General features: G+C 41.6%; 6 protein-coding genes across 12 annotated transcripts in view; 3 read left to right on the top strand and 3 right to left on the bottom strand.

The window, feature by feature from the left end:
• The window catches only part of srgap1a (SLIT-ROBO Rho GTPase activating protein 1a), a 62,220-nt gene extending 53,843 nt beyond the window's left edge, over positions 1-8,377 (bottom strand). For all 5 annotated transcript variants that reach the window (XM_079568266.1, XM_079568265.1, XM_079568263.1 and 2 more), the window contains exon 1: positions 8,133-8,377. In XM_079568266.1, coding sequence (XP_079424392.1) covers positions 8,133-8,196 — 64 coding nt within the window. In that variant the 5' untranslated portion in view covers positions 8,197-8,377. The remainder of the gene's footprint in view (positions 1-8,132) is intronic.
• Positions 8,378-9,075: 698 nt separating this feature from the next.
• On the bottom strand, positions 9,076-11,663 carry rxylt1 (ribitol xylosyltransferase 1). The gene is made up of 6 exons (XM_079567702.1): positions 11,467-11,663; positions 11,183-11,374; positions 10,908-11,010; positions 10,519-10,833; positions 10,270-10,440; positions 9,076-10,190 (listed from the first exon to the last, which is right to left on the bottom strand). Exons 1-6 carry the CDS (start codon positions 11,609-11,611, stop codon positions 9,788-9,790), a joined length of 1,329 nt encoding a protein of 442 aa, XP_079423828.1. The 5' UTR covers positions 11,612-11,663; the 3' UTR covers positions 9,076-9,787.
• Positions 11,664-11,997: 334 nt separating this feature from the next.
• On the top strand, positions 11,998-12,953 carry LOC306971935 (cytochrome b-c1 complex subunit Rieske, mitochondrial-like; the record flags this gene model as incomplete). Its single annotated transcript, XM_079568374.1, is given in 4 exon segments — positions 11,998-12,115; positions 12,309-12,367; positions 12,371-12,524; positions 12,527-12,953. Coding segments are annotated over 4 exon segments (672 nt in total). The 3' UTR covers positions 12,868-12,953.
• A 1,459-nt stretch (positions 12,954-14,412) lies between these two features.
• On the bottom strand, positions 14,413-15,305 carry LOC306971676 (protein C19orf12 homolog). Its single transcript, XM_079568022.1, has 3 exons — positions 15,178-15,305; positions 14,871-15,031; positions 14,413-14,770 (listed from the first exon to the last, which is right to left on the bottom strand). The coding sequence occupies exons 2-3, from the start codon at positions 15,028-15,030 to the stop codon at positions 14,505-14,507; spliced, it is 426 nt and encodes a 141-aa protein (XP_079424148.1). The 5' UTR covers position 15,031; positions 15,178-15,305; the 3' UTR covers positions 14,413-14,504.
• Positions 15,306-16,025: 720 nt separating this feature from the next.
• Positions 16,026-20,925, top strand: uri1 (URI1 prefoldin like chaperone). Its single transcript, XM_079567295.1, has 11 exons — positions 16,026-16,391; positions 17,201-17,235; positions 17,609-17,687; positions 17,774-17,909; positions 18,794-18,885; positions 18,963-19,026; positions 19,090-19,270; positions 19,345-19,576; positions 19,663-19,814; positions 19,893-20,136; positions 20,264-20,925. The coding sequence occupies exons 1-11, from the start codon at positions 16,320-16,322 to the stop codon at positions 20,483-20,485; spliced, it is 1,509 nt and encodes a 502-aa protein (XP_079423421.1). The 5' UTR covers positions 16,026-16,319; the 3' UTR covers positions 20,486-20,925.
• A 2,738-nt stretch (positions 20,926-23,663) lies between these two features.
• On the top strand, positions 23,664-63,354 carry LOC306971846 (zinc finger protein 536-like). Of its 3 annotated transcripts, XM_079568278.1 has the most exons (5): positions 23,664-24,033; positions 39,731-41,349; positions 50,027-50,740; positions 61,900-61,927; positions 62,362-62,501. In XM_079568278.1, the coding sequence occupies exons 2-4, from the start codon at positions 39,852-39,854 to the stop codon at positions 61,917-61,919; spliced, it is 2,232 nt and encodes a 743-aa protein (XP_079424404.1). In that variant the 5' UTR covers positions 23,664-24,033; positions 39,731-39,851; the 3' UTR covers positions 61,920-61,927; positions 62,362-62,501. The 3 variants fall into 3 exon arrangements, with proteins under 3 accessions (XP_079424404.1, XP_079424403.1, XP_079424405.1); XM_079568277.1 differs by lacking the exon at positions 61,900-61,927 and having other exon boundaries at positions 23,664-23,984; positions 62,362-63,353; XM_079568279.1 differs by lacking the exon at positions 61,900-61,927 and having other exon boundaries at positions 23,864-24,033; positions 62,362-63,354.
• Positions 63,355-71,016: the final 7,662 nt, after the last annotated feature.

The raw sequence follows: 71,016 nt of genomic DNA, 5'->3' as shown, positions 1-71,016 counted from the left end.
ACACATTTAACAAAACACACTGCCATAACCGTATCTTTAATTGGTGTCAACATTCTTCATCATCGTGTGTCAAGGCTTTGCTCTAGTTAGAAGTACAAAACTGGAGCACACGAGGACAAGATCAGCCCATCTGCAGTGAGATCTAAAAAAAAAAAAAAATCTTAGGCTTGCCGCTCGTGTGCTATTCGTACTAAACTATAAAAAAAAAGCTGTCAGGAGTCTGCTGGGATTTCTCACAGGGTGCACCGCGCTCCAGCCAAAGATAACCTAAAAAAAAAACTCCAGCAGAATAAGAAATGACGTGACAAGACTTCCAACAACCTCACTGCAAGTAGTTGCCCTGCCTCAGGAATCTGCCATGCTGTGCTTTTATAGCCTGCCCAGAAGGATTTCCTCAAGTAGACACAATTTCAATAATTAGCCAAGGAAAGATGTGGCAACAGAGGCATTAGAAAGTATTACACTGTTGAGTGCCATAACAGATTTTCCAGAGGCTTACACAGTCAAATCAATGCAGTTAAGTGGTCTGTTTCTTGTTTTGTTGAAACAATACAAATAAGAATTCACGCCAAGAGTAACAAACAGAAACCTAAAGCCACTCCTTAAAGCCAATCAACACTTAAAGCAACCTTTTGCTGTCAAGGCAAGACATCTAAGTTTCCACTAAAGTCAAAACCTTTGAAATCATTTAACAAATACATGAGAATATGGGTGCTTTTCTTTTTGTGATGCTGAGATTTTGGAGGGTTCAACACATTTCTCTCTTCTGGTAATCACCACACGCAAAAATACTATTAGAAAAGATGGGATTAAAGCCATTTTAATTACTGAATCAAATTGCCAGTGGGCATCCACAGTCCCTGGTGTCACTGCTGCTGCACAGTGCACACCGGGCTAATTGGAGTGGAAGGAGTTGGCAGAGTCAGTCAGGTCAAAGAGCAGAGGTCAGTGGTTTAGTGAGCCTGGGGTTAAGCTGGACTGGACAGAAGGCCGCCAGCATGGGGTCAGCAAGTGACTGCAATAAGAATGGAGGGTCCTAGAATACCAAAAAGGTGCAACACTGTGGGAATGAGTAACACTGCCCAAAATAGGGAATGACTAAGTGAGATTTGACATGCCGTTTGACTGTACTAACAAGACAATCTTCAGAAGTGTCTGCGGGGTTTATCCATCCATTGCACAACAACCGCATGACACCCAGTCTTGTGACAGAAAGATCGTGGAGAATAAAAAAAAAAAAAAGAAGTGTACAACCCACAGGATAAGTCTGAGCTTCTTTTTGACTGATTATTGTTGACTAGGCTTGTCACAATAAAAACAAATTGAAGTTCGATATATTGAGGCAGGAAAGTATCGCGATAAACAATATTATTGACTCTAACGATACTAGAGGCAGTAAAATGACAGTAAACATTTGTTCTAAAAGTGCATCATCACATCCTAAAATACCACACAAGCAGCAACAAACATAAAATATAATGAAACTCAATTTGCTTCAGTTAGAAATCGAAGTTTTACAAAGAAAAAAATAGGGGGGAAATGCTAATAAATGTACAGACGATAAATATCGATCCCAAAAGTATATAGTTTATCTGTCATTTATAGAACGATAAATCAATATAATTATAATGTAATTATCGTGACAGCCCTACTGTTGACTAATAATATTTTATTGTGTTAGATTTAGGTGGTATTAGTTATTTTGCTCAAGGCTAATCTTTACTTTGCACAAATAATAATAAAGGAAGATTCATAACTACTTAATTCTGGGTATTTCTTACTTGTTTTGCCCATAATTAGTTAGTGACATGAGCTATGAAGTCAGCTGTCACATAGAACATACCATGTCCAACACCAAGTCTAATATTCTCTACCAATTCATTTGCAGCCCATTGTTTCATGTTAATGATTTTGAATTTTATTGCCATGAGTTTGTGGCTTGTGTGTATTAGTGATGAGGCTTTGGTGATCAGTAGTGGACTCACACAATCAGCGTGTGACCACTGTCAGATCAATGAGCCCCAAGGAACATAGCTGACAGAGTTTGATCCGTAAACGAGTCTCTTTTCCCTCCCGTTTCTAAACACTCCACATTTCCGCGGCCAAAACCACAGAGCAGGCTCTAGTTTCCCCATCGTCTTCAGGGAGGGTGGAGTCTCGACATACTCTGCAGTCTCAGACAAGTCCTCGGTCCTTATGGCAGCAGTCCACAATGAATGAACCTCATTGTGGGAGCGATAAGCAAAAGGCTGAGACCATGGGAAACTCCTCACTGCACAAGACTCAAAACAGACCAGGCACACGGACAGAACCACATGAAACGCTTTCCTGAATATGGTGTATTTCATTCAAACACTACTAAATTAGCCTTTTACGCTCACTTCAAACACAAATCTGGCTTCTTATTCCCCGCAAACTTGGCACAGCGGCGCACTACGAGTCTTGAGGGGTGGTCTCTGGCCATTGATGCGGCCAGCTTGCCTCATGTCATAGGGTCAAGGTAAAAAGAAAGAAAAGGGAGTAGGGGCTCAATGAAGAGTTACAACCTGTAGTAAATTAAACCGGTGTTAAAGTTGAGCTGCACTGAAGGGGGAGTGGCTGTTTAGAGAAAGACATATGGTTGCGGTTCATGGCATTTCTTGGTATTGGTATTTTGTTTTAAGTTTATTTTATAGTCGCTTCATTTGCTATGCTGGGTGCACACAGTCTGGTCGGAAATGCCTCAATATGGTGCGGTTTATTACAAATGGAATCGCATTGTCTTCTTCAACACACAGGACTATAATGTAACTTTTCGGCTGGTCTTTGTTGGATTCATTCATGCAGTAAAAGCTGTTGAGTAAATTTAGAACAGGCTTGACATGTCATCCCACTAAAAGTGGCCTGGCAGTTGTCTCTGCTTCTGCATTGTTTTAAGAGTATTATTTCAGGAAAGGGTGGACAAAGGCGAAGTAATTAGATACAAATTGAGTCATTGTCAATGTGGGGGGGGGGGGGGGGGGGGGTCATGATACAAAATCAAGAAAAGAGAAAGAGTGACATACTACAAGAAGTTCTGTGCTAGTTGAACTTGTACTACACTAGCGCTACAGTTTGCCATGTGACTCCAAACAAAGCAATGGAAAGCACAAAAGTAGACTTATGTGAAACAAATGAGCATGTTAGCTCTGTAGGAAGACAGAAATCCCAATAGTCAACCCGTTAGTCGTCATCAAACTCTGCCGAAATATCGTTTTTGGCACAATTCGGATATGCACGCTCACAAGGGGATGAGCAAATCACCATAAATCTGACAGACTGGCTTCATTTCTGAGACTATTCCGACGCAAAGAAATGCTACAAATGCAAAGAAGTGGGTCACACGCTGCTCCCTGTTGTTTGCTGTGGTAAGTAGAAAAACAAACTGATTTTGACGCTGTACCTAAAAATGCCTGGCGCAACTTCGCTGATGATATATTGATGGACTTCAGCATCCGATTACGTTGAGTTTGTTTGACTTTCTCTGACAGCCTGTTGAAAATTGCTCACACAAAACATCCGAGTCCATGAGTAAGCTCAATAGTACAGTTGGACAGGCGCCAACATGAGGTAAGCGAACAGTAGAGCAGACTTGGAAACCTGTTTTCCCAAAAGATTGATCCTTGAGCCTCCACAAACCTCCACTCTTGAACAAGTCCTGACCTGTAAATAGATTTTTTTTTCCCACAAGCTACACTGACACATAGTACACATAACTACATTTCTAGGGCTAGACAAGACTTTCCTCACTGCATGTTGGCCCTCATCTTAAGAAAAGCTTTCACTGCCAGTAAAGATATAAACAGCTTAGATCAGTCAACTGAATCGGATGAACATACAGACACAGATTAAAGCAAGTCCCCCCCAAAGTCGCCACCAGCTTATGACCTGCGTCTTCACTTATTCCTGCATTGACCTCATAGTGGCCGGTCCTCTGCCCTTCCCCCCACCCAGTCAGTCTCCTTTCGTCTAATCCAGCCCTGACTGGGTGGCAGGGCAGTGGCAGGGCCCGGTGGTCAAATGTAGTCTGTCTGCCTTCCTGTCTGCCCATATGCTGAGGCCCTATCCCACATGCAGTGGTCAGAAGGGAATGAAAGCTGCCCCAAAAAGCACCAAACCCACCAGCAAACTCCAAAGAGAGGATAATGAATTACATGTTTCATCTGCTGTCAAATCGATTTAATAGAAAACAGCGTGCACATGTTTCTCTGTTCTCAAACTCTGGATAATGCAATTCAGTCATTCCTTTCATTAACGTACGACACATGACTTGGGGTGACAGAGCTGATAATAGCCCCAGTGCCAATGTGATATAGTCGGTATACTTGGGAGACATTGACAATGAAGGCTTCAGGTAAATAAAATGAATGGTACCCGTAACTCAGGCCCACAACAAAAGGAAGAATGGGGTGATGTGTGAATAAAGAATTCGACAGTGTTCGACTTGTTCAGATTTGATACTAAAAATGTGAATATAATAAAAATGATAAGGATCTAGTTGTTGTGCATCGTGGCATGTCTTTCTTGCCCAATTCTTTCTGTTCTGTTCTGCTGCTCCAGTGGCTGAAATAAACATAGTTTGCAATGTATGGCTTTTAAATACTACAACGTATAATAATATAGATGAAGAAAGCAATGGTTGCTATTGTAAAGGCAGATATGAAAGTACCTTGGTATCAACTGGAATCAAATGTCACCGCATACCCGTTAAAACAAAGTTACCTGAACATTGTTTCTAATCCCAATCATCAGGCTGTTATGGAACTTCAGAACAGCTATAAATCTACGGGTGCTAGCGGCGCGTTCAGAGCCAGACCATATGATGTTACAGCAGGAAAAGGTGGTGAGGATTTGCGGGGGTGGACAGCAGTAAAGTCTGACTGGCCTTTGTGGCTGCTCTGAAAAGCTCAGCGGGGGGGAAGCTAAAGTGTTGCCTGGGCGAGACAGTTTTTATGAAAAGTGCAAAAACAGCGAGCAGCCACAGATGTTGCTGTCAATAACGCGCGTGCACACACACACAGGCACCCACGCCAAAGTCGCCACGCCCAGGCACCCCTACACTATACCATAACGTGGAAACACGGGAAGGAAGGAGGAGCGGCTAAAACAGATGGTGAGTGTGTGAATGGGTGCGCGACGCAGCAGAAGTGTTTGGCGAGGTGTTGGGATGCCATTAGTGCGTCAGCCTCGAAATTCCATCATCGGCTCCGGGACACAAACACATCACCGATCCAGGAACCAGCGACCAGACAAGACCGCACTGACAATTATGCCACATTGTTTGCCACTTAGTAAGGCTGAGTGTAATTATAGCCTGGCCACACATGCAACAAGTCAACAACCATGTGTCTGTTCTGTCATGTTGTTCCTATAGGTCTGCATTGCACAAGCGAGGCAGGGGCTGTCATAGCTACCACCTGCTGTTAAGTCACGTGACCGTCTCAAGGTCATGTGACTGTGGTAAGCGCACTTCAGCCCAGCTTCCACACTTGCCATATCAATGACGCTGGGCTCTCTCATTAGGCTGCGAAGGTGATGTGAGGATACCAGGCTGATCGTCAAGTGCCTGTGGATAAATATTCTGCAATTCGAATGGAAAAATCTTAAGACAAAAAGCACAATTGTATCAGATGTAGAAGCATTTTAAAGCACTATGTTCTTTACTCAATCGCACTTTGTAACATTTCTGGTGACACATTGGTTTAATTTATACAAACATCAAAGACTTTGTAGAGCAAAATTATAGTTTTGAGGCGGCACGGTGTACCAGACGCCCCATGTGCGCCGCATCTGGATTGTGGCCTGGTCGCAGCGTTCATATTTTTGCTGCAGAAACGGCGACGTGAATAATTTTCTATTTAAAGCCTAACGGATTTGTAATTGCACCCATCCACTTCCCACTCCGAAACCCTCAAGAGAGAACAAACAAGCCACGTTGTCAAGTTTCAGATGGGCAGTGAGGGCAAGACAGAGAAGGTGTGCAAAGGATTGAACCCCTGTTGGGCGCTCAAGTGTCCCACCACCGAGAGTCATGACCCTGAGCTCCAAACAACCAAACTGCAGCGTGACACTAACCCAACTTCAGATGAGTGAGGCACTTCTGTGTGCTTCAAACTCCTACTGCTTATTTTAACCACCCAAAACCAATGAGCTCCAAAACAATCCACCGTTTTAGCACATTCTCCACCATTGTTTGTAATTCAGTCAAACACTGAAATAACAAACATCAAATTAAATCCCCATGCTCCATTTCTCTTTATATATTTTTATTTTATTTTATTTGACCAGAATGTAAAGAGGAAAGCACATTGTAAAGTCAAAGAAATCATTGATATTATGTGTTGAATATTCTATGTCGGATAATACTATGGAGATGGTGAAAGAGACAAGATTTAACCACACCCGTGTAGTGTGATTTTTTTAATATATATATTTTTATATTGCCAACATTAAAATGACAACACTAAAGGGCAGGAAAAAGCACAAGTCGAAGTGAAATTTCAGATGTATGCAGCACGGTAGCACCTCCAAAATGTGAATCAATTATTGAACTTAAGACAAGGAAAAGCGACCTTTGTTTGCCCTCACTGTTCTGATTCTTGAGTACCGGTAATCAGTGTGTGTTCTCCAGACTGATCCCGCTCATCATCACTTTCAACTTCGTGGTTCTCATTTTCTTCACATTAAACACTTTACAGACGTGCTAGGAACTGCTGCAGAACAGAATGTCACTACTAAATAACAATCTCAGTAAAATGAAGCCATCTCGTTCCAGAATCCAGAAGACTAAAGCACAAAGTAATGTGTATTTTACCAAAGTGGGCAACCTCGCTGCATTTGCATTATACAAAATGAATGAGCACAGTATTTTAGGCAAATGATTCACTCCCATGTGAAATACACTCTGAAATCCATCCGTCACTCGTCAGCCCAGACTGTCCACCCGCCTGATAAAAACAGAATCCTATCTAAAACAATAATGCAGCTCTTTTTAACCTGTGGTCCGATCCACAGACAAACATTCAGAGCAGCATCAGGTTGCCGTTATTGCTCCACATGGGTTTGTGTGAGAAATGGGACGCTTCGTCATCTCTTGTTCAGCATCCTCTGACTGTGCATCATGCTCTATTATAGGCTAAAAGCCCTTAGTCATCGTCACAGGGAGAAGAAAGGCTGCCGGACATTCTTTGTAAATGAGGGCTTGTGCTCAGCCACATGCAATCTCTTAATTCCCCAAGGAGCACTGCCCACTTGTCCCCTCTACACTGCCCCAACCCCCACTGACCTCCCCTCCTTGCTTGTTTCTGGCTATGGGACATGAATAGGTGGTATCCCAGGGTGCTAACGGTGCTAAGGAAGAGTGCTGCTTGGCTCTGAGCCCAATCCCCATGGTTACTCTGGGGGCAAGGGACTGCTGGCTCTGTGTCTTGGGATACAACCACCTTTGCTCTGCATTCACAGGAGCTTGAAGGAGAGGCTGGGGCATCATTAACGGTGACATGCACACCTTTAAGTTGCCAGGCCAAAACAACCTGTAGAGCAGTATTCTACTTCTGATCTAGTGTGTGTGGGTGGATGGGGGGGTGGGCACTAACTTGGCTTCATGACTGATAAGGATACAAGAAACAAGATGAGCTCGAGTTGAAATGAATGATTGCACTAACATTATCATTTTTAAAAAGCCTCAAGCCTCCTGCTCTTCAAATGTGTTGCCTGAACCTCTATTCTTTATTAAACAACGCGGTTATTCTGTGGGGAAAGCAGCAGCACCAGAGTATTCCCCTTCAATTTACATTTTACAATGTCTATGTTTAACTTCAAAGCATAACATAATGGACTTCAATTATTTTACAATCAATAGAAGCCTCCACGCTGACAATCCGCAGACAAACGCGTTTTGGTTTTTTTCCTTTTCTCCCCTTGACAAATGAACATTTTGTGATTCGTGGTGGGCTCGCTGTACAGAAGCCAGCGAGTGTGGTTTGCAAGGTTTTACTGCGTTTGTTGGCGTGAACACCCTGCATGCTTCCTATGACTCATATGCAGGTAGGGATGCGCGAGGAGCTTGTTCCCAGTTACAGGCGTATCACGAATAGTTTCTGACGGGGTCTTACCTTTTACTTGACTCTCATAGTCTGTGATAATCTCTTTATCCTTTTTAAACCTCGGCGTGGACATTTTCCCACCGCTTGGGGTGACTGCTTGCTGAAAACTTGCACAAACTGTTTGTCAACAAGCGGCTTCTTCCTACAGCTGCAGTCGCATCCCACACACCGGATGAGGGAAAAAAATGCAAAGAAATCGAAGGCGACTCCAATGAACAGTTAGCACCACTTTCCAAATGAGCTGATCGTCATTGTCCTGCTTTCTCAGCCAAATGCGCAACACCGTTTCCACCACCAGAGTCAGTCGGTCCGTGGGGAGCAGCCTGTCCAGTCCAGCGCTGCGAACCTTAGAAGAAGAATGGAAATAGTGTCCCAAGTTTCTGTAGGTCTCCACCGCCGCGCGCAAGATTTCTTTAGGAGTTGTTCTAGATTTGGACAAGGCAGCAATGGCTCTGCCCAAAGGGTTGTTAGCTAATCGGCGGTGATTTCCAGTTTGGGACCCGCAACACTTCCCCCCTGGTTGTTCTCCCTCGACGGTTTCTCCCCAACTCTCAGCGCAGGCAGGCTCACAGGCAGACAGAGCAGGCAGACTGCAGCACAGCAGCTGGAGCGCAGGGAGAGGAAGGGCTGACGGGGAGGGATCATCTCACACCAACACACCACAGTGCTGCTTGTGGGGGACACCAGAGTTAGAACTGTGTTTTTATGTTTTTTTATATATACATTTATAGGCTACCTCGTTGTTGTTTGCTTTTTAAACTTGTGCTTTTATCACGTAAGCACGCTTCAGTTTGTATGCGGTGTAAATACGTTTGTGGAACAGAATCTTAAGAAATGAAGCAATTGACATTCACTGATATAATAATTAGAATACATGCAGCATATTGTCTTTCAAGTAGAATCTGTGATATGCTTACATACGTTTGTTTGGAGCGCCATCTACAGGACAAAATAAAGTTTGAGGGACGAATCTTTATTTTGTTGCAAATTTTAAACAATCATGCAACAAAACACGAAAATAAATAATATTTAAATATACTTGAGATGCAATGACTAAAAAGCAACAAATACTATGTTATCAACACTCACTTTTCCTTTTCACAAACAATATTAGCACAACACTGAAGTTTCAAAATATCTTTGACATGAAATTCACACGAAACAGCATCTCTGTCACCTGACCAATATATATCTTTTTAGAGCCATCACACATCTCTACAAGTCAACAGAATTGTAAAATATCAAAATACAAAACAAAAGGTTCCGGATATGTCAAAAGATAATCTAATGAGCAGGAATAGAGAGGTCAAATTCTTTGCAGTGCAAATCCAATATAGTATGTAGAGTGGTGTTGAGCTGCAAGGCCGGGGGGTCTTTCCCTACAAAAAGTTTATGCATGAAAATGTTGCATGTAGTGCATTAATTAAGCATATGATAATGCAAAGGCAGCTTAACATAACATTCCGTCACTGTAAACACAGTATAAAAAGTCTAAACATCTATGAACAAAGGCGAACTGTTAATAATACGAAAAAAGTTTGATCTCACAAAAATACATCACACTACCATTCACTGAAAAGTAGTCATATTTCTCCACAGATTAAGACAATACTGAATATTAACTGACTTTCACCATTGACATGACTATTCAATTATGTTAAATGTCATCCATTTTTAAAGAAGGTATCTTCAATGACCTCTGTGAACCTTTCTTTCATCTGCTGTCGAAAGCTTGCGTACCACTCCAGTAGCCTTCTTCTCCGGTCCACCTTCTGCTCCTGACTCATTGCCTTTTCTCTTTCTAAAATTGACGGCAACTCCTTCCAGTCGCTGATGAATATAAATGGAGCTCCAGCAGCTTTTAGCAGACGCAAGGGGGCAGTGGACCCTGCTGCACATGTCCCCGGTGTCTGGACATCTTCCACAACTGGCACTGATCCATAAGAGCAGGCCTCATAGATGCGATAGCACTCTGTGTTGAATCCTACAGGACAGAGGGTGAGCTCACTTTCTGCAAGAGCCATCTGGTACCGTCTCAGACTGTCTGTTGTTTCCTGAGGGAGCCACCTGATACACATGCAAACAAAACAAATTAGATAAACTTGAACTTTATATCAACAGGTGATTGAGCAGAATAACAACGCACTTTTCGCGTGTAGAGGTAAGACATTCTTTAGCTAAGCCAGAATTAGACAGAACCTGCATGAGGGTTTCTCTGGAAGAATTTTTGTAAACAGTTCCTAAGAAATTGCAGAGGTATTGTCTGTTGGAGGTGATCATCTGGGCATTTGGTCTAACCAGAGGAAATTGCCTGTATCTGGAAATGCAAAACTCAAATTATACATCTCACAGAAATATGAATTTAAATATATATTGTTGCTTAAATGTTACATACGTTGCAACGCCAAGGGGCCACTGGAAGACATCCTTGTCATTTACCCAGGGGCTGTCATACACAACAAAGAGCAAATCAATAAAGCCACCATTCCTCTTTAAATAGGGACCTATCCAGTCGTTGTTGCACTGCTCATTTCCCAGCAGGATCACAGCCACATGTGACACTGTGCGCGAGTGCACCAGCGCTTGGACATGTTCTAACCACCGGGTTGAGTAAGAGACTTTTTGTTGCTCACGGCCGTTCAGAACCAGAACAAGGCTGTTCATTTCCAGTGGAACATGTCCCTGGACCACAGCAGGTCCTGTGTAGAAACTTAAAAGATAGATAACAAGAAATGAATCCTTGAGCAGAGAGTAAATTGTTATGGTAATGTTTTCATTTGTTACCTGTAATCAACCTTTCCACATTGCAGTTCCCCTTCTCTCCACTGTGCTACTTTGTCTGTAGGGTTAAGTGGCCCCTCTAATATATGCTCCCAAACGTAAATTCCTGCAAAGATAAAGTACTTTATCATATGTTTGCAGTTAATCTTACAGTGTGATTAATTAAATCTATACTAACTGCAAAATAATACTTATAGGCCTACGTGGGGGGGGGGGGGGAAATCGTATTATTCATTGATGATGAATAATGAGGGATTTAATCAAATGTTATCACGCACCTATTGCAGCTTTCCCCCAAATTTGGACCTTGTGTCTTTTAGGTTTGTTTTTGTTTATCTTGTTAGTGTCCAAATATTGTTTGAAGGCCTCTCTTCTTTTGTTCAAAGCCGAGTTATAGTCCACCTGTTCATTCTCCCACGGATTCCACTCATCCGCCCTGATAGGGGCAGCACCCCGATCTCTGACACCACCTATTCAAATATAGAGCATTTTTATTGGAAAACAAATGCCTCTGTAGTATCTACGACAATTACAAAACATGATATTTGTGTGGAAAAGTTACCCGACAGTGCGTTGTCTTTGTTTACCACTCGGTGGACACGGGATATTGCTTTTGTATTAAAAAACACGTTGTATGCAGCGTAAAGTGAAAATGCTACATAAGCAAAAATTATAAGAAGAAAAAGTTTTCTTTTTGGTATTTTCATTTTGTTTTCTTGTTCATATCTCAGGTTACCATTTTGTAGCTAGCCTTCATTTCTTTCGTAAGACCCTTGTTTACATCACGAGGACCCTGTAATTTCATGTAGTATAGAAATATGCCTGTCCAGAATATGACACAATACAATTTATATTTATACATTTGGAACGTAATTAGGCTTTGTACATTTTAAATATTGGTATTAGATTTTTTTTCTTGACATATTTAACGCTTAGAACGAAACGTGGCTCAGTTTTGTACGGAGTATTAGCAGGATAATTTTCTACGCCCGTATCCTGTGAGGCTGAGTCACTTCCTTTTACAGGACATCAGAGGGAAATCTGGCACGATTTGAGCGAGATTGCGTCCCGTTGTGGGTAATTTTGGGCAAAAATGATGTCCATAGCCTCTCGTTACCATGCTCGTTACGGGTCGCTTTCCCCGTACCTGAAGGCAACCAAATGCGTGATCAAAAACGTAATATTTGGAGCAAAGAACGCGGCCCAGGCGGGTAAGGACGGATAGTGGCCGTAAATGAATTATTAGAAAGATTATTATGATTATTAGATTATTATTATTATTATTATTATTTATTATTATTATTATTATTATTATTATTATTATTATTATTAATAATAATAATAATAATAATTAATAATAATAATAATCTAATAATCATAATAATAATATTTTGAGAGCCACAGACTATCGTCCACCTGAAGTTGTTGATCCAATTAAGTCTTCCCAAGAAAGCAGTGAAGGATGAAGATCCTTCTCATATCTTGTCACAGGGGCCAGCACTGTGGTCGTTCTGTATGCAGCCAAAACGGTGGTCTCTCAGTTTGTCTCATCCATGAGTGCTTCGGCTGATGTGTTGGCTTTGTCGAAAATTGAGATCAAGCAAGGTGACATTCCTGAAGGTAAAACATGACCTTCAAGTGGAGAGGAAAGCCCCTGTTTGTCCGCCATCGAACAGATAGAGAAATCGCTTCTGAAGCTGCTGTAAATCTTGCAGAGTTGCGTGATCCTGAGCATGACAAGGACAGGGCCATGAATCCTCGATGGGTTGTTGTACTTGGTGTGTGTACCCATTTGGGTTGTGTGCCTATCGCCAATGCTGGAGACTTTGGAGGTTACTACTGCCCTTGCCATGGCTCTCACTATGACGCTTCAGGAAGAATTCGAAAAGGACCTGCACCTCTTAACCTTGAGGTTCCTTTCTATGAATTCCCTGATGATGACACTGTAATTGTTGGACAATGAGCTTCTGCTCATCTTCTCAAAATGGATTTTAAAAATCTGTCAACTGTTGAATACACTTAGTTATATAATTAAAGAATTGATTCCAAATGTTTTCTTATCATGTTTTCAGATGCACCGTGGGTCTCTACATTTTGTTTCTTACTGCATTTCACATCTGTAGTAAGTAATATGAGCAATACAGGCTGGTATCATGAGTGCATTCAGTGCAAAACTGTGATTTTAAAACATAACTCTGCACAGCTTGAGAACTCCCAAAACATTTTTTTATTGCTTGCACCATGGGTGTATAGCACTTCATCAGACAATTTTCATGAAGGGCTGATTTGTTGCTTCATGGTTCTTGCTTACTTGTCAAACTCAATAATGGACATGATCATGACATTGGAACATATGTTTTTTCTTTATCCCTTTGACAATTGTAAGAAATATTTCTCACTTAATAGACATTTTTGTCAGATTTTAAAATGTACAGGTGCTCATCATATTGCATTTACTTGTGGCCATACCCCCTTTGCTATGCCCAATCCCGTCAGACCTTGGAAGCTAAGCAGGGAAGGGCCTGGTCAGTACTAGCGAATGTTGTATGTGTGAGTGAGTGGTGGTCGGAGGGACCGATGGCACAGAATGGTTGCCTCGCTTCCGTCAGTCTACCCCAGGGCAGCTGTGGCTACAATAGTAAATTACCACGGCCAAGTATGGAGTGAATGAATAGTGCAATGTAAAGCGTCTTTGAGTGTCCAGAAAAGCACTATATAAAACTGATGCATTATTATTTATTATTACTTATTACTTACTTATTACTCTGTTATTCAACTTAAACTGTGAAACTAATATATGATAGACTCATTACATGCAAAGTGAGATATGTAGCCTTTATTTGTTATCATTTTACTTATTATGGCTCACAGCTTGTAAAAAAACCCAAATTAAAAATCTCAGAAAATTAGAATATTTAAAAGATGGACTGTAATAATCACCAAAATTATAACAAAGGCTAGACATATGTCACTTTGCATGTAATGAGTCTATATCATATATTAGTTTCACATTTTAAGTTGAATAACAGAAGTAAATACACTTTTTCACGATATTCTAATAATATGTCGAGCACCTGTACTTTAGCCTTTTACATGTGAATATAAAACTGCTGGCTTAAAAACAAATAAATAAATAAATAAATAGTTCCTTCAAAACCCATGTCATGCTCTAGTCTAGTCCAGTGGTTCTCAACCTTTTGGAGCCGCGACCCCCATTATAACAGTTAAAGGGGCTCGTGACCCCCCGCCCGGGTCACACCGTGAGGAATCGGATCATTAGCCGACATAATTTTTTAAAAAACAAAGAAAAAAACAAATGGCTAAAATAAAATTAATCAAATTATGAACATATAATGGCACTCTGGTAAAATAGCACACACAAGCAACAATAAAATATTATATTATTCGCTAAAAAAAGTCGGTATATTTTATCTACATGATCTGGCGACCCCCCAAATTTATCTCGCGACCCCCTCGGGGGTCCCGACCCCCACGTTGAGAAACACGCAAAGTTGTTAACGCTTCCCAAATATGTAATATTTCCATCTTTTGAAGTGTCTCTTCATATTTTGTGTAAACAGACTCTAGCTGAAGTTCAGATTAGTCCACATAATGCACCTCTGCCTGAAGCTCTTTAGTGATATATCCTAGAAGAGCAGCAGTGAGTTGGTGCTTTAGAGTAGTATTTCCCATGACCAATGCAGTTAACTGTGCCAAATCTGTCCACTGAATTTCTCCGAGAATAGCCATGAGGTCACCATAAAGCTTCTGCTGCTGCTGAGGGCTCAACTCCATAATAATCTGAGGCAAAGGCTTGAATTGTCCACTTGTCATCCAGCATCCCAAAAGACCCCCAACAGCACCACCTGTGACAAAAAAAAAGAATAATATTAATTTCCTCACTTGTGCCCAGCAAATGACCGATGAAACAATAAAGTATGTCACAACTTTAAGCACTAAACTCACCCACTGCAATACCAAGAGGCCCCCCAACCAATCCTCCAGCAAAGGCTAGTCCTCCAGCTGCTGCTGCCCCCTTCCCAGATCCCTTCACAGTAGTTTTGATTTGCTGATTAGCTGACAACTCACAGCACAGCTTCATAACATCATTGATGCGATGAGACATTCTGAACAATTGACAGACAATGGGTATATAGTTAGCTAATTATTATGGTATATAGGCATTACAATGTTGCAATGTAACACTTCATTTCATAAAACAGATCCTTTATTAATTATACATAAATATAAGCACTAATTTAGAGCAGCCTACCTGTCTGTGTCAGCAACGTTTACGCCGTGACATTTGTTTAAAAAAAAAATCAGTGGATTTGATAAAAGATTATTACACCGGTTTTGTTTTGTTTTGCACCATCGCTGAGCTTTGCACCATCACTGAGCGCAGTGCTTTGTGGGAGGCAAATGTTGCGTTTACGGGTAGCAGACTAAAGCACAGTGTCAGTAGATGTTTGGATGACGTCATAGACTGACGTGCACAGATGCACTTACATGTTTTCGCACATTTCTAAGCAAAATAGGACGAATGCTGCAACAAAGTCTTATTGCCATGTTTTTTTTTTCAAAAAGGGAAGTGAGTACATTGCAGAAAAAAATATCAATAGGGGTGGGTAGTGATAATTCTTACTACACCTAGATGCAGCATTTATGTCCAATCCGCGTCAGGATAAGAGGGGGTAGGGTTCTGAGTGTGATGTCTTTTGCGACGTGCCGATTTCAAACATTTGCGCATTATGTCCTGTGATTTTTATTAAATGCAATGTTAGTGCTGCTGTGCAGGATTCGCATCAATGTTATTCAATCATTGTTTACAAAGAGCTGAACAAACGTAATAAAAAAAGAAAAAAAAGAAGAGGAAACGGATGTACAATTGTCTACTTTCAAAATAAAACAAACATCAGGAGTGTTAAAGAAATTTGTAGACGATCCATGCGCTATCATGGCACGTGAACACTAACATCAAATAGGAAATTGTTTACATATTACATATAAGATGAAATATAACTCTAGATTATGACAATATATATGTATGTAAATTAACGAACTTGTTAGGCGGATCTTATTTTGAAAGCCACAAGCGGAAGCAGAATTTTGTACTCGCAACTTTACAAATATGTGTTACGGGTGCATGGCGTAGCAGCGATACAGTGGCAAGGATTATTGTTAACCTGGATTTCTTATATCCGTGGATTTATATTTTGGGTATGAGGGAGAAATCCTGAAATGAGCGAGTGAAATGCTATCACTTCCGGAACTGTGGATACAATTTTCTGGCCCATTGATGAATACAAGCAGGACGGCACTCCGGAATAGCTGTTTGTGCTGCATTCATAAACACTTCTTTAGGACTCACAATAACCCCTGAGAGCTGTGTCATATTGCACAATTTGTTTGGCAATGGCCGAAAAGTGTAAAATAAACGGTGAACATTGTGGTGGAGTTGTCAGGCTCCGACAAGAGCAACAAAAGGTAATATGACCAGCTGACTACTTTGCAAAGGGTCTACACATCGAGTCGACGCACTGACCACGCGGACGACCTGCAAACCCTGAACTTCAGATTCTTCAGTTTCTATAGGATTTTGTTTTATCTTTCAAAATCCAAAACGTCATAATTCACATGTTTTTTTCCGTTCATGATACAATATGTGGTTGAAGAGTTAAATGCCTGTGTTCCAGAAGCTTCCTCTTTTATAACCACATGCTCAAACTTGTGTTGGCTGCTAGTTTGTTAGTTTCGCTTTTTGTTTGCGCTCCAGTAGCCTGTTTTGCTCAGTTTTGCATATAGGTTTAATCTATTTGATTCATTCAAAAATATCTGATCATTAGATTAGAGTAGTAGCTAGCTTTTTACCCTCATTTTGTCTGGCTGGAACGCCCCCTGAGATTGGTCGTTACTTTGTCACGTGCGCAATAATTGAGACGGGCCGTTTGTATTGTAGGCATTGTAGGCCACAATTTCATCAAAAGGAATCCCACACTTTACTATGTTGCAAAAGTGCCAGCAACAGAGGCACATTTTGTTTTGTACATAACCAAAACAAATCGGGATATGTAGCCTACAGGCTAACTTTTCCGTTTCCACACCTCAGTATCAGTATGGCATAAAAATACACTATTTTGCATCACATAGACAGAGATGTGACACCAAGCACGCACGGTTTCATGTTGACCAAATGTTCAGTGTTAAACTATGTGGATGTGTGGATTTCACATGTTTCTTCTCTTCATGAGTTTTCTTGATGCTTCTTCTGCCCTGACTGTTGTGTTCTGTGACAGGTAGTGAAAGAATGTGAAAGTCGTGGTGACCACTGGTAAGTACCGCCAAAGTTTATTGTATATAAATGTAGTCAAGCATTTTACTACTCCTTGGAAGGATTAACCACAACAATCATTTAATGAAATGCTACTTTTGTGGTGCATGATTGTTTGGTGCTTCATTTTTACACTCAACATTATGAGCCTTATTAGACTCAGACCAATTATAGATCAATGAACTGAAAACTAATCCATAAACTTTGTATCAGGGTTAAGTAACTGATACATTTTGAGACAGTGTGCTATAAGTTTTAAACTTAACATTTGTAGTCTAAAAAAACAAGCCATAACCGACCTACAATCCTGCATGTCCTTGTTGTTGATTAATTGAAAACCTTACTGATCTATCACTAATTCATCATTCTCCAGGAAAAAAGTGTCTGGTGACTATGAGGCTCTGAATGATCGACTTAAAACCCTTCCAGACCAGCTGTCTTATGACATAATGGTTAGTGTGACACTAAATGTTGAAGGACTGAACTAAATGCTAAATACCCTTTGGTCTATTTATTGTATTTTATTGTTTACTTGCAGGTGCCATTTGGGCCTTTGGCCTTCATGCCTGGGAAACTGGTGCACACTAATGAAGTCACAGTACTACTTGGTGACAACTGGTTTGCAAAGTGCTCTGCTAAAGAAGCGCAGAAGATTGTCGACCACAGGATGAAATGTAAGCACAACCTCCTCAATCCATCTGCATCTTTTTTATGTCAACAACAAAACAGTTGTCACTGACCATGTACATCCAGCAGAGGGCGGTGTTATACAAACTTCAATATTCATTATCTGAGCTCTGAGGTTATGCCTCCACCAGCCATATGACAAATGTCTTGATGGTTCTAAATTTCAGTGTACCTTTTTTAATATTATGTTAACTTCAACTACTGCTTCAGTCACATGCGAGTGTATGCACATCAAAGTCTACTGTGTGTGCTCAGTAATGTTGTTTGTAGCCACATCTCTAGTGCTTTATTTATTTGTTAATTGTTCATTTCTTCCCCATTTTGTTCATTCCAAGTCTGAGAAAGTCATATGGAGTCAAATGGGCCCTCATAACGATCTGATGTGATGTGAACATTATTAGAGTGTTTAGTGAAGCAGAAATGTGCTGCCACAGCCCATCGGCAGCCCTCCGCCCCCATGCACTCGTCCCCTGACCCGGCCCACCCTGCTATTACAGAGCTAAGTGCTGTAATACAAACAGAACTGGCTGAAATGTGTCAGACAGCAGCAGAGTTGTCAGGCCTTCTGTGTTTGACCTTTTCTCACTTCCGCTTGATGCGCTGACTGGAGGGGCTTCCAATCGCCATGGAAACACAGGCCCTCTGCTGCTATTAGTAAAAGGGCTTAATTGTTGTGAAGATTTAATGATCCGGGGTAGTATTCGGGGCAGAATATTATGAACTGTTTGTGTCATCATTTTTCATTTTTTTACCCTCCAACATCTTGAAAATGTTAACACTTTAGGAAGGCCTTAATTTGTTTTTATGTTTCACACACACAAAGTGACTTCACGCCAGTGTCTGTCTCTAATAATGCAATTGTTTTGTTCAGATGTGAACAATGAACTTGATGAACTATCAAAGACAATGAAGAACTTTGAAGCCAGAGTTGGCTTCACAAAGGATATGGAAAAGATGTCACTGGTACGTACTGGTAAAAACCCATCAAATGGCTCTCATGCGTAAAGTGGTTAAAACAAATGCATCTCTTTTTTTAATAGAACAAAGATGACTATGTGGACATCAGAGAAGATGTTGCGAACAATGATGCAGCTGCAAATAAAGGTAAAGTGCAGACAGACAATTAAAATGAAAAAACAATGCATATGAACTATGTTGGTTTTGCAGGAAAACATAGAGTTGCACACAGGCCTAAATCCAAGCCCAAGTTGGGCCCAGTTATTGACCTAAAAGAGGAAGATGAGAATGATGAAGATGAACATTTTAAAAGTGTCCTAACTGAGAAGGAGCTCTGGGCTCGACTGGATGAACTTGAGAAACTGGAGGAGCTGCAAGATGAACAAGACAGGTACAAAAACGGTTTTAGAACTACTTCATTCTGAGTGCAACCACTCACAGATCAAATGCTTTTCATTACTTTAGATTGTCTGACACTGCTGACATGAATGGTGAAGACACATCCTCATCCTCGTCAGAGGAAGAGAAAGATGGAGATCCTGCAGCTTCTATGAATGGAGTAAATCTGAAGCCCAGCTGGACAACTGGGCCTCCGAGTAAAGCACCACCAGGCAACAACACAAAGGACGATGATGAGGAAGAGGAAGTCAACTGTTTGCCAACTATCTATTTCTCTCACACTATTGAACCGAAGAAGGTTAGCATATTTTTTAAACAGTGTTATCCATTCAAACACAAGACTTTGATAGATTTTTTTATTTTTTTATTACAATATTCTTCTAGGTAAGGATAAATACAGGAAAAAATACCACACTGAAGTACAGTGAAAGAAAAGAACAAAAGGAACACTCGAAAAAGAAGAAAAAGAATGGAAACAGTAATGGACACGCCCATCCTGAATACTATAAAATCACAACACCAGCAGACATCTACAGGTATCTCTTTTAACCCTTTTGATTATAAGACAGATAATCCCACTTGGGTCGTCTTACTCCCTTTTGTCCTATATTCAGGTTGTTTGTGGATGTAAAGAACGGAGAGCTTTTACCGAGAAAGTCCATCCTGAAGTCGCGCAGCAGAGAGAACAGTGTTTGCAGCGACACGAGTGAAAGCAGCGCTGCAGACTTCGAGGAGCGGCGGATGATCGGGCGCAGTTTCAGTCACGACGATACAACAACTCACAGCGACACCAGCGACGGCATTACTGAGGAAGACAGCCCCATCATGGCATCCTCGCACCCCACCAGCCGCTTTGAGGTGAGCAAAGTGTCGAGGTGTCTTTTTGTGTGCGTGTCCATAGTAAAGATGTACAGCAACAATGGTCGTTTGTAGTGAACTAATGATCAGACTTTAAATGTTGCCACTTTCTTTTCATCTTTTGTAGGCATTTTCGGGCACTGTCATAGAAAAGGACCCGATGCCTACAACCGTTCCCCATTTAACCATTGCACATCCCGCTCTGCCCACCATCCTGGAGAGGAAACAGGAGGAGGTGGGGCCTGAAGTCTCCTCCACTACAGACAACAGTGTTCAGCCACCGCCACCACCACAGCCCGTCACCAAAAAGGTCTCAAAGTTTAAAGCTGCCAGGTTGCAACAAAAGTGACAGTTTGGAAACAACGAGTGCTCCATAATATCTTTGTATCTGTTTTCTACATCTAATACCGCACTGACCACCCCACCCCCTCGTCTATTGCTATTTACACTGCCTTTTGTAAACTTTTAAGCATTTGCAGTTCTGTCTTGCCTGTGTAGTGAACAACATTTAGCAGTGCTTTAGGGTAAGATTTTGACTGTCTTGTGCTTAATCGCTCTCACAATGGTACTTAAATGTGTCCATTAGTGGGGGGCATCTAGTGAACAAATGGTGTTCATCTGTAATATCTTCACTATAACCGTAGCTTCTGTCACATAGGACAAAATGCCTTGCTTTTTCCTGAAGCAATCCTTAATCACAATCAGGAAACTTTGCTTAACCCTTTTTTCTCCTGAATTACCTAATGAATGTATACTCCTTTGTGACAAGCTTTATGTAGAGGCTAAGAATTAACATTGATGTCAAATAAATGACTTTGGCTACAAGTCTAGTTTCTTTTTATCTGCGCGTAATATTTCCTCAGGCTTTTTGTCTCACTGGGGCTTCCATTGATCATTGTCTCTGAACTTAAGTTATTAATGTTATACACTTTAAAGAGCTTTTTTAAGGACCTAAATTAGTAACTTCTTATGAGTTTTATGTTAATTGCAAATCTGAATGATGCTCTCAACTTTTCGAATGGCAAAGCACGCATATTAGCGACCATATTGATACTATAATGAGTCTGAACCCTGGGGATTTTTTTTTTTTTCACAAGAAAGCTTAATCTTAATGTGTTTTTGGGTGTCAGATGGGATATTTATGCAGACAAATTAATATAAATATTCTTGCAAAGTTTTGTTGCATTTTTGTTATACAGCAACCAAGGCATATCATTAAGTCCAGTGCTATATCGGTTCATTCATAATGTCCTCTCTTTCTACTCAAGCGCTACGTATTAACCACATGGGCCAGCCCTTGATTAAAGTTACCCAAATCGAATCATGTTTGTCTTTGTATAATGATGATAATACTGCCTTACATTTGTACAGCGCTTTACAAGCCGGTGTTGCTAGAAATCTGAAATATGTCTGCTATACAATTTGAAGTTGGGAAATCCAATATTTATTTCCAAACTCATCTGTGTCTTTGAGGCACTTTTAAAGCCATCATGTGTTCATTTCATTAGGGGTAGTAGGTGGGTGAAAAGTGGGTGTTTACTGTAAGGGGGTTGCCTCTCCTCAGACCTGTCTTGTAACTTCGCTTGGAAGGGGACAACACCTGCTCTCTCCGTGGAGATGTTGCTGCTTTGCTTTATCCACCGGAAGCCAAAGGTGGGTATTATTGTGATAACCCCACTGAAGAAACGGCATTGTCCAGTTTATCATTAGGAGCATGTCTTGTATCATGCTCATATTTGTAGTGTTACAACAGTTTATTTTCCATTGTGAGATCACGACTAGATGAAATCTGGAATATTGCGCTGCATGGCTTTGAATAGTGTTGTATTTGTTACTTAGTTGTTGCTTATTTGATTTGTTTGTTGCTGTAATGTTCATAGTATGCTGTTAACCATACTTAAACTACTTAAAAATCTACTTTAAAGCTAAAAGGTTAGGATTCCATTTTTCCCCTGTGAATTGGCTGGAGTGCAGGCCTTTGATAAGAAGCTTTAAAAGTCCTGAGGTGACTCCCCCCTCTATTTCCTTTGGGATTATTTCTCCAATATAAAAATCCAGGTAGCATGACACAGATTAGGCAACGCTTAACACTCCAGAGTTGTGTTAGACACAGATCAACGGTCTTATGTAGGTTAAGCTGTGAAGGTATATGGCAGAACATAGCCCCCAATACATTTTCAAAGAACAGCACACAAACTATGTAATGGGGCTCAAGATCTACATTGCAGGGATTAGGAGGGATTTTTGTGATGAGGTGTTCGAGCAGGTATTGTTGTCTAGACAGGTACTTGGGCCTGAGAGGTGCGCACTTCAAGTTACACTTGTAAATGCCAGATGAATGGATTAAATGAGAGCGGGTGTATCTTCTTCTGCTGTTAGAACACAGAAGTCTTCAGCCAGCGCTCTGACAAAAGTTAACACTCCAAAGTGAACCAGTTCCTGCTCTTTTAAAGAAGCAAAGAAGTAAAGTGTGCAGGTGAGATGGGGTCACAAATCACATCATCAGAAGCACGACTCTCATCACAAAATGTCAAAATGTTATGTCAAAAGATCAGAATAAATGAGTTTATACTTCTTATTTAGTATACTGTGCACTGACACTATAGGGATAATTAGTGCAATAGTAACATTTAATTTTGATGGTTGTGGCACTATATTGTAGTAAAGAAAACTTTCATAAATTGCCTCATTGACTTAAATAAGAAGTTGACCAAATTCCATTGAAGTCACAACTGCAATGAGGTAAAGCAGGACTAGTCAAACCCTGGCACGGCTGTCAGAAGCTGGAGGGATTTTGATTGGCACAATGCATGTTGATAATGACTGAGAGTCATTATCAGAGAGTGTCATGCCACCTGATAATTGCTTTCCCTTCAAACTTGTGTCAGATAAACAGAAATACATACACAATTTCCACTTTAAAACACATTATTTTTGAGAGTCACATGGTTTTGAGCAGAAATACATTGTGCAGACGGGATATTATCCTGCAAGTCTGTAGAAAATATAAGGCCACAAATGTAGTCTGGTTAAACAAAAGGAGGGCTCCCACATACCCCTCTCTCAGTTAAAAAAAAATGCACAATTGTTGAGTGACATATAAGTAAATTATCTTACATGATAAACAAAAAGAACAGGAATGCTTCATGATATAATGTCAAATTAGTTATCATATTGGTCAAAACTCATGCTTGATCTTCCCACCGTGGCACCCCCGAGATTTTCAAACTGGTAATATTTACGCCAAATAAAAACCATGTCGTAAAGGCCTAGACCTTTACGACATTGCATACATTAAAACAAATGTGTATGAAATTGTTAAAGAAGTATTCAGTCTCAGTCTCACATTTTTAGATTCGGCTTCAATGACTGTCTATGGGCTATATCATACACTGGAATAACTAATGAGGCGTGCGTCTTGGAAACCCCAGCGCACATTTTACGCACGGACACGGTGCCAGTCTGTTAGACATACCGGCGGCCAGATGAGGGAGACATACGGCTTAGGGGCATGTCTATCTAACTATCCCGAGTAAATTTTCTTTTTTTTTTTTTTTTTTCCTTAAAGCTTGCATTTGCTCTTTCTTCAGCTGGAAAGGACAAGGGCAATGCGCATCGTCCGCGCTTGTTTTGTGCTCGCCTGACACCCAACATTTCTAAAGGGTTGAGAAACGCGAGTTGAGAAGACTATAGAGGAGTGCGGCTGCGAGCGGGGCGTCCGTGATAAAGCGGGAGGCGCGCGGGGTCCATCACTCAGCAGCACTCTGACATCCGCTTCAACATCAGTCTCCACAGTGCACTGAACTCCAGCTGTCACCTCGTGTCCTCTGCGCGTCGCTTTTGGCCAGGTACGACCCACGCCGCCGTTCAGCCGCCACTCTTCCGTTCGAACACGAAGTAAGTGGGTTTAACTTTGACTGGGCGCTTTTCTCAGCTGCCACTGCTTGCTTTTTATTTGGTGGGGGGGAAAAGTAACTCGGTGCATTGTTAAGCACTTTACATCGTCGGCAGTTCTGTTCGCCACATGATGGACTAATTTGACCTGTCACTTTTACGCGCCCCATATATAAATACCCCCTTTATTTCCACGGTAATTTGTCAATTTTTAATATTCCACTGAAGCTTTCGCTGATATATTTGCATTGCTATTGCATGAGAATTAGGCCATTTCATTATCATACCACTTGATAGTTTACTTAAAAGCATCTATCTTTGGGCTAAGTCCAGTTAATCACAATCATTTGTTTTATGTAAAGCTGATGTTTTGCCTCCAAGCATATCGCTTCTTCAGAACTTGCTTGGCGACTCCCACGAGATGTAACAGTGGGCAATACATGACGGTGCACAGGTGTGGAACAAATTTCTCACAGTCATAGACAAACTATTATGCAGTCTAAAAGTTGATCAATCTGCCTGATGTTATCAAATGTACTGTGTTGATTTAAGAGCCTGATCTGTTTCATATTATGTACGTTACTGTACACCTATACCTGTCAGGGGGGGTTATGATTCTGGTCCTCACTGTCACCTGTACAGAGGAGTAGTTTGAAAGCCGCCCTTACCCATAACCCGCCCCCCTCCTCCTCGCCCTCCTGTTTCCAAATGCTCTCCTTTGAAGCGATGATGCCCCATCTGTCATATGTGAGCAAAGAGAGCCCATGCACTGCTCTTCTCAATTACTGGATTCTCCTCATGCCAGCTCCGGTGGGACAGGAGGAGGAGCAGGTGGGTGGCAGTCAGGGCGATCAATCAACATGAAATATTCAGCTTTGGATATACACATCATTTACTACTACTGTACTAATAGTGGTGCGCCTGTTGTCCTTGTTTGGAGGAGCCCCAAAACAGTCTAACACAGAGGCGTCTAACTGGGGCTAGAGAGTCCATGGCACACTTGCTTAGGAGGACAAGGCTCGCGAACAGGTGTTTGAACACCACTGTATAAACACCCAGTTAACGTTGTTGTGTATGTTCATATATGACATGGTTGCTGAGGTGTTGCTCAACAATGTTTAATGCCATTACTGCTCAATTGTCCAGGAATGATCCAACACAGTAGAGATTTTTCATGAGTAGAGGACGTTGCTCTTCCATCTTCAGAAGCCCATTTTCACTCTTGTCATCAGAAGTGTGTCTTACTGCTCAAGTCAAGAGCGAGAAGAAACTCCTGTAGATTGAAAAGAAACATCCTCAGCTCAATCAACCCAGTCCTGCCAGCAATGTTTGAAATCTCTACTAAAATGCAATTACTGTTGCATTAAACTCTTCCTTTTTCTTTTCCAAAAATTGTTTCACAAGATACTCACAGAAAACGTAGTCCCTCTATACTTAGCAGTAATGCACTTTGTGTGTTGATGGTTTATAGGTATTTGCATGTTGTTAGCGTGACTGTCTTTGCTCTCAGCCTCAGAATCTATTTGGTTTTTTTGAAGTAATGTATCCACAGCAACACAATTAGAATAATATAAACATGAGCATATTCAATGGCATTATCCATCTCGGCAATATGATAAAATCCTCCTTGTGATTAAGTTTATATAAGTCAAAACTGTTTTATAATTGAGCCACTTTAAATTCATACAGCCACTCTGGCAGCTTTGCCCCATGATAGCAGCACTTGTTTGAACACAGAGCACATGATTTGAAAATGTGTAATCCAAACTGGAATCAACAAGCCAGATGAACTTTTTGGCACGGTGAGGTGATTTTTTTCCCCCCTCACATCCAAATGCCTAAGCTATTTAGATGAACGTGTCATCAGAGGACCATTTTTGGTATTTGGCAAACGCATTAGATTAAAAGTTAGAATTAAACTTATCCCCCCCCCCCAATCTCTCCAACTCTTTAGGAAACTTTTCATCTCTTCCTCCATGCGATAACAATATTGTGCCTGTGATGTTGCCTGGTGAAATTTGCCGCCGCACCATGGCCTTAAGTATTTGAGCTATGAGGCAATACAGTGAAAAGCATAGCCTCCTCATATGAGAACACAACAGTGAATAATTAATAACCTTGCTCCCAATTCCAGGAAAACAATAGCATGTTGTAGGAAGACTGCACTAATTTCACTAGGAGGAGAGAAAGGCGCATTCTCCAAGTTCGACAAAACAGGAGTGCATTGTTACACAGGGGGGGCCTCGCTCTCCCAGCCTCCGCGGAACCGTAGTGACACTCGCCGCGGCCGATGTACAGTGTAATGTAACGTTGTTTGCCTTTGAGATTAATCCGGAGCCATTAACTAACACTCTCTCTCACCTGCGGTAGTGCGCGGGGTTGGAAGTGCACAAGCAGGAAGCTATTTTCCACAGGCCTCCTCTCGCCTGGCTGTCAGCTCCCATTAAGAGGCAAGGTGTCATATCTGTAACACAGCTGAGTGCAGATGGCAGAGTGGTGGGGCTGGCTCGCCGATTTAAACAATGATTAATGAACAGAGATGGAAAACAAATTACATTGGACTATTGGAGGCAGGGAATTGTTTTTATGAAAATGTTAATTGTGTCTGCCAGGCTGATACCACTTGCTTCGGGGGGAGGGGGTGGCTGTGCTCCGGTTAGGGCAAACCAAAGGGGCAAATGGGACGATGACTCCCCCGGTGCCTCCTGGTGTGCAGTGTTTAATACCACACCTTGCCTTTAAAAACCACCAACGTGCCATAACACTCAAGGTTTGGCTTTTTATGGCAAACCCCAAGAAGAATTGTCGCCCACCACCGCACCAATTAGCGTTATCTCTAATAATAAGTGGTTGTAAGTGACGAGAGAAGGCGCCCTGTTCTAGTTGCAATTATTGCAGGCGGGTGCAGCTGCACTACTTAGGGAGATGATGATAATTATTTTTCTTTTTTTCATTGCGGGTTGATTATTTAAGAGCATCATACACTCATCAGAGTAATCAGGAGAGAGTGATTAGTGGAAATCCACGAGGCTAACAGCTGCCACATTAAACACTTGCCTGTGTTGCCAACACACATAGTCCTTTCCACAGGACAGAGACAGCAGCACTTCACCTTCAGATCCACTAACATGTGTGTTTGTTAGAAAGTCCAGCTCTGGGCACACACATAATTACAGAGCACGCCATCAACAGGCCGCTTGTTGTTGCAAGCCAAGGTCAGCCTTTGAAGAGGGAAAGTTTGATGTAGGTCGGATTTGCTGTTGGAATAAAGACAATGACCTCTCCTCTGTTCACACAAGTCAACTTTGCATACTGTTAATATTAAGGAAAGCTGCATTTCAAGCTAGCGAGTTGCATTTACAATCATCTATCCAGTCAGATTTACATTCTATTGCACAATTGTAAGAACGCAAACATGTCTTTGTTGATGGTAGCATTCTTTAAAAACGATTGATCAATAGCTGTCTGTTAGACGTGTGGAAATATGAGTTTATGTAACTCAGGTGATGTCATTTACGTCACTCAGAAAAAGAGACAGAAAAGGAAACTGGAGGGACAAAAGCTATAGGAAGTAAGTGGCGTTATCTCAAGGCTAGTGCACCCAATTTTTCACTGTTTTTTTTTAACTTGTATTTGAATCCCCCCATCCTTTGAAAGCATTAGCCTATATAACACATTTCACACTCATCATTAGTGCATTACAGGGTGAACATAAGTACAAAGCAGAAATATCCCACATGCAAATGCGTATTTGGATTGACCCGCTACTACCTACATTCTCATTGTGTGACTGGGCGCTAACCATAATCTTATCCCTGTTGAACCCTACACCATACAAATTAAGCTACAATTTCACAGTAACGCAACAAACCAATTGGAAAGTGCGTAATTTCCCTCCTTCATTCACTTAAGTGGGATTCTATACAGACACGAAAAATGACAAGCAAAAACAAATAAAAATACAAGATCCTCGTGCCATGGTCCAGGTCTCGCTCAACTCAAAGGCTAATTCTCTTAGCCCAGATGTTGCCTGAGCACAGTCCTGGGATCCCACTGGGTTGATGAGCTCAATCAGTGAAATGATGAAAAGATGATTTTGTCCCTGTAATTACAGTGTGTAAACTACTTAGCTAGGATTGCAAAGGAAGTCATTTTCTAATTACGCTGGTACCCCGTTGTCTAATGGTGGATGTTTTGTTGTTTTAGAGCGCGCGTGAGGGCAGAGATGTACAGTTTATGCGGCCGTGCGAGTGCGGGTGTGTGTGTGTGTGTGTGTGTGTGTGTGCGTGAAAGGCGAGAGGGAGGAACTTCACGAGGGGTCCGGGCCCTGTTGCTGAGGCTTGAAAAGAGACCATCACAAGGGCAAGATGGCTGCCAAATGAGAGTTGATCGAATTATCAGGCCAGTTAATGTGCCCTGGATTATGCTCTTTGTTTGTCAGTTTTCCCCCTGTAGATGCCATAGCGTAATGAGATACTGTAAGTGGCATTAGCCGGCTCCTGCTGCGATTTGGTGATGACTCCTTTAATGACTTTTCTTTTAGTGCCTCCGAGAGCTCAGTGGCATCTGAAAGTAGAATGCTCAACAAAAACACTCTATTATCATGCACTTTAGCAAATATTTAAGAATCCGCTAAGTGGACCTTATGCAAGAGAGGAATTGAAACGTTGGGCGTTAACCACATTTTTTATATTATTATTATTGTAATGGCATGGTGTACTTTTCATTGCAATTCAGTGTCTGATTCTGTGTTCAGATTCGGATTCACATTTAGAACATTGCACTCATGTCTGTCTGACAGAGCGGCTCGTGCTTCCGACTTCCTTGGCATGTTTTCCCCACGTTTCTGCGTAGGTTTACTCCTGGTGCTCCGGTTTATCACAAAAAAAACAATAGGATCCACTCCAGGGCAAGGACTTCTCTGAAAAAGAGGTTCTGAATCTCAGTGCGACTTTACTGGATCAATAAAGGAACAATGACTATATAAACATTTATCTTGGGTCGTTGTTATAGGATTCACATGGACCCCGCATTACACTTCATTTACACGTTCTTAAATACAGTCGACATGAAGTATGTAAGATTACAACCTGTTTGGACTTAACCAAACCATAACCAAACTCTTACTCCTTGACGTGCTTCATGTTTGGCATCTATTTTGATTCGTCTTTCCGTTTGAGAATACTGAGAGCAAAGAACCCAATGCAACCTCAACAGGTGCTCAATCTCAAACAGTTCATGAATGAATAAAACATTCGTGTAAGCCCAAAATAGTTTTACATTGTCAAACCTTTAATCTGTTGCCCCACTGTGAGCAGGAGTGCTGTTTTTACATGATAACGTTGGACCTCTTCCTTGCTCCAGTGGGGAACTGTCATGTTTAAGCATTAAAACAAGTCAGTGCACTGTAGCTCCTCCCGCCTGTCTGTGGGCTCCTGTCTGTAGCTGGAGCGTCCTGCAGGGCCCGACCATCTGATGCAGCCTGCACCATGTGGACGGGCTCCTCTGGTGCAAGGCTTCCCCTCAGCACCCCTCACTGTTAACACACTCCGTCATACGCCAAGGCTTTGTTTGTGTCCAGAAAGAACAGGTGGTCCATGCAAACAAGAGCAACTGTTTACACATTAGCGAATTTAAATACGCTCTATATTATGCACAAGCTTATATGAGTGTGGGGGTGTGTGGAGGGGGTTCGAGGGAGAAGTGTGGGGAGACAAGATTCCCTCCCTGTGTCTTGCCCCAGCATAACCGAGCCAACATTACCGAAAACCTGTCATGACATATTTAGCAATGTAAAGAAAAAGCTGAAATGTCATTAGGTATAAAACACAACCCAGCACAGGGAAGATACCATTCAATGCCCCACAGGATCTAGAATTCGTACCCAGGACCTTCTTGTTGTGAGGCGAGAGCGCTAACTCAGCCTCCGTGCCTCAGGGTCTTCCTGGGGTCTTTAGAATAAAGTAGAATAAAAAAGAACACAAAAATGTACAACTGCACATTGTTCTCATTGTGTGACACAGAAACAGACCGACGTCATGCAGAACATCACAGAACAATACCATGTAATGCATGACAGTCTTTGGATGATGAGATGGAGATATAAGGCAATGCAAATGTATTTATACAGCACATTTCATGCACAAGGCAATTCAATGTGCCTCACAGCAACATAAAAAACACATAAATACAATAAAAACACAATAAAAAACACAATACAACAATTCAATCACAAAAATACTCATGAAAATATATTAAAAATACAAATATGTATATATTAAAATGAGTTAAAATACAATCAACTGCCATAGGCAGCAGTAAATAAGTGTGCTTTCAGCCTGGACTGAAACATAGTCAGGGTTGAAGCCTGTCTCATGTCCTCACGGAGGCAGTTTCACACCTTTGCAGCATGAATCTGAAATGCACCCTCACCGTGTTTAGTGGTGACTCTGGGAACCACCAGGAGACCCCTTCCTGAAGTTCTCAAGGCCCGAGATGGTTCATACATCTGTAAAATATCAGAGATTTACTTAGGTGCCCAACCATGAAGAGCACTGGACTAATGTGGTCGTATTTCCTGGTTCTGGTCAGGACCCGAGCAGCAGCATTTTGGATGTACTGCAGTTGTCGAACTGCTCGTTTGCAAAGGCCAGTGAACAATAGTCTAACCGACTGGAGACAAATGCATGAATTAATCTCTCCAAGTCTGGAGACACCATGTTGTTCATTTTAGCATGTTTTTTTAGGTGGTAATAGGCCGCTGATGTAATTGACTTAATATGACTGTTAAAATTCAGGTCTGAGTCATGATTACCCCGAGATTTCTAACTTGAATTTTTGGTTCTAGTGAAGGAGCCTCAAGATGACCAATGCCTCTATGTGTTTTTGTGGGCCAAAGACCAAAGCATAACGTGAACATAGAGAAGTTGTGCATGTCTGTCAGTAAAAAAATAAAAAAATAAACAAAATTAAACAAAAGAGATCGACTCCTCACTGTGCATAAAGAAGAGTAGCTGTGATAACTGAATTTCTACACAGTAAAATCTAAGTCTCATCCTTTCAAATCATCTTATCTTCTAATAAATTCTCAGGCACATGAAAGTGTCACAAACTTAAAGCCACCAGTTCTGTGCTCCTGCCTTAGTTGTTCTGTAACCGTTTCCACCGAAGGAGCAGGTGATGGAAATTAACATAGTGCTAAATCTGGTGCAGCCATCTTTTTTTAACGTAACTGCACACTGTCCTTTCAATAAACTAAGCTAAACTGAACAAAAGTAATCAAAGGATCCCCGTCTCCAAAACATGTCAAATAGCCAACTTTCAAACCATGGCGTCGTCCCTGCGCCACATGCAGACCACATTTAGTTTCTTATTTATTTATTTTCTCACAGCAAACGGGCGAGATTTTTTTGACGGCTTTCTGAAAGGAGTGGCATAGATTTAGTGCGGCCACAACAAACGTGTATGTATTCCTTTATGAGTTCTTTCGCTATTACTCACAAGGAGCTAGTTTGTCAGTGCTGTGTGTGCTCTTTCTGTGCTCCTGCAGTAATGAATGGGGCTGCTTAGACTATTCTGTCTCCGTCAGGCTTTTGGGGTGGGGGGGCCCAACATTGGAGCCCCTATAGGCTTCCATTAATCCGCCTGTCAGAAAGTATATGGCGGCTATCTTTTTGTACAGGTCAGAGTGGGCTGCTGTGTGTTACCAGTGCCCTCCGCTCCGACAGGGCAGGGCTCTCCGGATGTGGTGGGTGGGCAGAGAGAAAGAGAGAGAAACACAGCGAAGTGTGGCATAGGGGGCTGCACTGTGATAAATCAGACCAAAGCTTGTATGTGTGGGAAATAAAGATGAGAATTTGGAAAAGTTATTACGTCCCATTATAAGTAAACGCAGCAATGTTTGTCTGTGGGAATCTGGGACCACAATAAACTACAGTACCGGAGCGTTTACTATTACACCATAATACATTGTCATTAATTATGCATGTATAATAGGGCTGCATTATATTGGAAAAAACTACAGTGCTGTGCCCTCGTATACTTTGCTAAAATATCGTTGTTTAGTGTAGTACTGTGAGGATGTTATGGTCTGGATGAGCAGCAAACGGCATCCCCAATGTCAGAAAAGGATGGATAAAATGTAACTTCACTGTAATGCACTCACTGAGGTTATAACTAGGGCTGTCACGATAATTACTATATCGACTTATTGTTATAGTAAATAACAGATAAACGATATATTTTTGGGCTCGATATTTATCGTGTATACATTTATTAGCATGTCCCCCCTGTTTTTCTTCTTTCATTTCTAATTGAAGCAAATTGAGTTACATTATATTTCATGTTTGTTGCAGCTTGTGTGGTATTTTAGATATGATTATGCACTTTTAGAACAAAGACCTACTGTCATTTTTATGCCGGAGAGTTGACAGTATAGAGTATCGCTAGAGTCAATAATATTGTTTATCGCGATACTTTCCTGCCTCAATATATCGAACTTCAAATTTGTTATTGTGACAGGCCTAGTTAGAACTTTAGGTTGTTCTCAAGCTGCAATGTGCCACTGTGCACAGGTCACCAGGCCACTTCTTAGTTCTTATTAGGCACAATTTAGTTACAGGTAAGTTTGTATTCATTCCTGGTTCGATCTTAGACCTGGCTGAGTCCAAGATTTAGCCCATCTGCCCTGACTTGTCCTCTTTTGTAAGAAATGGTACATTTTATTGTGCCTTTATTGGTACAATTGTTGTCCCTATGGCAACCTGTCAGGAGCAGTGGGCGGCCCATCCACATTGTTGGTGTTGGTCACATTGGTTTTCCATCTACAGTGCACCTGCAGTTGCATTTGAATCATAGCAATTCTGAAACATCAAAATATACAAAATGTTCAGTCTCTATTGAGATCAATCATGTTAAAAATGTATTAACCCTGTCGTTTAGACTTCTAAAAAAACTCTTGCATATTTGAATTGTTGCAAAAAAACAAATAAATCATGCAGCCTATGATATTAGTGACAAGTCTCGTCACGGTTTGGTTCCTGATTTTGTCCCACTTTAGTGCTCTAAAGACAGTACTTGGGCAGCCAAATATTTTCTGAGATGTAAGTGAAAACTTCACACTTTGTTATTTTTTAAATGTGTTTTTTACAAAGCTACAGTACTTAGATTTAAAGCCCCCTGTGTTGTGATCGTCAGGTTTTTTTTCCAGCTGGACCAGGCTAAATTAAAGTGAATGATTAATGCGTCGCTGAGAGAAGAAATATGGAGTTATGAACTATAAATTTACTTGGCGTATTTCCACTGTCGTCTCAGTGCGGATTTACAGTATCGTTCATCCATCGTGTCTGAGAGTCTGCAGCGGCCCCCCGATTCAGAAGATCTCCTCCCTCTCCTCCCCTCCCCTCCCACAGTTAAATACCTCTATAAGAATTCTCTTCCATAAAAGTGAACATAACAATATCCCAGAATGCACTGCTCCCATGGCTGTTCCAAGTGTGCATGTGTCATTTTCTGTAGCGTTTATTGGCAGCGGTAAATCACACCTGCTCCCCGTCTGAGGCCACACCTACAAAGTGCGACAGTGGAAATGAAGGCTGCTTAATAACAATCAAGAACTGGGTCCATTTGCACCAAAATATCCAATCCAAACTGACAGCCTGCTGGCAAGTGCAGCCATCACACTTGCACGCACACGCACACGCACACACACACACACACACACACACGCACGCACGCACACGCACACACACTCAACGATGTTGAGAGAAGCAGTACTAAGTAACTCACCCCCCAGAGGCCATAAGCGCCACTGCAGGTGTCCTAGCATGTTGCAGTTTTTTACTCATTAATTGTCCGTGAGAGTAAATACTACACTGATAGAAAAGACAAAGGGATAGAGGGATATTGTACATTCAATTACACAATGGAGATCATTTTTTTCACTCAAACTTGGCTGTAAATACTGTTTATGTGGCGCTAGCCCGCAGTTAGCTTTGCCCGTTAGCCTGTTAGCTTCTTCTTCGTGGTTCTATTAGTGTGCATTGGTTGCTCCGGTCCGGTGGCAGTCAAGTTGCAATTGTGGTTTTCTGGGCAGAGACACCAGGGGAAGATGAAAGACCCTCCAATCATCCCATTAACACTTGTATTACCCCCAGAGTGACTACGAAAAGGATTTATTAAGGTAAACAAGTTACTTAGTACTGCTTTAACATTGACAGATAAAAAGTTCAAGAACGACTGCTCTAATTACATGCTCTCTTCAAAAATTGCTAGAACTGGGGATTAAAATTGGAATCTATTTTAGATCACAATTTGAAAGGACACGATTAGTGATCCACAAAAGCTGTAATTATGTAGGTAGTACAATGTCTTCTGCAATATTTAATTGGCCCATTTTCATGCAGTCTCAATATGTATACAATCTTGTATCGCTGTTGTAACTATAGCCCTCTGAAATGTATGTGATTATAGTTTTGTAGTAGTAAATTTGCTGCTAATTAGCTTCTGCTGAAGGAAAGGTGTGGGCATATAGGATGCGCACGCCAAAAAGGTTCTGCGTTTACAAACTTTACTTGCTGAAGGTTAGTAGTTGAGTTACAATCAGTGGATGTATGTTGTATGGCCTCTCGCTCTGGCACAGATAGATTAGAGAGCAATGTCCATGTAACAATGTAAAAACTAATTCTTTTATTTTGTATGTGTTGCCTTTACGGTCTGTCAGTTACCTCGGGAAATACAAGCCTCACATAACAATGAGGTAAAAGGTCTAACTTTCCCACTGTATTTTAGTTTTCTCTCAAATGACAATGATCTTGGAATTAAATGGTTTAGGTATTGAATGTTGGTCAGAAGAAATAATACAAAATTCGCAAATATTTTTTCAGAAAAAAAGCTCTTAGTGCTTTGCAATGGCCATAATAATGATTTGAAAGTTTTCATACCGAGCATCTACAGACAGAACATTTCAAAGTATTTATGAAATGTCCAGATACCACATTCTATTATCTGGTGAGCTAAAATAGTTTCAATAGACATGTGTCAAAATGATTCTCAGTTGGCCTTCATCTACCAAAACTACGGCTTGAGAACTGTTGTCTTGGGAACAATGCTGTAACCAATTCCTCAATGTGAATCAGTTTTGTAGTGAAAGTTACTGCGTCAGCCCAGTTCAGGACCTCACATTAGACCTGTTCTTGCGGGGATAGGCTTCACCCACCTGCTAACTTAAAAAAAAAAGAAGAAAACATTCCTTGATAGAAAGCAGGAAAGTGTTGGTGAAATGCAGAGGAGCGAGTGTATGCAAAAAGGAATGGCTGATGTTTGGCCTGTCAGATGTGATTAGGTCAGTCTGGTGTGTACATTGATCAGAGCGGGGAGAAGACAGACTCCTTACATCTGTCTGATCCGAGCAGCGCTGTGAGACGGACTGAGCAGCACTGGACCATGCTCTGCAGCAGCAGGTGGCTCGCACACTGTCAGACAGTTGATTTAGGAGGGCTGGACTTGTATCACGATGCTGGCTAAAAATATGCTCTCAGAAAAAGGAAAATATTACATGGTTAAATACACGTTTTTTTCCAGTAAAAATGAAATGAACATTTTTTTTAATAATTGTGTATGGTTTTTTCATGCCTTTTTGCTAGTATAGTTAGGCATAGTGAACAGACATGTGAAGACCTCAATGATGTAATGATGAGGAAATAAATGTATTAGGCAAAATATTTCTCCTAAAATTGGTTCTCCCAGTTTCTTAAAGGCCCTATCCCTTTTTTTTGTGAGGAGTCAAACTTTTTTTTTCCTTCACTAATGGCTGAAGCAGATATTTGTCGAAAAAATAAGACCTTTGTGCACTAGTTATAAAGCACTTTCATTGACTTTGACCAAGCAAAACAGTTTGCAGTTTACATTAACGTTTCAGACAGTATCATTCCCTACAAGCTTATGAAGAATTGGGCAGTTTGACACAACAACATTCAAAATGTTGCACTTCCTCTCTTTCATTGTCTATTAAAAAAGTAAAGAAAGAAATCCGGTGTCAGGCGGATGTACTTGAAAGTATTTGTCCTCAGTGTAAGTCCAAGTTATCGCTTTCCAAAATCTATTTTTAATCCATTGACTCAAAATTCAGACAAAATACCATCTTGATTCTGGCCTCTCTGTGCAATATACGAACAGAGTTGCACCCACTGTTACCTGAGCCAAGATCAATGAAATAAACTGCCAGTTCTTACAGTATAAATATGATGAATGATTTAGATGGAATTGGTCACAAAAAAACAGAATAGGAAAACATAAATAAACCAACAGTTTTTTTTACTACTATAAAAAAAATATGTATGGTGGAGTGAACCTATTGATGATGTTGTAGCAGGTGGTTTTGTGTCAATATATAGTTGACCCTGTTTAACCTGCCCTTCTTCACCTCATAATACACTCTCATGCCTATTGTCTTGAAGCAATGTGCGTACTAAAACGCAGCAGACAGTGAGGTTTGTCGAAGGCGACTTTGATCAATCATTATCGATCGCGCTTGGACTTGAGTCTGAAGTCGTCCGTGCAGCGTTACACATCCCCGAGGCCGCAGTGCAGTAATGACATTAATAGAGGCAAATGCAATAATAGTTCAAATTACTGTAATCGCTGAAAGTGGGGAGGAAGTGGAGGAGGAGGAAGGGGGGGCCATGTTTCTCGTCTTCCGCATCGACTCGGAATAGCGGGATAAAGGCATCCACCGCCGACACCTTTCCCTGTCAGATTTGTCCGTATTGATTCGCGCTGGATCTTGCTTCATCTGCGTGGGTTAGTGGGCATCATTTTGACGACGGGTTGAGGTTGCGCTATAAGGATGATGTAAGCCTGTGTTCATTCAGCAGTGGACAGTGTGCCCTTTGTTCAGATGCCCTTTGGTGCTGCTCTAGAGCTGCGCAGGCCTGGCTTCTGTGACCCCGACCATTGTACAGTAGCGCTATGTGAATTTGAGGCTTTGTTTTGCTGCCACAGTGGAATGATTTAAAAAAAAAAAAAAAAGGCCCGGCAGTGAAATGCAAAGTTGTAGTGCAAATTAACTGAATGTGAAGAGCATAGTAAATAAAATTAAAATGTTCGAGAAATGTTACCATTGGATGTGGAAGTCTGAGGTTGATAACTGCAACACATACAAGCTGAGACAGGGACAACAGTGAATTAAACTGGAGAGCTTTTGGACAAAAACGTCAACTATTGAGAAAATGTGTATGGTTTTATTATTTTTTTCCTTAGCTAATTCACTTTTTTGACTTATCACTGTATTTATTGTTTTTATATTGAATTTCATATTGCACTTATTGTACGGTATTTTGACTTTGAGCTTTGGGTTGATGTCATTTTGATCTGAGTCTCGGACTACATCCTGCAGATTATGTTATGCTGTAATTGTCAATATCAAATAAATAATGAATAAACAAATAAAAATAGAATGTATAGTAATAATGCTGCATATATTAAAGGCTTCATTTCCTAGTTATCCAGAGTTTTTTTTTTTTTTTTTTTTTTTTTTTTTCAAATTCATGCAGTCCTTATATTTGAAGAGTGCAGTGGTGCTAGGCTAGTGCTAAGCTAGTGTATGTCTATGTTTACCTGTGGCCGACATTACTACATTTACAAAGGAGCTTTCTACAAATCAGATATGGCAACGTTTGGACGACTACCCGATGATTTTATTAAAGAGGTTTTAAAATGCAGGCTACTAGTTACCATAGATATGCACTAGCCTAGCACCACTTAACTCTTCAAATATAAGGACTGCATGAATTTAAAAAAATCTTCAGAAACCAACAACACTCTGGATTACTAAGAAATGAGATATCCCTTTAATGCCAATATTTTAAGTCTCATCCATACACAAAGCAGGATAATATTGAATACAAACTGCCAACTGTCTTTTGTCAGAAACACCCAGCCCATCTAAATGTTCTCTTATCTGCTTGAAACACATTAACACTTTCAATTGGTGCTTACCTACAGTATCCCACAAAAGTAAGTACATTTCAGCTAAATTTCATTATATCTTTTCATGGGACAACACTAATGACACTTTGCTACGATGTGAAGTAGTCTGTGTACAGCTTGTATTACAGTGTGATTTTAATGTCCCATCAAAATATCTCAGTACACAGCCATTAATGTAAAAACTGGTGTTACCAAAAGTGAGTGCACCCAAATTGGGCTCAAAATGTCAATATAAGTATTTTCCAGCTCTGTCTTAAATCTCTTTGGAGTTCCTCTGGAGTTCACCAAAGCCTCACAGGTCGCCACTGGACGCCTCTTCCACCGCTCTGATGATCTCACAGACCTGGTGGATGTCAGAGTCCTTACGCCTCCCAACCTCTGTTTGCGGATGCCTCATAGACGGTCAATAAGGTTTAGAACAAGGGAAATGCTTGACCAGTCTGTCACCTTTATTGTCAGCCTCTATGGTAGGGCAGTGGTCGTCTTGGAGGTGCATTTGGGTTTATAATATTGGAGTAACATTTCTGCATAAATGTTAGGGGTGTACTTACTTTTGTGAGACACTTAAAGGCACACTGCGTCACATTTTGGACTATACTGTTGCCATCAGTACAAAACATGCTCCTAATGACCAGCTTTACACAGAATATGCTAAAACCTAACCTGTTCAAATCTCAAATTCTGCTGCCTTTAGTCACATCTCCATGGAGACAAGCTGGAGACGTACCCAGTAAAGTTGCAGTCATGTCAAAGGCACATGTTTGTTTGTACTTATAAGGTATTTTTCAACTATGAAAATATCTGTCATAAAATAAATGCTTGTATTTCAATTTTACTAAAATTCTACGCGGTGCGACTTTAACATAGTACTGTACCCAGCAACAGATGCCACGATAGCGGGCTAAGTTTAGGATGTGTTGTTCCCTTCACCTGTCAGTGGTGGATATGTTACTTTCGTTCCATTGTAAATAAATATATTTTAATGAGTTCTGCAAACTGTTACATTTTCACTTTACACTGTGTTCCAACATTTATGGAATTGGGTTGTAAAAACTAGGGCTTGGCAGTAGATTGCATATTTTAGCTTTCTATTTAGACATTAAAACTTTACTTTGCATTTTTGCATCATTAAGTTGTTTATTTGCCTCTGCACTCCTGTGACACAATTACGCGGTAAAGGTAATATTCGAATATGCAGCAGGAAAAGGCTCTTGCAAAAGGAAGGGCAGGCTCTTTGATGTTTTGCATTGCTGTTGCATTGTGTCAGTACAAAATGAGATCAAGACGAAGATTTTCACCTTTAGTAAAGATTACATTTGTTGAGGCAGCCTTTGTGGTTAAACTTAATCAGCGTTTTTACAGTCTATAGCAATATTTCTCAAACCACATGTGTAGTTCGCAGGATGGAGACAGTGAGAAGCTGCTTTGCTCTGTTTCCTGACCTATTTGTGGTGCGTCACTGGCACAGGCTGCAACAGTAGTTTCAGTCATATATTTTTAAGGCTGGGTCAAGTTTCGTTTCTGAATTTTTTGTTCAAGTAGTATTTTATTTTGCTTCTATTGTAGTCAATTCTGTAGAGATCTGGCCCATTTTAAACTAAAAGTTGTTCATACAGAAAGTCAGTTTTTATTTCTGGTACATGAGAACAGGGCCAAAACAAGTATCTGGGTCGTACTTTGATTTAACTTGTCAATTTTGTCTTTTCTTCCAAAGGTGCCACCCTCAACCCAACCTCCCGCCTGTCCCAGTCAGACGCCCCCTGACCACCCTACTGTACCGCCAGCCCGAAAAGCGTTCTTTCATTGCCTTGTCCGCTCGCCCAATTAGGAGCCAGATGGCACTTCTGGCCAATCAACTCATGGATGCCAGACTCCTCAGCAGCATGAATGGCAGAGTGGAGCTTTCCCATTTCCTCAGAGCGACCAATCAGAGCATCCCAGCGCAGGTCAACTCTCCACCTGACGACAACAATAAAAACCGGAAGTACCCATGTCCGCTGTGTGGCAAGCGTTTTCGGTTCAATAGTATCCTGTCTCTCCACATGAGAACACATACTGGGGAAAAGCCCTTTAAGTGTCCCTATTGCGACCACAGGGCAGCGCAGAAGGGCAACCTCAAGATCCACCTCCGCACCCACAAGCAAGGCATTCTGGGTAAAGGTCGTGGAAGGATAAGGGAAGAGAACAGGCTTTTGCACGAGCTGGAGGAGCGTGCCATACTGAGGGATAGACAGATGAGGACGGGCCAAGTTCTGATGAATGCTAATGCTAATCAACAACAGAGCTCTCCTGTGGCCCAGACAGTTATTAACCCACCCCAGTTTATGTCTGATACCACTCCACAGACCTCTACGTCTCCTGTCGCCCCCCTTCAAGATGACCCACCGCCGCAAACGCTGTCTGGATTCCGCTGTTCATTCTGCAAAGGCAAATTCAGGAAGCAACAAGAGCTGGAGCGCCACATCCGTATCCTACACAAACCGTACAAGTGCACATTGTGCGACTTTGCTGCTTCCCATGAGGAAGAACTGATCGGGCATGTTGAGACCGCACACATAACTGCAGACCAGGGCTCCAAGGCAGCGTCGATCGGGGCCAGCGACAAGCCAAAATCCACTGGCGAATTCCCTTGCGAGGTGTGCGGACAGACTTTTAGCCAGGCTTGGTTTTTGAAAGGTCACATGAGGAAACACAAGGATTCCTTTGAACACTGCTGCCAGATCTGTGGCAGACGATTTAAAGAACCGTGGTTCCTCAAGAACCACATGAAGGTCCACCTCAACAAGCTAGCCGCGAAGAGCAATCACGCTGAACATCACAATTCTCTTAGCATGCTAACTCAAGAGCATCCAGCCAGCGTTTATTCCCAGTACATGTCCAGAATTCATGACAGGTTCCTTTCGGATAGGGAGCAGAATGATTTTAACCACATGATAGGGGTGGACATCAAAGTTAGGGAGATGCTTCAGAGGATGGTGTCCCCGAGTGCGCCTATGGCCGATCTCGACAGTTTAAATCGTCTCCACTCATCACTCAGCGTGGAATACCTGCAAAAGCTCATGGCTAACAACAGCAACAGTAGCAGTGGTGGTTATCCCGGATGGCAGATTATGACGCCAGGGATACCCTCCGATCAGCCGATGTTCAAAAGCCAGCAGGGTGCCACCTACCTGCCTGGAGAAGATGGTGATCGAGACGCTAAGATGATGAGCAGGCCCAGCAGCACGGGGGACCACAGTCATCAAGGAGCGTCAGAGATCATCGCTGAGATGGGGAACTCCCACTCTAGCAGCAGCCTGGAACACACGCCACAGTCTACTTCACCAGCTGCAGGTAACTGTGCCAGGCAGAAGTAATTGTTTAATGTTGTACTCTGACTAGATGAGCTATTTCTATCACTGGGATGAAAGAGACCATTCGAAGGCACCCATGACGGGCTGTGTTCAGGGTACAGCATATGTTTAGCTAACGAAAACCCGTAAGTAGCATTGATAACTGTGCCGGTCAACTCCTTGAAAGATTTTTGAATGAGGTTGCTCTATGACTAACAATTTACACTTACCTAAGTCTCTTTTTTGTTTGAAAATGAAAAAAAAAAAAAAAAAGTACAAAAGAAAAATAAATAAATAGGTAAAACAAACTTTAGCCACAGATCAATCATAATGTTGATATTAAATGAAAGATAAACATTTTCAAGTTCATTTGGTACTTTTTACAAAACATTATGAACAAAAAGTACTTGACTATAATTGAACTGGCATAAACAGAAATCATCTTAAGAACTCAGAGTAGTTTTTTTAATGTACAAAAGCTTCTCGGACAAAAAAAAAAAAATGAAACAGTTCCAACAGAGGTTATTTTAGCATCTCACAGCGGTTTAATTTCTTTCATTTCAGAAACTGATGTCATCAATTCAACAGAAAGACAATATATCAGCGTGCAATCAAAAGCTACAATTATTAAGGAAAGTCTGAAATACAATTCCTGCTATAATCTCTGTTATTTCATTTAAAAAAAAGAAACAGCTTGTCCTTTGGCCTCTATCTTTGTTCATTTGTAGTGTAGGTGGACAAGAATCTCTGGGTCATCACAGATATTACTGTCATCAATGTGGATACTGTCGCTTTCCTTTTTAAGAGAATGGCATCATGTCGAATGGGAGGGATAATTAGTACCCTCTTTTTTTATATGTGCCACATCCCCAGCCCTTGCCTACAGGGGCACAAGATGTTAATGCATGCCATCTGGTGTTTTTAATGATTTGAACTATACCACCCAGTGATTTTTATGATTTGATCTACCACCTGGTACTTTTATTGATAGTCTTCTGTTCCACCTGGTGATTTGGATGATTCGTATCCCTGGGTAAAAATGCCTCTCTTGTCATGGCATCCTGCTAACCCAATATATGGCAAACCTAAACTAGACGAGAACAAAAGGAACATTAATCCCAATGCAATTTGTTTCTACTGGAGTCAAATATCAAAAGTCTGAAGCCTTCTTTTGGGACATGATCCAACATCCTCTTAAAAGATGGCGGTGGAACCATGATAAATGGATCAGGTCTAATCCCCTTACGTGTTTTGTTGCCATATTGTCAACATATACTGGTATCTGCATATTTACACGTTAATGCCCATATGGACAGCATTTCGCGGGTTGCTCTTTAAGAAACATATTGTTCTTTTGCCGTTGTTATTTGCTTTCCTGCCCTATCGCTTGCACCATACACCCAACATTTCACAATCGGCGGCTCTTGCACACGGATTTGCTCAGTTGGCGGGATGGCACATTCAGTATCAGCCTCTAATTTCAGTCAATATTAAGCATGGAAACTAATTCATTGTAAAGGTCAGGCGTCATTGCTTTAGTCAATGATGGATCCGGCCTGCTCCCTCTCCTCTCTCTCTCTTCTATGTTCTTAGTCCGGGTGTAATGGTAGACTCACTCGGGGGGCTTAGCGGCGCATTGTTTAGCCCTGACAATATATCCCACGGACCTCTGCAGCTGCTCCCCGCGCTCACAATGACAGATTAATTAACACAATCACACGCGCGTTGGCCCTGGCTCAACTCTCAGGTCTGCTGCGGGACAGATAGGTAAATCCGCACACATATGGGGAACACGCACCACTTGATCGGGCTTTAATAACCGGGATAAGTTTGTTGGCGGGATGGGGGAGCTTGTAACTGATCAGGACGGTCTGCCGCTTCATTTGGAGGAGAATCAAAAAAGCAAGATGGCGGATGTGAGTGTGTGTTGTCTAATTCAGGAGAGCGGAGACGCCGGGGAAAATTTACCACTAACAGATGTTCGAGCTTGAGGAACATTGATTGGTCCGGAATTACTGACTGCATTATTCATATGAAGCCTATGGTGGTCATGAAGTTATTGATGTGCCTAATATGGATCGCAAAATATAGTATATGAGCTGTCATTCTGTGAGGGCTGCCTAATATTTGCAGATGCATAATTTGTTAACTAGTAGTATAAGGGATTTACTGTACGTCTCGTTAATAAATCTTTAGGTCTAATTTATTTCAAAATTCGAGAGATAAAAACTTAGAAGAGTTGGTGTGAAAGAGATGTGAAGGAGACCAATCTTCACTTAACAGGTATGGCCTTAGATACAATCTGCCCTCTGTTTGCAGTGTCCGATTCCTTCTCTGTCCCAACTCGAGTCAAGGACCAGGCACAGTTACGCTAAAGAGTCTTAGATACAGCCCAGGTTCTGACAATAGAAAGTTAATGAGCAGATCCCAGGTCAGTTTCAAAAGAAATGTTGATACAGATGCTCACGCAACACTAGAGGCACAGAATGAAGATGAGTGGAACTGAAAACTCCAGCCTGCTGCTGTAAGATAATGGAAGTTGCTAACAAAAACTATTGAGGCATTGGTTGCTCTGCTATAGTGGCTCTTTTCACAAATAAGACTCGTTTAAACTTTGCCAATAATTTGAAGTTGTCATAAGCTTCACACCACTGTACCAGCAACAAGTAGAGCATCTTAAAACAGCAATTTGATTCATTTCACTGTTAAACAGTATAGTTGCAGTTAATTTGATATTAAGTATTTTTAAATGGTAAACTAATGATGGCTGAACGCTGCAGGGCCCTGACCTACTTTGGGACGGTTTTAGTCCAGCTCCAAAAAAACCATGGCATCCAAATGTAAAATGCTGTGACACATATTAATTTGTCCCATTCAACACCCCTAACCCCTGGGTCAATGTGCAGACAGCATGTAATGATGTCATGCCCGCATGTGTCCTGCAAGCTTTTACTGTACCAGCAACAAGCCTTTAACGTTGAAGGAATGTTAATATGTGTTGGAGGGCATCAAGACCAAGCATTGAACAACAAGCGCATAAATAAAGTCCTATTATTACAAAAAGAAAAACAGCAACTCTGTAAAGATAGACCCATGTGATACTGCATGAAATTAATTTAACTTATGGTCTTAGTGAATGGTGCTTGCCTTGTGGCAAGGACACATTTCTACAGAATTTTTATAAGCACATACCTGCATAATGTGCATATAAGAAAGAAATGGAGATGTGACCAAATGGGTTGATGTTGATGTCGGGGCAGCACAGGTTCTTTTTTGTTGATCAAAGGCTCAATCTGCCTTTTTTCTATAGTGGAATAAAATATATTTCATCGTTCAGTTTATTATAAATTATATAATTATATTAATTGTATTAAAAAATACCTTTTTGTGTTGACTCTCTAATTATAAAGGTTTGTTATTGATAGTGAACTAACAGTTGTTGTTTACATTACTGTGACAGCATTGCTTTCTGAAAGTTATAAACTCATCCCAGTGAAGAAATGTTAGAAATGCATTAGGAAAGTTTGCACCGTAACTGATTCAAAATGAACCCACCTGATCTTGCTTGCATTAGTTTGTGACTTTTATGTTCATTTCCCATGTTTATTAAGTCAGATTGGCCCATGCCCATCCTGTGTAGACACACCCCTGGTGCCTTTTCTCACAGTGCCAAACACCCTGAACAGACCCTGAACCTGCATGTCCTATTATCACAATATAAAGTAAAACTTTTAACACAGTACTTTCACTGGCCTATCTGATTGGAACTTAATCACATCTCACTTTTTTGTTTTATATATTTATATAAAACCTTTGAAATGTAATTTCATAAGAGACAAATTAAATATTCATATTTCTGTGACATGACTGAACTTTCTTTTTCTCTTTGAGCATCTATGCCACATATGTCAGACAAACAAACTAACTGGCAAACATAAACAGTTGTTTTACATGTTTGTGACACTGGTCAAAGCTTATTTTATTTATTTGTCAATAAATGAAAATGGTAATTTATCAACCTTTAACTTCTTGCCATCTCTATCCGGCTATGATGGTACCTTTCCAATACCGACATGAAAGCTCTACTCCTTTAATGTTTATTATACATACTGCAGTAAACATTACATGAGAAATTCAATTTTACTTAGACCCTCACATAAAGTAATAACACCTCCTTTGACTCCATCCTTTGCGATCAAAAGCATCTTCACTAAACTCATCTCCCACATCTGCCTTCACTAATTCTCCTCCTCTTCCGTGATCCGTGCTGGTTTGTCGAAAGTGATTACCTGTTGGCTTCTCCATCTCCTCTCACTTCTGTCTTTTAATCCTCTTTTTAATTATTATTGCAGATATGAGGCTCAAATTAAGCTCAAAATGCTTGTTTTCCTAGCATGCAGATAAAAAGATTTACCCAGGGAGTTCTGAACACCTGCCTTGAAATATTGTTCCAGCGTCTCCTGAATGCCATTTGGCTTAATTGACTTGGAAACGTCCCAAATGCGTCATTGACTATGTGCTCTAATTAATATTAATAATATATGCTATTATAAACATCAAAGAACATCTGGTGCCCCTGTTTTCTCACCAGTCTTGTGTGTGACTCCGTTTCATCTTACACCAAAGCAGCAGCCACCGTGCAGCACTGATTCTCCATTTTAGGTGCAAAATGAAATGGTTGCGGTGGTATATGCACTTTGATATGAACAATATAAGTGCCAAATGCCTGTGTAAGCATATAGTATGTGCGGCTGTGATTGCATTGACGCTGATGTATGGCTGTAAATCTTAAAGCCCATTTCCATATGAAATGAATCACTTGTCCAGGGCCCCAGCTGCATGCTTTTTTTTTTTTCTTTTCTTTTTTTTTCCAGACATGGCTCACTTGAAGCTCTTATTTATTTATTTACTTACCGTTTGCCCCCCCCTCCCCCCCCCCCCCTCCCCTCCCCTTTCCCTGCCCCTTTTATGCACATCCAGTAAGGGCAGATAACTCACACGCGCATCACTTCATTAGACCGCTGTGTGTTAGGTGAGAGAGGCTCTGCGCCTTTTGTAATGACGCCGTAATTGGAGTTTGGCTTGATAAATCTTTAAACTCTAAAATTACTCCCCTCGCATAATGTGCGCCTCAGCCGGGTGTAAGTAAATCTTAAACTGATTAAGTTAGCATGAACCAGGCAATCACAAAGATGGCACTCATCCAAAAAGCAAGAAGGGGGAAAAAAATAAATAAAATGAATGCTTGAGTGTTTGTGTGTGTGTGTGTGTGTTTTTTCTTCTTTTTTTTTTTACCGCTATAATAGTGTGTAGGCTGGCAAATGGGTTGAGGATGCTGAAAGATGAGGTCAGATGTGAGAGTTTGGTGCATTCGAGGCTTAATGTCATCGTAATTTAAGCCGCGGAATAATTGAGATATATGGCGTGCTTGATAGATGTCCATTAAGCTGATTTTTACTGGAGACAGGGGTGTGGCGCTGTTGAAGTCTGTGTTCCCGCTCTTAAGCACACAAACAGAAGTCACCGCACACACCAAAACAGGCTCATACAGTGGATACATAGGAGTCTTCACACTCATTCTACTGTATGTATTCCCATGTTATTGAGTTGATTCTTAAAGAGATATTTTAGGATTTTTGACATAGGGCCTCATTTCCTTGTTTTCCAGAGTGTTGTTGATTTCTGGGGATATAATTTTTTAATTTTTTATTCATGCAGTCCTTATATTTGAAGAGTTTACTGGTGCTAGGTTAGTGCTAGGCTAGCGCATGTCTATGGTAACTAGTAGCCTGCATTACAAACCTCTTCAAAATCATCGGGTAGTCCTCGTTGTCATATCTGATTTGTAGAAAGCTCCTTTGTGAATTCCATGTGTCGTAATGCTGGCCGCAGGTAAACAAACTACTGTAGATCCGGTAACCTAGCAGATCACTACGCCGCTGCGTGGCTTACAACCAGGAAGCTGAAGCTGCTCTAAGTTCTTTTAAATGCAAAATAAAAAAAATATTCAGTCAACACAGACATTTATATCGGTAGTCTGGTGTTATAAGTGATTTGCCTCAGGTGCACTGTGCTTGGGTCAGACTGTTTTTAATGCAGGCTACTAGTTACCATAGACATGCGCTAGCCTACCACTAGCCTAGCACCACTAAACTCTTCAAATACTGCATGAATTAAAAAAAAAAAATCTATATATATATATCTCCAGAAAACACTTTGGATAACGAGGAAATGAGGCCCTACTGTGTGTCAAAAATCTTGAAATATCCCTTTAAAATACTGCAATTACACCCACCCCTGTATAGATTCCGCACTTTTTTTTATCATGAGCTTTTACATACTGACAAAAGCCCAAGTGAAATTCTCCTTAATAATTTGACTTGTGTGAAGCGCTTGGGGTGACTTGTGTCGTGTGAAAAGCGCTATGCAAATGAGATTTCCCTCCCTTCCCCTAATTAGTAGCACCTGAAGAAGTCCCACCAGAGGAACATGCACCGCAGTTTGAGAACCACTTGTAAATGTAAATCATTGTGTAGAATTATCCCCAATAGAAAATAAACGTGAGGCGGACAGCTATATGATAAAAAAGGAGGTAATTAAAAGAGATCCAAATACTTTCTGAAACCACTGTACGAGTCCTTGTAATGTGAGATAATAAATTATGCAGTAAGGGAGCATGACTATCTTCCGTTCAAGGGCATAAATCTACTTCTTCTTACCTTGACTTTACAATTTCATCAGGTTCTGCTCCATTTAATTAATAGATGGCTGTTATTTTATGCTTTGGCACAATTGAAATGTCCCAATACACACCTCATTTTACAGCCATTCAACTCACTATGGCTGCTTTTCCATTAGCGCCGGGAACAAAGTGAAAGTAACAAGTACAGATCATTAGATTTGGATTTACCTCGGAGACCTACCTCAGGGTCAGATCTGGAGGTTTATGAAATTGATATTTCTGTGGCGCGGGCATGAATCACTGTTGTAACTCAGATATTAGTCCATTAAAGAAGAACAATAAGGCATCAATATGCATAGAATTAAATTAATGGTGGCTGGGTTTATCTCCCCATCCCAGACGCATCCCCCTAAAAAGACACAGTATAATGTATGACCTGACCTTCAAATGCCAGGAGAGTGTTGGGCAATAAACTGCCAATATTTGCGGCGTAATGGCGTCAGATGACTTTTACTGTAATTGGAATGGCAGGGAAACAGCTGGTGTGTTTAAAGACAGTGCGAGACCGGGGTCTCAGACAATCACTAACTCAGAATGGTCAAAATGGAGTCTATTTAACCCCTCTGCCAGCTCTACTGACGGCTGTGAAGCTGATAAACTGTGCGTCAACAGCAGGAGGAAGACGTGAAAATTACCTGCAATTAAAAGTTATGGAGAGCCTGATCAAATCTCGCTTCCAGATGGTTATTAGTCACAAGCTGAAAGGAGAAAAATTAGCCGGTGTCAGTCTCCACAATAATACACTTTGTTCTTTTTGAATTATGCTTGCAGCACACCATTTTTCAACGGTAAAGCAAAAATAAACTTGGCTTTAGCGCGTGGTGTGTTAATCAGAAGCCCTCACATGTAGGATTTGGTTTGGTGTGACGGGGGAACCCGCTCACTGCCTCTGATGGAATGAGGTTCTCAGCGCCGACATGTGCCTTGTTCTAGTTGTTTTACTATTTGACTGTTTATTATTTCTGGAAGAATCGGGTTTGCTGTTAACATCTCTGAGTGTATTTATTGCACATGGTGGTGGCGTCCATACTGTAAAATGATGGATCACTGGAGCTGAAAGCTGATTACAAGCTTGATTTACTGCGGGGCAGCACTTAAATCATTCAACTCAGCCTGCTGCAGGATTGCAACATTTTTCATGTTTAGACAAAGCTTGTTGGTACATACTTTGAGCTGTAGAAAATGTTCACTGTAGACCGCACATACGCTCTTGCTTTGGGGTCAATTTCAGAAGTCTTTTATCTCTCAGCTGGGCCAAGAAAACTTTATTTTCCCTTCATTTGCATGGTAACCAGTGGTGCCATCTAACGATTCTGGGAAAGTCATGGTTGATGTATTCTTTGTGGTTTAGTCACTTAGATGAAATAAATGTTGCCATGGCAAAACCGCAAGACAGTTGTTAGTAAACTTAATAGCTTCTGGAAAACAAGTTAGGCTAGGCTTCAACTTGATACGGTTCAGATGCACATACTGGTTTTGGTTCTTATTATTTCAAATGAAGACCATCTGTTTCAATAAGACAAATTCAATAGCAATTATATACTGTGAAAAAAATATTTTTTGAAACTTGAAAAAGTATATAATGAGAACTGATGAACAAATTAAGCACTCAAAGGAGAATATAGACGCGATGTAATTCACTGTAACATCCAGATCTGGGTTACACTTCAATAACTTCATACTATTAGCATTTGTAGAGCATTTACAAATTGTTCCTAATCATTTGTCAATCATTTATATAGGCATAAACACTGTGCACAACCTCTTTGTCTGGTTAAGTTAGTCAGGAATGTATTTTCTCTTCAGAAAGTCACGAAAAAACATTGTGCCAAGTGACAAGAACAAGCACAGTTGTTGTTTTGTTGTTTGTTTTCGTGTCTTAAGTTTTGCAAACAAGAGTGCATTAATAAAACTATCTCCTGTCTCTTTTGTTTAGGTGAAAATGTCTACAGATGCCCACCGTCCACTAACTATGCCTCCATGTACCGCTACCCGTTCTCTCCCTGGCAGAGCACCCCAGATCACCCCGACACCAGCCCGTCTAAACTACGACCAAAGTCTAGGGATGACTTCAGCCCGGCCGCAAATCCCTACTTTGGCCTGGACACCAAGAATGCCTCCTTGATGAAGAAACCCGAGAAAGATCTGGATCCATCTGCGCCGTCTCACACCAGAAAATCTCAATATGAGCCATTAGACTTGTCTGTCCGACCAGACGCCCTCGTGCAGATGCCCGGGTTTTTCACAAACGGACTAACTCCCAACATGGCCCGCAGGCTGCAAAGTTTCGACGTTTCCTTTCACTGCGACTTTAAACCCGCGGATGACAATGATCACACCGGCCATAACGGTGACGCTGAGAAATCTGAGAATGAAAGTGATGATTCCGCAAAAAGGAAGAAAAATAACTTCATGGAGGAGGTCGCGAACAGCAGTTTTCAGAATGCCGGGGAGAAACTTGAGCCAGCCGGACAGTGGGGCAGAGCGATCAGTGAATCTCCAATCACCTCCCTGGAGAGTCTGAACCCCGGGCAGGCCCTGTCACTGCAGCACCAGGCGGGGCTCCTGTCTTTCCTAAGGTCCCAGGCCAGTCTTACCCCCCCGTCAAAAACCATGGTGAACGGTTCTGGAGCAAAGGATGCTGCAGCAGGTGAGCGTACAGATCAGGCAGAACATTACGACCATTATCAGCTGAAGAGAAAAAAAAAAATGTTAGAAAACTTCTTGGCAATAAGAATGCTTTAACCTCTTAACCCCCACCTGAACCTGAGCACACTTTCCCCAGTTTGGCTTTACCCAAATCTGACTTGAAAAAAGTGTCAAAATAGCAACGGAAACAGGGATGAAAGCGCAACAAAAAAGTGACTAAAGCGCAACAATAGCCACAAAAGAGTGACAGAAAACCTAACAATGTAGCAAAGAGACAAAAACAAAAATGCCTCAAAATGTGACAAAACCATGCCAAACACGCAACAAAAAAGTCACACTCAGTTTTCTTTCAAATGAGGCATTACACTGTTGCTCTCCAGTCAAGAAGCTTTTACATTTGGATAAAGCCAAACTGGAGACAATGTGTTAAGGCGGAGGGTAAGAGGTTAAGGAGAATCTACAAAACTAATTTGTATATTTAGGTACAAATAGCAAGGCTTGACTTTAACTACATGACTCCAAGCCTTTTTTTTTCTTCAATAAGCCTTTATTTATGACACCAAATAATATGCTAGTTCAGTGTAATACAACTGGGGTTGGCATTGGCAACCTGAGGCCCAGGAGTCAAATCCTGCCCCCTGCACAAATCATGATTGTGAGAAATGTATGCACAAAACCTCGGTGTCAAAAAAACTTAAAAAAAAATCAAATGTGAAATCTTTCTTTCCCCCTTTTCTGACCACCAGACCTTCATGCTCGGTCAATGTAATGTACAACAAAGTATGAGTGGACAGTGGTATTTCAGTTTGAGCCTATGTCCTTCCTTTAATCAACTCACAGCAGTATCTAACCCACATTCAAAATGCATACATTGCCATCTAGTGGACGCCACACATTCCTTTCACACTTGCTTCCCACAGTTCTGCAGAAAAACAACAGAAAGTTGTTGACACAAAGTTAACAACACCGAACTTTACCTATACCTATGTGTTACTTGGCATGCTACGTGTACGCTTCTATAGATCCCAAGACTCCCTTAAAATGATTTTTTGGCAGCATCTTATCCGTCTTCACCTGACAGCCCGAGTGTGAAGAGTGAGTGTGACTGTGCAAATGAATCATGCCAATTACAAACGGCAACACTTCCCTTATAGCACTTTCCAGTTTGTCGTTTTTTTCCCCCCCTAACAAATCTTCCAAGTGGAGAAGACTCAGGTGCGCTCGCTGATTAGCCGTTCACTTTAAGACACATTATGATCTCCTCACGCGATAAGTTTCAAATGATCCGGGGCCAGTGATGGAGAGGCTTAAGCTCTTGTGCGGGTGTGATGTGCTCGCCGAGTGCGGATTTAATAATGCTGTGTCTCCCGAGAGCGAATCCAACAGCTGGGGTCTTTGATATGCATGTATTATGAGTGCAACACGATACACCTTCACTCTGATCCCCCTCTTATTCAGAAACTCAATATGTTCATGTGAAAGACAGGAAAGTGCCTGTCAACTCCATTAGGGATTAACATCTGTTCCCCTTCTTTATGATTCCAACAGCAACATGTACTTTTCTATTGGATTGTACAGATGGTTATTATAATATGTGAACGACATCCCCCTCCCCTTCATGACGAAAGGCTGTTCATGTTACTTTCAAGCCTTTGGTGCATGTAACGCCATGTTAGATATGATTCAGAAAGTTGGCCGGCGCCGCTCGTCTTTGATCATACCGTGCGCTACGGATTCTTATGATAAAATCTGTGGGAAGTTTAGCGTGGCTTCCCATAGTCCACGGAGCAAACATACACAGGAATCCTCCACTGGTTGTAAGCAATAACACCTTAATTTAATTTAGCATAAAGTATTAAAAAGTTAATTAATTAAAGGAACAGGCCACCGTTTTTACATATTGAGATAATGTTCTTACCTGAGCTTAGACAAGTTGATACACACCTGTCTGGTCTTTGTGGAAGAGCTTGGTCGCTTCTAACTTCACCCCGTTTGGAGCTATAGGAATACATTGAGATAGGCCAAATGCTAACAACATCTTTGGTCTTTTTGCGTGACTGAGTGCACACAGTTCTTCCATGCTGTGATATGTTCTTACCTGAGCTTAGACGAGTTGGCACGTACCTATCCGGTCTTTGTGCGTGCCCATGGACGAGCGTGGTAGCTTCCAACTTCACCCCCATTTGGAGCTATAGGAACACATTAGGAGAGGCCAAATGCTAACAACATCTTTGGTCGTTTTTGCGTGACTGAGGGCACACACAAAGACCAGACAGGTATGCATCAACTCGTCTAAGCTCAGGCAAGAACATATCTCAGTACGTAAAAATGGTGGCCTGTTCCTTTAAATTGCAACATATTGGAATCGTGATACAGATTGTTTTAACCCCTTATTGTAATTCTGCGTCTCATCCCAGTCCTGGTAATCGACAACAAATTCTCAACTAATGTGTCATAATTACTCCTGTTGGTTTGCAAAAGAAAACCTAACTCTTCTTGTTGCTGTAGGGAGGTGCGTAAAGAAATAGCAAGAAGGCCATGACTAAAGAATCAACTTGCTACAACTCACAACAACTAATGATTAGAAGTATTTTTTTTTAACTTCATTGTGTTGTTTTTTTTTCTAATAGTTGCACATATTTTACAGTATTTTAAACTATGAAAGCATAATCCTTGGGGAAAGTTTAAGAGTGATTGATAACTCCGGAAAATTCTCCTTAAGAAGTATTGTTGAATTTTAATTTTTAACAGGGAGTATCAGTCAGCTTGACCGACCTGTAAATGACACTGGGTCGAGCTTGTGAATGATTAAATGAGCTACTGCAGGTGTACTCTAACTTTTACAAACTATTTGAGTGGCCCTAAAGTATTCTAATCAGTTTTTCGTGTCCACTTAATGTTTCCTAGTTTTCTCCCAGATTTTGGTGAGGAAGTATCTGACTGTGGCACAATAAGCAGCTGTCACTCAGGCAGACACTGATCCGCCTTGTGGTGACATTGAGGATCCGTTGGAGTGCCCTCCAAAAGTGTCGCGAGGCAGGTGTCCCGGCAGCCTGTCCGGTAAACTGCGGCACTGACCAGGTGGCAGTGTCACAAGCCTGTCTCCTCTCCTGCCTCTCCATACTGTATGGCACGTGGAGTGGCACGGTGACATATTGGCGGGCAGTTTGGACATGGAGTGATGTGTCTGCACTGACAGCCCAGGTCGGTTCTAATGTGGCAGCAGTGGTAATTGGCCAGATGGTGACCTCTGCTTGAACCTGTCTGCATGCTCATTACTCTCACTGATCCCTTCCCTGTGCAGCTAACTGAGCATGCACTGGTGCATAAGGGCCACTAGATGGCGGTGTTTACCACAGTGAGGGCTGTGAGTGTAGTCTTAAAAAGAGGAGTATTTTTCACTCTCACAAAGTTGAGATTAATAAGAACCATGTCATGTTCCATGTATGCTTAAGGCACGCTCATGGGGACATTTTTTGAAGATCTGAACACTTTTACTTTCTGCCTGTAAGGCTCAATATAATAAATGCACTTGTTTCAATGGGCCACACACTTATAGATTACATTAGATTATATTAGATTATATTAGACAGACGAGTAGTGCAGGTCTTAAGCAACATAGAACAATGTTTCGCTCAGCAGATGCTTAAAATATAGTTTCTTCTGTTGTCTTACAGCAAATTATTTCACATTTATAGTTTTAAAAATGGGTCACAACGGCAATTACATTTATTTTAGATATTCAGATTGGCAACTACTCATCCAAGGAATGAGTAAAACTGAATATTGTGGTTGACAATTGTGCAATTGCAATTGTAATCTAGTGAGTCTGCAAAAACTATTGTTATACATTTGCTCGTTTTTAAGTGTAGAGAAAGGACTAACTTCTTATTTTTTTAATACATAGTACAATACAATACATGTTTGTTGACATAAAATAACTAGGGTTTATTTAGAGGTATACGTATAGATACTCTTATTTTGTTATGAGTTAACAAAACGTGGGGCTGCATAATAATTAATGATTGCAATTCCATAATTAAGTGACACATGATCCATATTGTAAGTAAAATAAATAAATTCCCATCAGTTTTTCTATCTGTCTGAGATTAACATTTTATATTTTCAAACACAGCCTAAAGCAACTTCAAAATGTGCAAAAGTTGACTTGTAATCTTGATTTACCTTATTTACTCCCATTTTAGCTATATTTTGGTCCTGATTTACTCTCCATTTGAAACTATTTTCGGAAAATAAAACTTATTTTGGATGTTTGTTTAAATTCAACAGAATGTACAATGTTGAAATGGTTCAGCAAAATGTTGTACTAATTTTAGTATCACAGTATAAACAGATATTTTTCTCATACAGTATCATGCAGCCCTACAGTCAAATATTTGTCATAGTAGGTTATATCATGATTTGCAAATCATTTGTGTGGGGTTTGTTGTTAGACTTTAACTTGAACTAGTTAAACAGTTCACTAAACCAGCATCCCCTTTATGTGGGGCCTTTGAGGCTCATGAGAATGAGTGAATATGAGAAAATCGATAGAGAAAAGGATGGGGAGTGAAAAAGCACACTGAGGGGGAAAGAAAGAGGCTGATTTGAAAGGTTGAAAAGGGGTTAGTCATTATCTCATTGTATGACCTCTGCATAGCCTTGGCTGACCGGGTGACAGAGGCAGGCAGCAGAAAGGCCCGGCAGAAAGATGGCCGTAGATGGAGATAGATGGAGGGACTGAGAGGTGAAAGAGTGAGCTGCGAGCAGATGGGGCAGAGAGAGGGCAGCAGCGCGGCCTGCCTTTGTGCCTTTGTGCCCTGTGCCGCTCCTCATAGACACAATGCGGGGTGGGGCAGGGGGACGGAGGTGCAGTCATCACTCACTGTCCCGCTGCCATCAGAGCTCGGGCCCAAGTCATCCGTCACCATCGAGCCCGCGCGGCCCCCGTCAGACCGGCCACTGTCATCATGGCCATTATCTACCATAGTCGCCACAACGCACTCTCACTGGGGGAAGGAGAAAAAAAACGACTCGTAAACAGGCCCAGGTGCATTGTGTCACTTGGAAATAGCGGGAGGGGTTGTTATATGCATCAAACAATCATTTAGGAACACAAATGCTCATTGTATTGGTATTGGGGTAGTGTGTCAAAGATATGCCATTATTCGACTTTTGCAGCGGCTCCCAACCTTTTTATGTTCCGTACCCCTACCTGGACGTGCAGTTAACTATTTAGAAAATGATAAAATACAACTCCAATTTATAAGTAAAAACACATTTTACTTTATTTAATAATATTCAAATGGTATTCAGTTCCACCCTGCTAAGTGCTCACATACCCCTATCCTTATACCCCCGATCAAAGACAAAAACTTAAAACGGAGAATAGAATATCTACCAGACTAACAGTTTGAAGTGAATATTTCAGAAAATACAATGGATGTAAGCAGAGTGTGTCAATAACTGTATCTTATATTAAGGGTTGCTTGTTAAGTACTGATAAGGTATTAAGCATTATTAATGATAGTCCACAAATAATATGTTTGTAAAGATATACTATTGTTACCTAACATGAATAAAATACTTATTCCTTGTGTCCCCTAATCCTAACCGTAACCCTAAACCGATTACTAATGCTTATTATTAAAACTTTATTAATAGTTAATGAGCACCCCTTCATATAAAGCTATACCAACACAACAAAAACATGTTGCTATTACCATGGACTATAAATATGATAAATGACACTCACAATCAATATTTTCCTTATTGGTCAATAAAAGCACAAATTAGGACTGGCTTGTTGTTTACCAACATCTGGAAATCCTATTACTATATTTAATTGTTTTATTTTGATTTTTCCTCCCCGGGGATATAAAAAGTGAAACGGTAGTAAAGCTTTATGACAGTTGCTGCTCACTATCGTTCCATTCTTTACAGCCTGTCTGATTGTCTGACAGCTTATAATTCTCTCACCCCCATCATTGTTGCATTGGTCCATATTTCACACACATGATCCTTCAGAAAGTCAGTGCAGCCTGTGAGAATAATTTGTTACCATGTTTTTGGCAGTCCATTTCCTATAGCCCATCACACTGTACATGAGCAGGGGAGTGTGCAGCCTGCGTTGTGGTGCTTTTGAAGCCGTGGCCAGAGCAGCGGTGTGCCGTATGTGTGCTGTATGAAATGAAGGAAGGATCATGTGGCGGAGAGATGGATGGCCTGGAGCCCACTGCTGTCTCCTCTAATTGTAAAATATTAGTTACATTAGACTTTGGCCTGTGATTAATGGAACTTATTTAGAGGTTGCCCTCTTTTGGACCTCCCTTCTCGTCTGGTGGGAGGGAAGAGTGAGCAGCAGGATCAGGAGAAGAGGGACAAGATAGACATGTAAGGCAACAAGCTGTATCCTGGGAGTTGGGCCTTTGGGTGCTCCTTATTCACGGACAATGTAATATGTTTCTTTTTAGTTCTGTGTACTTCATCGCAAGAATTTTGATTTAAAAAAAAGAAGTTAAAACTCTGCTTAACCCCCACCTGAACCCTGCACATTTTATCCAGTTTGGCTCTACCCAAATCTTAAAGCTTCTTGAAAAAAGCAAAGTAACAAAACGCAATAAACAAGCGACAAAAACACAATTAAAAAGTGAAGAAAAAGCAAAAGAAGAGCCACAAAAGAGCAACAAAAATGTGCTGGAAAAGCAACAATAACACAATAAAAAAGCGGGGGAAGTTGAGACGCCTTTAGGTTTGGGTAAAGCCAACAAAATGTGCTCATTTAAGGCGGGGTTTAGGAGGTTAATAACACTAAAACGTTGTTTACTGATTGTTGCAATAAGCACAAATAAAGGATATACATGCATTTCCAATGGCATCACGCATAGTTCCTTGGGGGAAGTTCCGCCATTTTGAATACCGAAGTAGAATTATGCAGTACTACATTGTGTAACAATATCTCTATTCAGGATGAAAATGAAAGACAACTGATTGACATCATTGCTCAAGAAGATAACACTGAAAACACTGTTTGTCATGTCAACAGAGTCTCAGTCTGAGTCAGTGTTTACACTGCTCAAGACGTTAGCATGCTAACAGTTAGCAAATGTCATCAATCAACTGTCGATGGTTTCAACACGATAATCACATGTGCTGCTCACATCTATGAACACGGAGGAAATACTACAGTAACGGCTCAGCTCTGACCTCTGTCACATGTATCCAAGGCTAGATGTCGTTCAGGGCTTTGTTCTTGGAGAGGTCAGAGCTGAGCTGTTGAAGCTAAATGCTAACCAGTAGCATGCTAACATCTTGAGCAGCTTAAACACCGACTTACTAGTTTCTGAACATACATGTGCACTCTCTGGGGCCGTGTTTTTACTGTTATCTTCTTAAGCAATGATCACGAGTAAATGAAAATGCCACTGTGAATCAGTTGTCTTTCATTTTCATCTTGAGTAGAGACATTGTTACATATTGTAATGCGGCATAATTCTACTTCGGTATTCAAAATGGCGGCCGGAACTATGTATGATATCATTGAAAACGCATGTATACCCTTTATTTGTGCTCATTACAACAATCAGTAATCAACTTTTTTGTGTTATGTGAAAATGGCCGCCATAACAACAGAAGTCACATGACTGAAAGGCATAATGATTCAGATTTGGTTTATTTGCCATTTGCAGTATACGATGTGAGCTCAGTGTTTTTTCTACCTTAGGCCCAAAGCTCAGATATCTTGTGCATACATGATAGACGAACAGCCTGGGATTGCCTCGTCGAAACCACTAAAGGGGTATCTTCCATGGTAAAGCAATGAATGGAGAGTGAAATGGAAGTTATTTTTAACATAAAAGTATTTAAATGTATTTATTCATTCTTTCTCTTTTTTTACATTACATAGTCTATGGACAAGGCTTGATGGTGAGTTCTCCTAAAATTGTGGATTTCCATGGGAACTTATAACCTTTGATCCTGGACTCTTTTGTCTTTGTGTGTTGGTAAGGGCCATTACTGTGTAACATTGTTAATGTTTTGCGAATATGTTGCCATGACATTTTTGAGTGTACTACAGTTAAAAGGAAAAAAGGAAAGTATAGTGATGATAATAATAAAAGGAATGAATTTATGTGAGACTAGACAGCTGTAGTATTTCACAAGGCATGGGATTTATTACTCTGACTGGAACTCTGTCTGTCAATTACACTATGGCAACTATATTAAGCTGTTTTACAGTTAGTCAGAAGCGCCATGAATCAGACCTGTTATTTCTACTGTCACTCACCACTTCCTGTTTTTCCACTCGCATCGGTTTTGACTTGGGGGAAGTTCAGCTCTGTACCTGGACCGTGACAAAGCTTTCTTTATACTATTGTTCCTTCACTGCGGACCGCCTCGTCCCCTAAAAAAAAAGAAAAAAGAAAAAAACTGTCTGTCCCTCATCCCCTCCCTTCTCTCTCCCTCGGTGCTGTCATGATCATATTCAGATGTGCCAAAACCTGTCCTTTACGGCCACCGGGTTACTCCAAAACCGGCAGATGGAGCATTACCTTTTTATTGCTCGCACCTTCTGTGAGTTTCCCCACATTTCTACCCCCCCTACACACACACAGACCAAAACACCTTTTTTATGTAGATGTGCGAGAAGTGGCAGTGCAGCTGTCCCGGGCTGAGCTGCTGATGAGACCGATGATGATGGAGAGGAGGAGGAACAGGAGAGGTGGTGAGGGGGTGGGGTCAAAAGGCTCAGACAGGCCTTCGTTTTTGGGAAGTGATGTCGAATGACTTCAGCGCATAATGGTTTACTGTAACTATGAATCACCGCAAAGCACATTGAAGTGTTAGGACAGAGGCGAAGGAGAAAGTTGTTCACTGATGTAATGTGTTAAAAATAGCGCGACGGCGTAGGTATAACGTTAATGAATCATCCGGAGCGGTTTGTTTTGATGTCAGCAGCACCTTTGGGCTTTTGGTGTCGCACTGATTTTTATTGAGGTCAGATAAACTTATGGAAGCCATTAGCAGTATTCGTTGCTGCTTGCTAGTTCTTAAGCAACACATCGTATTTTTTTTTTTTTTTTGCTCTTTGTCTCTGGTTGATGTCACAAAACAATGATGGAAACAATGTCAAAGGCTGCGTACAAATTTCCTGTCTGATCTTCAACCCCATAGTTCAGTTTAAGCATAAGTGATAAAACTGGATTGCGAAATGTCATCACTTACTTACCTTAAAGTGAATATATCATGTGTAAGTGTGGAACATACAGTAAGGAGTGAGAGGCTGGGCTGGCTATGATTTCGGGGTGACCTGGAGGGCGTTATAAAACAGTGAAACAAGCTTTCATTTTTAGCTACGGTCATGCTAACAAATCACACTAGTTGGTGCAGAACAGCTCAATACGGGTTTCATCTAGTGTGCATCAACATCTAAAAGAATACAAATCAGAGTGTTTTCTGTTTTGGGAAGAGAAACAACTAAATTAAGCAGGATTACTCGAAGCTAAGTGAATGAAGTAAAATACTGCAGTGTGTTTGGGATGCAACATAGTAACATGGTTAATAGCACAATAAAGTTTTGAGTGATAGTGTCCACTTTAATACATTAAATCAAAGCAGTTGTTTTATAAAAGGGAATACCGTGTCACACAGATTGTTATTAAACCCCGATTTGGAATCTCTTAGTAGTAGTACGCTGCTTTGTCATTTGCAAGAGTAAGGTACGCAGTGCACTGTGTTGTAGACTGTACATTACTTGTGGTGCAGGCACTAAAGGAGGGGGACAGACAGGAAGTTTTGGCATGCCTGGCCTTCCAGCTGCAGACATCTGTCATTCCTCAGCTCAGCACTGCTGTGTGTATTTATTTGTCCATGAGCTACGTGTGTGAGACCAGGAAATGGCTCACAAAGAAAAGCTCTTTATGAAAAACGTCCTGATCATAATGAGTCATTGTGGCTTGGTAAGATTAGCTGTGACAAAGAGCACATTGTCATCCTCTTTATACAGTTTACATGCTTCACTTTTGTTCTTTTTTATTTGACATCCTCCTTTCATAAACTTAAAGTCACAATGCTACTGTATAAGCAGGATATACATTTTATTTTTATACAGCACAGAGGTGGGTGTTACTTGTGTTAGTTAGAGTAGTTACTCAGAGTAAACAACCACACAAGTACTGAGTAACTGAGCATGAATGTCTGATCAAGCAATGCATATAATTATATGCATTTTTTTTAACGGCTAAACCTTGAACTTAGAAGCGTAGTATTTAAAATCACGCCTTAAGTCATCATAAATCTTTCATTTGTTAAACTTAACTGTGAGCAACCCAAATGTTAAGTGGTAAAGATACTCTTAACAAAACTATCACAATGATTGCTATGTTTGACACTGTTACACTGAGTGAAAGACAGGCACAAATACAATGGGGAAAAAAGTAGTAAAATGAGAGTTGAAGTTAGAGAAGACAATTTGCAAGTGAGAAGAAAATTAGAGAATTGATAATAAAAAATTGACTTAAAAAAAAGTTACATAAATTAGATTAACATCTCAACACCATCCTACAGCCAAGACCAGTCTTGGGATAAACCGCCACACAGCGCCCTCACCCCAAACCTATTTCTTGTTTTGTTCCCTTGTTTCTCCCTGATTTTGTGTGGGGTGCACTAAAATAAGCATTGTGCTTTACTCTGTTCTTCAATGTTTTCAAAAGGTTTCTTAGGTAGGCCAAATGTACTTGAGTAAATGTAGCTGTTGTACCACCTCTGAACTCAAATACACTATAATAACTATAGGCTCAGCACTGGACATGGATATATGACTTAAAGGAATAGGCCACTGTTTTTCCATTCTGAGATATGTTCTTACCTGAGCTTAGACGAGTTGATGCGTGCCTGTCTGGTCTTTGTGCGTGCGCTCAGTCACGCAAAAAGACGTTGTTAGCATTTAGCCTCTCCTCCGCTCCTAATACAACACATCATCATCGCCCCTACGGCAACACAACAGGGACAGACCTTCTTTGTTGCCGTGAGACAGTAGCATGTTGTTAAGTAGAAAGTAATATAAATGTTGGTGAGTAAGTAAGTAAGAAACAAACAAACATTATATGTTATCTTCTATACGTATGAAAATAACTGAACTGGATTTACTTTTTGTTGCAGGTGCCAACGTTTGCATCTGATCAAAAAAGTAAGTCCAGTTGAATTGTTTTTTTTGTAACTTAGAAGATACAATTATCCATCTGGAAGACTGATAATTTGCACCATTTAGTAAAGTAGGTCTTGTTATCACTATTAACTCCCCTAAAGGGCTTTATTGCAAACATGATTCGATTTGTCTAGTCAATGCACATGGTTAAAAGTATTATCTATTTTAAATTTGGCCTATCTTTTGAAAAACAAATGCAGCATATTGTATTATTTTGCACAGTACTATAGAGACTGTATTGATTGATCTAATAATGGTCGCCTGGGAAGAGGTTTTTGAAGCAAGTAGACATCAAATGCCATCATCTCAGAAATCATCCAGTGGGACCTCATTCATTTTTAATTACATTCTAAGAAAACCCTTACCAAGACTGACATCCATTTATGTTGTTTTTTTCTTTTTTCATCTATCTGCAGCTCGCAAACCATTCCAGTGCCGCTACTGTCCCTACAGCGCGTCCCAGAAGGGCAACTTGAAGACCCACGTTTTGTGCGTGCACCGCAAGCCCTTCGACAACAGCATGTACCCCGATCGCCGCCTCCGCCGCTCCCACACCCCGCAGCATGGGCCCTCCAGACCAGCCCCGCCACCGGGCATCACCGGAGATGAGAGAGTACCAGCGGGGCGGGACCACGTGGGCATGACATCACTCTGCGGGACTTGATGCTGCCACGGCAACAACAGACACTTCAAACCATTCTTGTTTTTGTTTTTTTTAGCTTGAACACTGATGAATTAGGATTGTTTGAAAATGCATTGATGTACATTCCAGTGTCTACTTGAAAAGCCGAAGTATGTACTATTTATCTGTCGCAAAAAAAGAAAAAAAAGAAGCTGCCTATATCAATAAAGTCCGTCGTGATGTGAATGTGCAGTGAGGGTATTTAGCGTTGTTCATTTTGTCCAAAGTGTCCGAACGATTTAGTTGTGTTTACCCGCATCTATCACTTCAGCGCTAAGTCTGATAGGGGAAATGTAGCCAGTCTGCCTGAAGCTCTTGTTCTTTCATCCAGTAAATACCCCGAGTTAGATTTTTGTAAATATCTCTCCATTTCCCTTCCAGTCCACGAGGCTTGTCTATCTGTCAGGATATGGTGCCAGATGTTGGGGCTTTAATCGCAGCAGATGTAATGAAGTAGAATGTTGCACATCGGAGCTTCCATTTGTTCTGGATTCCACTCCGGGGAGAAAGCCTCTCTCACATATAATTATTGCCCATTAACTCCTATGCTTCATGCCCTCATGCTGGAACAATGCTCAATTAAGGGGAACCAAGGAAATGGAAGAAAGAAAAAATAAAAACTGCAGAAATCCATTGATAGTACATTCAAATCCCCTTTTCGACTGCGTTATTGAGTGAAACCAGCCATGTGTGCATATACCGGATATGTCCAGCAGGGTGAAAGAGCCCCAATCAACATGGTGCTGCCATGTTACCCAGGCACTGAGGATTTTATCTGCGAATTCATATTAAAACTTTTCAGAGCATCTTTGGTTACACTGCAAGGCGAAGATAATTCACTTTCCCCCACATTTGGTGGTCCATATTTGCGTACATGTAGGTGGCTCAAGGACCAGCCCAAGTATTAAATACTATTTCTGTCTGTTTCCGAACATTTGTTATAGTTTGTAGGTATAAGTTACCCATTATACACTTCCTCATCCCCGCAGAGCAGAGTGGAACCTGGGTGACCTTTGGATGCCCCTCGGTTTGAGCGCTTACAAATATAGCAGATAACAGTCATATAGTCTTTGATAGAAATGGGTCATGAAGGAAACAGAGTACAGCAGTATATAATAAGAACTCATCCACCTGGAGCATAACACCTGCCATTGTACAAGCATAAGCTTTCTTGCAGTGTCATGTCCAAGTCACCAATTTATTACACAGATTGTGCTGGTTTGCATCTTTTACACAGTACATCTATGTCAACATTTTTTAAATGAGATTTTCATATGTTGGTGTTGTGGTCAGAGTAGGGATGGATGATACAAAGATGAAATCATGATGTAGCTCTGTGATAATCTGCCAATTTGGAGGGATCATTGTGTTTCAGCACCATTGTCATAATCTATTAAAATTATGCAGAATGAGCTACATAATTGTAGCTAACATTGCTGTGATTGTGCATGTGTGCCATGTGATTTAGCCACTAATGGCCTTTGGGGCATTAAAGTTCAACCAAAGCTGAACAACCTGACCTACAGACAGGATAAGGATTCCTCTTAAAAGAGCAACAACGTATTATTGCATTGAGAAGATTCTTGCTTATGTTTATTTCTGAGATGCTAGGAAGGTAGGAAGTTTCCAACCCATTTCAGCCCACTATAGTTTGTATAATCCATGTCAACAATGTCATGACATCTGTCTAATAAGAGCATTTCTTGTGGCATTCATGGTTGGTAATACCTGAATTTATTTGATATGTAAAATTATACAATATGTAATCTTCAGTCTGGTCACATAGCAAACATACATAAATTAATATCTGGACTGAAGGCATGATCCAACAGCCGGAGTGGCGTGCCAAAAGCTTGGCTGTGCACCCAGAGATCACCTTGGGCAGCTGTGAGCCCAGTACCACTCTGATGTGACTTTGACTGACAGTCAGCTTGACAACTCCATTCATGCGCCACCTGCTAGCTGTCAATCAGCCGGCCGTCCTGGGGCTATTGACGGAGCTGTCAGCCTGTGTGAGATGTGTCTGTCAAAGCCCACCCACTTTGCCACTCTGTTTTCAGCCTGGGCAGCCGTCTACTGTCCTTGTGTACCTCTGTCTGTCTGTCTTCCTCTTCAGAGACGCCACAGCCCCTTAATCCCAGATCCAATCACAGATTCGTTGGGTACACATTTGTCATTCTCAGAGCCCTGGCTTTTTTTTTTTTTTTTTTTACAATGGAGTGCTCTCCAAACAGTGGCGCTTGCAGGTGACTCGTGGCCTGATATACATGCTGTTTTTATCACTGCCTGCATTTGCGTGTACCCTGTCAGCACTAAACACCACTGTCACCAAACCTTTTTCTCAGCACTTTTACTTCTTCGCCCCAACTTTGTGCATGTGTCTGTGCGCCCGGCTCTGCTCACTCAGCCTTCATATCTCTACCTGACAGGTGACAAGGCCTGGCCCTCCAGCTGACTGCCTAATCGGACACCTGTCATACCTGTCAATAGTCTTCCTGAGCCGGGGTGGACCAAGGGCATCGAGTTTGTGCTCGGATGAGAGGGAAATTTTCCAAAAATGTCCCATATCTTTGAGCCGTAATTCTGTCACTCGTAGCCCTTGAACAGCCCTCTGGATATGGATCATCCCTAAGGCCTTATCGTGTCAAAGCTCCTAATTAAGCGCACTTCCCTTTAAAGTGGCGCCCTTTAATTAATGCAGGGGAAGTTTGTTAATTACTTCTAATGGTGATGAATGCTTTAGTCATCGTCGCACCAACCAATGTCATCCTATCTGTGCACATGTCTCCTTTGCGCGTCCGACTTCTTTAATTTACAACGCTTGCTCCACTTTTGAACCCAAAGACCTGCGAGTGTCACCGCCTGATTGGCCTGACAGACAAAAGAATTAGAGATGTCACATTCCTGCCTTTTATTCATCCAGGCGCTGACTCACCTTGACCTTTGGCGGAGAGTGACATCCTGTTTACCTGCAGTAAATCAATCCTCGTTCTCTGACACCTATAAATAACCCGCCCCTGGAGTAAAGACAGGCGTGCCACAGCGCAGACTGAGCTACCTTAAAACAACACCTCCACTTATTTCTTAATTTTTAGACCAGATCTTCTTAAACACTTTCAAAACACTGCCTTGTGTACAATCTTGACCCTGCTGTGAGATATAAGAGCATGACATTTGTTCAGTCACCTGTTTTTTTCAAGAGCAGAAGAAAGTTCTTCATTAAAAGCATTGATCGAGGCTGTTTCTATGAGACAAAAATTGCTTTTACTCAGCCATAGCAATTGTATACACTTTTCTTTTTTCTATGGTACACAAAAGCCATCCAAAAGTCTTGCGACATCCTATTATGGCACTGACATTCATTTGAACTCAATTTTTCTGTTACCAAAACAAGAAAGAAAGAAAAAATATTGAATGTAAACTGCACAGTAATTGAACACTTCATTTTTACCTTTCAATCCTAGAAAACCAATGCCTTTATTCTTGCTCCTCTCATCAAAATTACACTCTTATTTTTTTTAGGATTAATCTGTCCAAAGAGGTCATTTGCATCATTATCAGCAATAGGCCTCTCTAATCCGCAGAGCACCTCTGAGGTCTCATTCAGTCTCATTGAGAGAGGCGGGCCCTGTACAGCTAATCAGCTTGAATAAGTAAAGGAAACAGTTTGACAGGCCAGGTAATGAGAAGTAATGAATCACTAATCACACTCTCTTACAACCCTTGAAGCACAGATGAAAAATTAAAGGTAATTAGCTTGCACAGTTGTGAAAACAATATTTAAGACTGTTGGCATCACACGGCACCGACTTAACCGATTTTGTGCGGCGACAACATACATCAACGGCACGCTGAAGACCTCATATCAAGCTGTTATTGGGAACGCTTTCTCTGTGTAATTTTAGTGACTGATCTGATCGGGGTATACACAAGTCACCCCTTTTTTCCTCTCAAAGGCAATCTTGGCAAAAATGTGACAATGAAATATGTTTCACTTTCCTTTATGACTTTCGCTGGTGAGAAAATGAAGGAACATGCCAGGAACTCAGTCTGGGGAACCTTATAGGAAAAAGAAAACCCCTCTCAATTTGGGTGTGGATGTGGTTGGATGCAGGCTTCAAGACAATGCAAAATGCTTGTTTTTTCATCGTTTTGGTTTCAGTTTCCCTGTGAAAATACATATTCAGTATACATTTCTGAGTGGAGCACTGGCGCCTTCATTTCCTTTGTCCCTGTGGTCACGGGTAATGGTTGGTGCTCCTCTAGTCTTGCATTTTTGGTCTTGCTTTTTTAGGGATGTCATCCAGGTGATTCATGTGGATCACTTTTTAGACTTATGAGCTCAATAATTATGCATTATCCAGACCAAAATCAAACCCAATCAAACTTTTTGTGTGTGTGTGTATAGCCCAATGTCACTATCGCTGTCAGTTGCCTCCAAGGGTTTTCTCAAATATTAGATATAACACTAACTAGTCCACACAAGGCAGTCCATCTGGTTGAGGCCAGCGCACATATCAAACTGGATGACGTATGAATAAACAGAGAGGCTGAACAACACTGACTTAGCCTGTTTGACTGTCTTCCCTGTGGCAGTGTGGGCAGGGTTAACTAAGGAGAAAATGCACACACCCATCTTGCAACCTCTTCAGTTCTATCATCAAGTAGAGGTCTGCTGTATCAATCCGTGCCAGGTCCAACTGACCTCAGAACAGCTCCATCTTCCAGGCTGTCAGGGAAGATGAACTCTCCCCTCTCTTTTGCTGCCTATTGTGCACATTCATTTTAAATGTTTTTTTTGTACCAATGGTTTGAGAGTAACACCTTTTCAAATCTCTGCATGTGGTAACATTGACAATAAAGATAACATACTAATTGATAACGCATAACATTGCTTTATTCATACTCAGTTTTGGAAAGCAACTGCCATGGGGCACACTGTGAGGCAAGTGGCTGCCAATCTGCACCAATGGTCTTTGTGACCCACCAATTACCCATGCAACACAATCCTATTTAGGCCGGATGGTTGAAGTACAGCACTGTATTTTCCGGACTATAAGTTGCACTTTTCATATTTTGGCTGGGGGTGAGACTTATATATCAAAATATATAATTTCACATGTTACATTTATGCTGACCACTGCGAGAGAGCACTCTAGGCTTGTGTACCAGCATCTGCTACTCCTGTACCACAGACGATTTAAAAAACGATCATCAAGCAGCAGAAAAAAAGTGTGAAGTGAGAGAGAAACTTGTGAGGGACTGGTGAAAAGCGAAGGCTACTCTTACTGCAATGAAGAAAACGAGAAGAAGCACGATGACCACAGCTAGAGGAACAAGTTTGCAAATGGGCGCTTGAACTACGTGCTCACGGGAGAGACTTGTAAACGCTCCATACTCAGGTAGTTGCCAAGGCTGGTGCGACTTGTGCTCAGGAGCGACTTATGTATGTTTTCTTTCTTCTTCATGATGCATTTTTGGCTGGTGCGACTTATGCTCCGGAGCAACTTATAGTCCGGAGAATACAGTGTATTGCCTTAGAAGACAATAAGTGGGCAGTGGTGGGAGCTGGGACAAGTTTAGTCCTGGTTTAGCTCATAATGTGAATTCAAGCAATTCAATGATACACTTTGTAGACAAAAGTTCTCAAGCTGTCATCACTGGGTCATGTTAGTGTTGGCGTTTTGCTTATTTATTTATTTATTTGTTCAAGCCATGTCATGTCATCACGCAATACTTTTCTCTTCCATACATGAACAAAAAGGAAAAGAGGGAATCTTGTATTATCTGTTCCAAATAACAACTTAAAGATCATATCAATTAGTTTCCCCATCATTCCACCTCAACTCCTTACCAGGTTCTGCAGTAAATTATCATTTTCACATCTTGAGCAACAAAATTGCTTTGAACATCGTCTGGTAAATTTGTTTGTTTAGCTGTCCACATAATAATCAACATTTCCAAGACAACAAGATCCTTAAATTTAAGTAGTTTATTTTCCATCCATCCATCCATTTTCTTCCGCTTTATCCGGGGCCGGGTCGCGGGGGCAGCAGTCTCAGCAGAGATGCCCAAACTTCCCGATCCACACACACCTCCTCCAGCTGTTCTGGGGGGACCCCGAGGCGACACCAGGCCAGCTCGGAGACATAGTCCCACCACCGTGTCCTGGGCCTTCCACGAGGCCTTGTCCCACTAGGACATGCCTGGAACACCTCCCGCGGGAGGCGACCAGGAGGCATCCGAAACAGATGCCCGAGCCACCTCAGCTGGCTCCTTTCGACGTGAAGGAGCAGCGACTCTACTCCGAGCTCCTCCCGGGTAACTGAGCTCCTCACCCGATCTCGGAGGGTGCGCCCAGCCACCCTGCGAAGGAAACTCATTTCGGCCGCTTGTATTCGCGATCTTGTCCTTTCGGTCATGACCCAAATCTCATGACCATAGGTGAGGGTGGGAACGTAGATCGATCGGTAAATCGAGAGCTTTGCCCTCCGACTCAGCTCCCTCTTCACCACGACAGACCGATACAGCGACCGCATCACTGCTGACGCCGCACCGATCCGTCTATCGATCTCACGCTCCATCCGTCCCTCACTCGTGAACAAGACCCCGAGATACTTGAACTCCTCCACTTGAGGCAAGGACTCCCCACCGACCTGAAGAGGGGAAACCACCTTTTTCCGGTGGAGAACCATGGCCTCGGATTTGGAGGTGCTGATCCTCATCCCGGCCGCTACACACTCGGCTGCAAACCGCCCCAGAGCGTGCTGAAGGTCCCGGTTCGTTGAAGCCATCAGAACAACATCGTCCGCAAACAGCAGAGATGAGACTCTGAGGCTCCCAAACCGGACACCCTCCGGCCCCTGGCTGCGCCTAGAAATTCTGTCCATAAAAGTAATGAACAGAACCGGTGACAAAGGGCAGCCCTGGCGGAGACCAACACGCACCGGGAACAGGTCTGACTTACTGCCGGCAATGCGAACCAAGCTCCTGCTGCGGTCATACAGGGAACGGACAGCCCTTAGCAGAGGGCCCCGGACCCCATACTCCCGGAGCACCCCCCACAGGGCACCACGAGGGACGCGGTCGAACGCTTTCTCCAGATCCACAAAACACATGTGGACTGGTTGGGCGAACTCCCACGAACCCTCGAGTACCCGATGAAGGGTATAGAGTTGGTCCAGTGTGCCACGACCAGGACGAAAACCGCATTGTTCCTCCTGAATCCGAGGTTCAACCATCGGCCGGATCCTCCTCTCCAGCACCCCGGAATAGACCTTACCGGGGAGGCTAAGGAGGGTGATTCCTCTGTAATTGGAACACACCCTCCGATCCCCCTTTTTAAAGAGAGGGACCACCACCCCGGTCTGCCAATCCAGGGGCACTGTCCCCGACCGCCACGCGATGTTGCAGAGACGTGTCAGCCAAGACAGTCCTACAACATCCAGAGACTTAAGGTACTCAGGGCGAATCTCATCCACCCCCGGAGCCTTGCCACCAAGGAGCTTTATTTTGAGTGAATAAATAATTTTTCACCTATGGATGCTTCGTCAGTGACCCATGACCTTCTAGCATACTTCTGAACATACTGATCCAGTAGGAAGGTGTTCACCCTGTTAAAGGAACCATCAATATTTATTCTATAAAGCAACCTAATTCAATAGCTTAAAGTGTAATGCCTATATAGCGCGATCCAGTGGATTGGTGTACATATCTAGCATGTTGCTATCTAGAAGATCGTTAGTTGCACTGTTAAATAGAGCTGAAGAAAATTTGCTCCAGATGAAAAATTCCAGTGTGACTGAGAGCTTCCAAACATATTCTAGACGTAGATAATTTCCCTCTGCTCGTTCATGTTTGCTGGTAAGTTGGGAGAGACATGTGGTCTGGGCAGGGGTGCCTCTCCACACCTCCCTTTGCTTCTCGACAGTGGAGTGAGCGATGCTTTGACAGGGCCTGTGTTTGACAAGGCTGCGCGAGACTCCGAGTACAGGATCCAGACATGGCCTGTCAGTCAAAGCCGGCAACATCCCCCAGCTGAGACGTGCCGGTTTAGTCACACTTACAAAGGAACTAATACGCGTTAACTGCAGCAAGGCACACATATGGGCTGGCGAGCTGCAGCCTGTGTCCCGGGGCTGAGATTGAACCAATGCCAAAGAACATAAGCCCATGATATATAAAGAATTACAAGGGGACAAATAAAACACGGGGATTATGTCAGTGTGAGAAATAGAAGGGGCGAGTAATTTGTGCGTGGCCTCTCGTATGTTTCAACATCTCGTGTGGTGTAGGTCCATGGTCTATAGCACCTGCGCCAAAGATCCAGGAGCTATAGGGACAGGCAAGAGGGGAGAGTGAGGGAGGAAAATGGGACAGATGATATTGT

The sequence above is a fragment of the Gobius niger genome, assembly GCF_951799975.1.
Source record: "Gobius niger genome assembly, chromosome: 12".
NCBI lineage: Eukaryota > Metazoa > Chordata > Actinopteri > Gobiiformes > Gobiidae > Gobius > Gobius niger.
Note: the sequence above shows the minus strand (reverse complement) of the source record. Positions and strands in the feature narration are given on the sequence as shown.

Excerpts from the sequence above, each read along its gene's own strand:
- uri1 (XM_079567295.1), top strand. The coding sequence starts at position 16,320 with ATGGCCGAAAAGTGTAAAATAAACGGTGAACATTGTGGTGGAGTTGTC. Across the intron at positions 19,271-19,344 it reads CTGCAAGATGAACAAGACAG|ATTGTCTGACACTGCTGACA; the intron begins GTACAAAAACGG and ends TCATTACTTTAG. Across the intron at positions 19,577-19,662 it reads ACACTATTGAACCGAAGAAG|GTAAGGATAAATACAGGAAA; the intron begins GTTAGCATATTT and ends ATATTCTTCTAG.
- LOC306971846 (XM_079568279.1), top strand. The coding sequence starts at position 39,852 with ATGGCACTTCTGGCCAATCAACTCATGGATGCCAGACTCCTCAGCAGC. Across the intron at positions 41,350-50,026 it reads GTCTACTTCACCAGCTGCAG|GTGAAAATGTCTACAGATGC; the intron begins GTAACTGTGCCA and ends TCTTTTGTTTAG. Across the intron at positions 50,741-62,361 it reads AGCAAAGGATGCTGCAGCAG|CTCGCAAACCATTCCAGTGC; the intron begins GTGAGCGTACAG and ends ATCTATCTGCAG.
- rxylt1 (XM_079567702.1), bottom strand. The coding sequence starts at position 11,611 with ATGAAAATACCAAAAAGAAAACTTTTTCTTCTTATAATTTTTGCTTAT. Across the intron at positions 11,011-11,182 it reads TTGGGGGAAAGCTGCAATAG|GAATTTACGTTTGGGAGCAT; the intron begins GTGCGTGATAAC and ends TTATCTTTGCAG. Across the intron at positions 10,834-10,907 it reads TGTGGAAAGGTTGATTACAG|TTTCTACACAGGACCTGCTG; the intron begins GTAACAAATGAA and ends CTATCTTTTAAG.
- LOC306971676 (XM_079568022.1), bottom strand. The coding sequence starts at position 15,030 with ATGTCTCATCGCATCAATGATGTTATGAAGCTGTGCTGTGAGTTGTCA. Across the intron at positions 14,771-14,870 it reads GCCTCTTGGTATTGCAGTGG|GTGGTGCTGTTGGGGGTCTT; the intron begins GTGAGTTTAGTG and ends TTTTTGTCACAG.